This window comes from Nycticebus coucang, chromosome 8, assembly GCF_027406575.1.
Source record: "Nycticebus coucang isolate mNycCou1 chromosome 8, mNycCou1.pri, whole genome shotgun sequence".
Taxonomy (NCBI): Eukaryota; Metazoa; Chordata; class Mammalia; order Primates; family Lorisidae; genus Nycticebus; species Nycticebus coucang.
In genome coordinates, this window is record NC_069787.1 from 117,708,773 (window position 1) to 117,780,861 (window position 72,089).

A 72,089-nucleotide genomic window follows, 5' to 3' on the forward strand; every position below is an offset into this window, starting at 1 on the left:
TCCTTGGAACTCCATAGCAATTCGTATGTCCATCTCTTACCTTAACTTGCTTTGCACTGACATAGTTGGTGTAGTTTTAGTTGCATATTTTGTGCTGTTGTTAAGTTGCCTCTTTATGCTTTTGGATTTCTGCTAAACCGTAGACTCCACATACTACTCACATTTGCAGGCTGCAGGCCTGTGGAAGGGCTACAGTCCTGGGTTTAAACACCATTCTCACCACCACAAGCTGTGTGACTTTGATCATGTTACTTAGCCTCTCTGAGCCTTGCCTTCATTTGTTAATGAGAATGATCCCACCTCAAAGTGTTCGGTGAGTATTAAATAATACCAAGGATGTAAAAGTAACAAGACCAGGGCAGTGCCTGTGGCTCAGGGAGTGGGTTGCCGGCCTCATATACCAGAGGTGGTGGGTTCAAGCCCAGCCTGGGCCAAGAACTGCAAGGGAAAAGAAAAACAAAAAAGTAACAAGACCACGCACAGGGCAGTGGTTGATGTGTACTGAACTGAGGAGAAACAAGTTAGACCTTGAAGGATGAGAAGGGAGAGAAAAGAGCCCACCCAGAGTTCTCTCTGGTCCCTCAGGGACAGGTGAGAGGGTGGCTGACCTGGAAGAGGCAGCTAGTGGGCCACACTCTGGTCAGGACACGTCCTCCTCATGTTGTCAGGAGAAGCCACTGTAATTCCAGGACTCAGGTAGACGCACGTGTGTCCAGCGTAATGGAAACTGCATTCTGAGCTGTGGCGCATGTGTGATTTGATGTCACAGCACCAGGGTCGGGATGGAATCAGTAACTAGAACAGTACTTACTAGGGGAGGGAGGGGAGAGATGTGCAGAGGGAGGGAGATTGGTGGGATTACACCTGTGGTGCATCTTACAAGGGTATATGTGAAACTTAGTAAATGTGGAATGTAAATGTCTTAACACAATAACTAAGAAAATGCCAGGAAGGCTATGTTAACCAGTGTGATGAAAATGTGTCAAACGGTCTATGAAACCAGGGTATGATGCCCCATGATCGCATTAATGTACACAGCTATGATTTAATAAAAAAAAAAAAAAAGAAAGAAAAAAAGAACAGTACTTATTGCTAGGCTCTCAGAGAAATGGTGCTGGACAGTCCTTAGGAACATTTCATCCAGGCTTTAAACGAGCCTGGAAAAATACCACCACTTGTTGAGGTGTAAACCTTTCTGGTGCCTCGAATGTTCCAGACCCAGGTGGATCCAGAGCTTTTCTCCTGTTTAGCGCTGGATATGCACAGACTCAACACCAGGCCTTCTAAACATCATTTGTTGCAAGCCTGGCTTGTAGGCACAACTTACAAGGTTACAGCCTCTCTCTGACTTTCCTAGCGGCTACTTCCCGCCCGGCTCAATGGCACAGGTAAATAATGGGCCCTGAGAAGTTCTGTCTGTAGAAGCGCTCTGCTCCTGCTGTCACCGCATCTTTGTCCTGCATCATCCTTTTCTCCCTCTCTTCTGGACCATTCCCACTGTACCGTGCTTGGGGACTCCAAAAATAAACATAAAATAAAACACCGCTCTCTTGCTGCTGTTTCTCTGCCCCTTCTCAGCATAGTGGCTGTGACCGCCCTTCCTCGCTCCCCCGCCCGGTTCTCCCCCTCACCTGCTCCTGACATCTCACCATGACCACGAGGTTCTCAGCAGCGCTCAGCAGTGGACTCCTCTGTTCTACTTGAACCCAGATTTTGTTCCTGGGAGTCTGTGACACAGCACTGTCTAAGATTTCCCACCATCTCGACAGCCGCTCCTGCTACCCAGTTACGTCTTTGGGCTCCGACTCCTCACATGACCTTTAAGAGGCTGGCAGTCCCAGGAGATGGGCCCGAGTCCCCCGTGTTCTCTGTTCACCTTGCCCCCACCCTGCAAGTCTTCTCATTCCCTGCCAGCTTAAATGCCAATCACATGGTGATGGGCCCCAGTGGCTCTCTCCATCCCAGCTGTTCCTCAGAGCTCCAGCCTCATTGAAACAACCGTCCAAGGTTGACACCTTTAACCTTGGATTTCTCCCCTGAGCTGGCCCCTCCCCCCGCCTCCTTAACCTCAGTACGTGGGACTTCTTACCCACTTAGTTACCCAGGGTGAGAACCTAGGGGTGATTATTCTTGCTGCTGCTTATTCTTTTAGTTTTTTACTGTTTTACAGTTTCAGTTGGTTTAGGGGGTACCAGTGGAATTCCCTTTCACGTCCATATTGTACCCTGGTGGAGTCTGGGCTTTTGGTGTTGGTACTACCTGAGTAGAGTCCTTTGTACTCCGTGAGTAACTTTCCAACCCTTGCCCTCTCCATCTTTTCCTTATTCTCATCGCTCCTCTCCCACTCGTCCAATTTTTTAGCAACTCCTGTTACTTCTTCCTTGAAAGCACAGCCCAAATCTACCCACTTCTGTTGACTCCACCTCTACCCACCCTGTCCAAGCCATAATCATCTTTCATGTGGACAAATACAGTAGCTTCCTAAGTGCGTCCATTCTTGCCTATACAGCCATTTTTTCTCATTGAGCAGCTAGAGCTTGTTTTAAAAACCAAAATCACATTTATGCTCCTTCTTAACTCTCCCGTAGTTTCCCATTGCACCTGGGAAAAAATCCGGACTCCCAGCTTTCTCCTCACAGGGCAAGGCCCTGGCTCCTTACTGACCACCCCTGCAATATCTTCCCTGCTCCACCTGCTGGCCGCACCACCACCCATGCGGCCTCTGCTCCTGCTATTCTGTTCTTGCCACGTAATTCTCTCCAGGTGGTTTGAATAGCCCTCGGCATTCCTCAGCCTTCTCTGCTGAGTCACTCATTCTATTTCTTTCTTTCTTTTTTTTGAGACAGAGCCTCAAGCTGTCACCCTGGGTAGAGTGCTGTGGCATCACAGCTCACAGCAACCTCCAACTCCTGGGCTCAAGTGATTCTCCTGCCTCCGTCTCCCAAGTAGCTGGGACTACAGGCGCCCGCCACAACGCCTGGCTATTTTTTGGTTGCAGCGGTCATTGTTGTTTGGCGGGCCCGGGCTGGATTCGAACCCGCCAGCTCAAGTGTATGCGGCTGGCGCCTTAGCCGCTTGAGCCACAGGCACCGAACCTGGATCACTCATTCTAAAACAGCCACCTCGTCGTTTCTGGCACACCACCCCATTTATGTTCTCTGCACAGCCCTTCTCACCCTCTGATGATTTCTTGATTTGCTTGCCTACTGTTCACTTTTCCCCACTTAAATGGACACTCCATGAGAACAGGTATGTTGATCTGCTTATTGTCAAAGTCCATCCTCTTCATCGTACTCGGCAGGTCACATGTTTTAGCTATGGTATGAAACAAGGGAAAAGTAAGGCAGCGAGTTGGACTGGGTTAGCGCTCCTCCACTGTCACTGGGAAGCTTTAAAAAGCACACAGCTCAGCCTTTCTGCCATGGATCCTAATTTGGGCCTTGGTGATTCTAAACGACATGTGGGTGAAACACCTGGTCTAGACCAAGGCTTCTCAAACGTGAAGACGCTTCCATATCACCTAGGGATTGTGTTAAACTTCAGACTTGACTCAGCAGATCTGGGGTGGGGCCTGAGATGCTGCATGTGTAACAAGCTCCGGGTGAGGCTGATGGTGCCGTCCATGGGCCACATGCTCAGTAGTGAGGCTCTGACTGAGCTCTCGGAGTCCACGCCCTTTAGCATGCTGGGGGGAAAGCTGTTCTAAAGCACAGGCGTTCTGTATTCCCCAAGCATCCTGCTTCTCCAGGTATGGTTCATCTTTATCTGTTACAACTAAGCAGATAGTTTTGTTGGTGGTCAAAATATGTGAAAGCCAAAATGAATAATGATGGATCATGTGACATAGAGAAGGGGCCCCTCGGCTCCGCAATGGGTTCCTATCCCAAGTCTGCTCCTTACCAGCTGTACAAGTGTAGGCGTGTCACTCAATGTCTCTGAGCCTGAACTTCCTCAGCTCCAAAATGGAGATAATAAGCCCTGCTTTTCTCATTGATAGGGTTAAATGGGTTCATATTCACAAAGCACTTTGCACACAATTGGTGCCAAATAAATGGCAAGGCTGTGATCTTCATGGACGTTGCAAACTGATCTAGTTCCCTGCAGGTGGCGGGAACCTTGACCCAGGCCTGCTGCTAGGGCCATCAAACAGTCTGCCTTTGATCTGAATGTCAGATGGCATGATGACATAGGAAATTTCAAGGCATTTCAGGGCACAGAGCCTTCAGACCAGGCTTCCGTCCTTGCCTAGACAGTAACAGAGGCAGAGAAACACTTTGTCTCCTCCTTTCTCCAGACTGTTAGACCATCTCCCGTATCTGTTTGTTCCCTGCCTACCTGTATGATTTTCCCAGTGGTTTTTTATACAAAAATCAGAAAACCTTAACTGTTAATGTGTTGGCTTAAATGATATTATCAGATCAGTACATTAGTAGTAATTTATTCAATCAGATATTAATAGGGTACCCAGGTGCCAAGGGACCCAGGGATGTAAAAAACTTCATAGTCTCCATTACCCTGGAAGTTGTTGAGGAGAGGCAGATGCTGAAAAAATAAAATACACAATTGCAATTGTGGTGCCATGAATGAAAAGAACAGGGTGATCTGAAAGAGAACATGGAAGAGCCAGGACACCACTGATTTTCATTTCTGAAGAAATGAAATAAGCCCTGCTGAGCCCTTCCAGGGGTCTAGGTCTAGGTGGTGGCAGTGGAAGTGGGGACCAAATTCCCTTCATTATCATGAATTGTTGGCTTTCCTTTTAGTTTTGTAATTTTTCCCTTTTGCTCAAAACAGAAGACACTGTATCGTCATAGAAAATGCTACCCAATAGTGTGATTTTGGGCCAGTGGCCTCCCCTCTGTAGGTCTTAAGTGTTTATTCTGCAAATGGTGGTAGTGGTGGGTTCTAAAGTTCTTTTTGCTTTGTCATTTGGGGACTCTTAAGACAAATGAACAGTAGTCACAGAGAAGTTTTAAGCCTCACTGACCTAGGCACACAGAAGCTCATGGCTGTGAGCCTGGCCCTTTGGGAAGCAGAGGCAGGATTGCTTGAGGCCATTGTGCCACTATACCCTGGTCTGGGTGACAGAGCTAGTTTCCAAAACAAAACAAACAAAAAAAGTAAATTTTAAGTTTCAAATTAATAGAAGCAGAAAGTTTAACAATACAGAGAATTAGATTTTCCCATTCTTTAAGCACCTCTGCCTTCCTTTCACAAGTCAGCCTCCCAAAATGCTGGGATCACAGGCATAAGCCACCATACCTGGCCTGCTTTTTTTTGTTTTAATGTCACTTAGTGGACCAAGTAACGGATTTTGACAAATGCCTATCGTTGTATTTTAAATTGCATTTGCAAATGGAACTATATAAAAAGGCATTTCAATTTACATGATCTTTTTTGCTATTTTCACTTCCTCTTAAAACAGGGAACAACTTGGGGATTTTTGCTGATTTTCTCAATAAAGTTTCTACAGGGTTAAATTTATAGATTTCTGGGAGAGAGATTAAAGGGAGCAACAGTACTCTGGAATATAGATGTTTAGAATATTGGTGCCTACAACTGTATTTTTATTTATTGAGTTGTAAATGCATGTTTAATTAGGTGGGGAGTCACAAAGTCTGAATTCTGGAATCAGTGCTGCCACTAACACACCATGTGGCTACCGACCCATCAACCTTTCTGGGTTGAAAGTCTAACATTTTGTGTTTTTGGAATGATTTGTGTTCACTCTCTCTTCATGGTCTTTTGTTTACAGCTTTACTCTTTGCACTGCTGACCAATAAGCCCTCACTCCACATGTATGAGAGGGTATAAGTTGTGGGCATGAAGTGATGCTTCCAACATCAGCTGGTTTACCCACACACCACTCTGCCTGGGTGCCATAAAGGCTCCAGATGCCCCTGAGGGTCAAGGTCCACCTGCTCCTGGATCTTTCACCGCCACAGATCCCTCTGTCCGGCTTGAAATGTGACTTTCTTAGTGCTAAGAGTTGTGGTTTTCAATTAACCAAATTGTTTTAAACATCTACTTTTGTGCAGGTGTTCGCTTTTTATTTATTTGAGACAGAGCCTCAAGCTGCCGCCCTGGGTAGAATGCCCTGGCATCACAGGGCACAGCAACCTCCAACTCCTGGGCTTAAGCGATTCTCTTGCTTCAGTCTCCCAAGTAGTTACTACAGGCACCTGCCACAACACCTATTTTTTTGGTTCAGATTGTCATTGTTGTTTGGCAGGCCCTATGCTAATGTCCGAAATCGGGCCACTGAGGTAAGCAGTCTTCAATCTTCACTGAGCATGCAGGGCTAATCTTCTGAATTCTTTTGAAAGTTAGGGTTGGGACACCCTTGGATCAAACCCAGTATTCTGGACATCAGCACCAGCTCCACCTCTTCCTTCTGATTCTGTAAAGCAGGAGTAATCCTCCTCTGACACAGGGACTGGGCTGCCAGACGAGGACAGTCCCAGTGAAGACACCTGCAGCACCAATGCCAGATGTGAACTTGGGCCCCCGTGCTGCCATGGCCTGCACCGAGACCTTGGCCTAATGACTGTTTCCTCACGTGGCTACCGTGAAGGTCCAACTGCAGAGGTGAAGCCTCATTGCACCTGCAACACCCTTGAGCACAACAAATACCCAGGATTCCACTAGGAACATGAAGCACAATAGTCATTTTTGTAAAATATTTATTAAAAAACTAAAGTGAATGTAGCAGAAAACAAAAACAAAACCCAACACATACCTTTAAGGAGCAGGCATATGACACACTGGTTATAAAGCCTTTCTGACTCCACTAGTCTTTCACACCCGCCACAGGCAAGGCCTTCGGCGGAAGCCACGTGTGAACAGGCCTTCTATACTAGTGGGGAGCAAAAACTAATCTCGCGAGAATCTCAATGGCCGTATGACTTGCTTTCCTGGGCAGTCCACCCAAAGCACAAGAGTGACCAAACCTCAGCAGTGTGTTCACGTAGATCTGCAGTTCTAATTTTAATTTGAGGGTGGGGGGAATGTTAGGGGATGAAATAGAAAGACAAACAGTGTCAGCCTAGGGCAATCTTAAAGCACCTTTAAATCTGGACTCTTTCCCACGATTTAACGCAGTAATTCTCAAACCTGACTGTCGAGATGAATCACCTGGTAAGATTGTTAAAATTCATAGGCTCCCTAAAATCTGCAATTTTAAGATGAGCAAGGTGATTCTAGGCATATTCATCAGGTATCCCGTCTGTGAAACACTATTAAAAATGTATTAAAACAATTCCTACCCCCTAAAAATAAAAGTAAAGGAATCTGCTGACAGTCACTGTGCTTTTGTCAATGTCGAGGGCCCGACACAGGAAGGCAGGCAGGAAGGAAGGAGCTTCCAATTTCTAACGTACTAGACCACAGGAGCCCTGAGCAAGCTGTCAAAGTGTTGTTCAGGACGGAAGGTTTAATTATAGAGTTGATTTTGGATCACAGAACAGCCTCTAAATCACCAGTGGGCCAAACCCCATCCATCCCAGGTTAATGAACTTCATTAGGCCCATGCCAGGTGGGAAGCTGCTGTTTAAAAAAAAAAAATGGGGTAATTGTGGGTCCTGACCTGTGAAGACATATGGAATAAAACGCCTATAAAAATCTTTATTAAACGCAGAGCATTATGCCCAAATTTTGATGGTATACCAAAGCCGCACGGTGCATCATGGACAACATGTAGAAATCGTCACATTGATTCCAAGGTTCCCATTATCTGCAAATAGATGTGCTATGGCTGTGTCAAAAACCAGGCAGTCGCTGTTCATGATGGCTGCAGCCACCCCGTCATGAATGGACCGTGGCGTGGCCTCCCAGGTCAGTCTCCGCCGGTTCCCATTCAACTCCAGTCTGTAGGCAAAGTTCTCGGCTTGCTTGCGGGTGCCAATGAGCAGGACAATAGCAAAAAACTGCTGGTGGCCTTCGTACTTCTCTTGCTTCTCCAGCACCAGCATGAAGTGGTGGCCAAAACACGACTGCATCATCACCCAGTCGACAGCCCCCGGCAGGTTAATGTCCGTAGCTAGAAAGACGATGTCCTCTCCCTGGAGGGTGGTGATGCTCTTGTGGGCATGCATGAGGTGGGACATCACAGCTTCCAGGGACCCCTGCCACTTGCAGGAGGCCCCGGGACAAGGGCAGGAGTAGGGACGGTATTCACAGATGTCTTCATGTTCTGGCTTCTCTGTGTGGTGCAGGGTCAGGGAACAGCCCGTGGTGGCATACTGCAGAGACAGAAAAAAACACACTGAGCCTTGTGCGAGTTTCCCAGGCCTACACTATATTCTTATCTCAACTACTTTTGCTGAAGATGATGAAATATTCAAGACTAAACATCTCAGTCCCTATTTGTCATCAATGTTGCCATGTGTGGAATCAAGGCTATGTCCTGAACCATGATGTCCGGCTTTCCAGGCCCCTGTTCCAACACTGATAAAAGGACAAGAACTGAAATTTTCTTACTACACACATCTCAAGCAAACAAAATTGTTGAGCCAGTCCTATAAAACCTGCCTTTCCATTATTTTCAGTGAAGTTGTTTTTTAAAGAATTTAATTGCTGAAGAGCAAGGAACATTATTTTATCTCCAGACTAGTTTTCACAGAAGGACGATTTAGAAAATAGGATAATTCTCTCAGTTGTCCCTCCCACTCCTTTCTGGCTCAAACTGATGAGCAAGTGGGGGGCCCTTTGGTTCCTCCCTCTTGATTGCTGGAATGACCCCTTCAGGCTGCAGAAATATTACCCACCTGGTCCTTTTAACCTTCCCTCTGGGATGGGGTAGGGGGGAGGGAGGATGTATACTTTTGGGTGGAAGGAAATCACACCAAGAGCTATTTGACCTGGAAGACTGTGTGTAGGTTTGGTTCCAGCTAGAGGAGGTTAAGATGAGAAGGGCCTGAAGAATCAACATTGTTAAAATGTCCATACTACCCAAAGCAATATACAATTTTAATGCAATCCCTATTAAAGCACCACTGTCATACTTTAAAGACCGCGAAAAAATATTTCGTTTTATACGGAATCAGAAAAAAACCTCAAATAGTCAAGACATTACTCAGAAATAAAAACAAAGCAGGAGGAATCACACTACCAGACCTCAGACTATACTATAAATCAGTAGTGATCAAAACAGCATGGTATTGGTGCAAAAACAGAGAGGTAGATGTATGGAACACAATAGAGAACCAAAAGATGAACCCAGCTACTTACTGTTATTTGATCTTTGAAAAGCCAATTAAAAACATTCAGTGGGGAAAAGATTCCCTATTTAATAAATGGTGCTGGGTGAACTGGCTGGTGACCTATAGCAGACTGAAACTTGACCAACACCTTTCACCAATAACTAAGATAGATTCTCACCGGATTAAAGATTTAAACTTAAGACATGAAACTATAAAAATACTAGAAGAAAATGTAGGGAAAACTCATGAAGAAATCGGTCTGGGTGAATATTTGATGAGGAGAAACCCCCAGGTAATTGAAGCAGCTTTAAAAATACACTACTGGGACCTGATCAAACTAAAAAGCTTCTGCACAGCCAAGAACACAGTAAGTAAAGCAAATAAACAGCCATCAGAATGGGAGAAGATATTTGCAGGTTATGTCTCTGACAAAGGTTTAATAACCAGAATCCACAGAGAACTCAAACGTATTAGCAAGAGAAGAACAAGTGATCCCATCTCAGTCTGGGCAAGGGACTTGAAGAGAAACTTCTCTGAAGAAGACAGGCGCACGGCCTTCAGACATATGAAAAAATGCTCATCATCCTTAATCATCAGAGAAATGCAAATCAAAACTACTTTGAGATATCATCTAACTCCAGTAAGATAAGCCCACATCACAAAATCCCAAGACCAGAGATGTTGGCGTGGATATGGAGAAAAGGGAACACTTCTACACTGCTGGTGCGAATGCAAATTAATACATTCCTTTTGGAAAAATGTTTGGAAATCACTTAGAGGATCTAAAAGTAGACCTGCCTTTCAATCCTTCAATTCCTCTATTAGGTATATATCCAGAGGACCATATTTGTACCAGAATGTCTATTGTAGCCCAATTCATAATTGCTAAGCCATGGAAGAAACCCAAGTGCCCACTGACCCATGAATGGATTAATAAATTGTGGTACATGTATAACATGGAATATTATGCAGCCTTAAAGAAAGATGGAAACTTTACCTCTTTCATGTTTACATGGATGGAGCTGGAACATATTCTTCTTAGCAAAGTATCTCAAGAATGGAAAAAAAGTATCCAATGTACTTAGCCCTACTATGAAACTAATTTATAAGTACCCACACTTCCATATGAAAGCTATAACCCAACTATAGCCCAAGATGAAGGGGAAAGAGGAGAGGGAGGGGAGGGCGGAGGCTGGGTGGAGGGAGGGTAATTGGTGGGAACACAACTATGGTACATTTTACAAGGGTACACATGTTAAATCTAAGGGTAGAATATAAATATCTTAAGGGTACACATGTTAAATCTAAGGGTAGAATATAAATATCTTATTAACTAAGAAAATGCCATGAAGTTTATGTTAACCAGTTTGATGAAAGCATTTCAAATTGTATATAAAACCAGCACATTGTACCCCATAATTGCATTAATGTACACAGCTATAATTTAATAAAAAAATACAAACAAAACAACAAAAAAAAAGATGAAAGGGCCCAATCCTCCTATCAAAGCCCGCTGAACTTTCCCCAGACCACTTCAAGTTCAAGTGCACATCACTTCATGACCAGGTACCTCAGGAAAGGCCCTGGAGGAAGGGGAATCAGACCCAGTTTGCTGACACAGCCAGTTTGCCCCTCAGACACTGCCTTAATAGGCTAGGAATGAAACCTTTTTCTCCCTTGCTCTCAGGATGACATTCCCGATAGATAAATCACACTCAGCACAGCAAAAGGGCCACACCAAAAGAAATGGACTTCTGCCCCCAACACTCACAATGACAAAGTTAATTCCCAGATACCAGACGGAGAATCAGCCCACAAGCAGCCACTTGTCCAGAGTACTATGCTGTTGTTTTGTAGAGAATTAAGAAACCTGAATCACCTTTTCAGGTGAAAGAAGGTGTCAGCCTTTTTTTTACCCCTGGAGCGCAGGGCAGGTAAGCTGTCTGGCTTACAACACTTGAACTCCCCCGCTCCACTGAGATGTGAAGGCACCAAATAAGGCCAGGGCCAGGTCATTTTTCTAAGATGCTAAAAAAATGTCCAACTGCTAAAAAAAGAGAAGAGAAACCCCTCCACAGCTGTTTCTGCTTCTCCCTACCCAGCCTTATAGAATAACCCCCTTATAAACCTTAAGAAGTTCAAATTCTAATCTTGACAGATGAATTTACCACTAACAATCAGCAGGTACTGACCACCTACTCCATCCGAGACACTAAGCTACAGTCACTCAGAGGACACAGAAGCGAAGGTGACTGCTTCCACTCTCAGGGAGCTCAGTCTCCTTTCCTCAGGAAAGAGTGGCTTAAAGAGAGAAATTCAGTTTATTCCTCCTCCCACAGCCCCGTACCAGTGGGTTACAATCTTCAACAGAAATTGGCAGAAATACTTCACTGTTATTTACTTTGCCTGTAGGAATTGTTTGTTCCTTTTTTTTTTTATTGTTGGAGATTTGTTGAGGGTACAAGAAACCAGGTTACCCTGATTGCATTTGTTAGGTAAAGTCCCTCTTACAATTGTGCCTTGCCCCCAAAAGGCGTGTCACACACCGAGACCCCACCCCTTCCCTCTCTCTGCTCTTCTTGTTCCTCTTTTTTAAACTATGGTCTTATTTGTAAATCATGGGTGTAAGAAAAGCTTAATCAGGAGAAATAAACTTACTTATCCATGTATATTTATACTTTGTATCTCTGACTTTATGAAGCCCCCCCCACCTCCCAAAATATCCCCCAAATCCATTAACTGTGTTTTAAATCTAGGGTATGGCCAGGAATACAGAGCCTTCTGATGTTTTTCTGTGAGAGACGGGTGAGGCATTTCTGTCCAGAGTTTAAAAACACACAATAAAAATAGCAAGAACTAGCCCAGAGCCTGGCAGATCCTCTGGCTGGAATAAGCCCTCACTATGCAAAGACGGCACAGAATGAGCTTCTTGCCACAGCGGCCCAGAGCACGCAGAAAAGGACCGTCTGCACGTCTTCCCAAGCCCCCAAAACGTCCCTAGTTCATGAACATTTACAACAAATATGTATCATCTAGCCATCGTTTCAGAACTTTCCCCACTCAAGCAGGAACACTGCTATTCGTATTTGCCTTACAAGTCAGACATGCAACACTTCCTTCAACACCAGTACAGAGAACAGGGCACTCCCCAACTACACACAGAAAGGGCATTACTCTGCATCTGGCAGACAATGATCTTATGAAAAAAGGTCCTGTTACTTTCTATATTAAATATATTTTTAAAGCCTTAGGTACTTACTCTGCTTTTTCTAAACAGGTTGAACTTTAATGTCTGTCTAGCGCCCTCTTTCCCATCATGGGTAAGGTTTGTGCCTTTGTGACCTTGTGCCAATTCTATGATGGCTGGATTAAAGGTCCAGACACACACACACACACACACACTCTCACACTCACCCCCGTGCCACGTTTCATACTTACAACAGTCTTGGCATTCTTCTTGAGTGACATGCCAGAGCACGATGGGTGTCGCTGTCACCTTCATCAGGGGGGCTGTCATCCAGGGATCAGAGGACTTGGGGATCTGTGAGTTCCCTAAGACTGTACGACTGTACGCAAAGCTGGCTAGATACCTCTGAGCAGCAGAGACAAATCTCACCGGCCCCTGGCCTTGGGTTTGTGTTTTCTTGAAAAATTCCAAGGGTTTCTGAGGGTTGCTAGGGCACACAGAGGGAATCTGCTGTGGATCCTGCCCGCAGCATTCCAGTTAAGAGGGTCCATCTGGTAAACCTAACTATACACAACTCAAATACATCAGAAATACAGACTCTGCAAAATACCGACTCCGCAAAATAAAACCAGGAGGGTGGCAGGTGATGTCAAAGTGGGATGGGATGAGGAAGAAAGGGTGAGGCCAGCTTTCTGTGGACAGTGTGATGTTGTCCTATCTGGTTTTAGCACAGGGGGGCGGGGGAAACAGTAGGGATAAAACCCAAGGCAGAAGGCAGGCAGGTCGGGGACTTCACTGACAACTCAGTAACTATTTCAGGGCTTCTCGACTGGCACACCACTGACTTTTGGAACGGATGATTCTTTGTTGTGGGGCTGTGCTGTGTGTTGTAGGAGGTTTCCCAGTGTCCCTGGCCTCCGTTCATTAGATGCCAGTAGCAACCGCTCCCTGCCCCTCAGCTGTGACAACCAGAAATGTCTCCAAGCATGGCTAACTGTCTCCTAGGGGGCAAAATCACCCTGGGTGAGAACCATTGGTTCTGATGGGAATTATTCATTCTGCTTCTGAACCTGGCTTCCAGGCAGCTCCAGGAACAGCTGCACGGGGCCCACAGCAGCAAGCAGGTCCAGCAGGTCACTGCCCTGGCCAATGGGCACCGTCAGGACAACTCAGGAATGCCAGCCCTGACACACAGCCAGAACCTGATTGCTTGCACAGCATGGAGGTGGACTAGGGAGCTGGTTCTGCCAGTTTTACAGACTAGAAGTTGGAAGCTTCCAGAGAGTGACTGGCTGGTCAGGGCCTTGTGGGCATTTGTGGCCACACCAGAAATAGAGCCCCATGTTTCCAGCCTCCATGGCTCTTTCACTGCACACAACAGCTCAGGAGTCAAAGAAAGAATATTTTGAGAAAAGGGAACAGAAGAAATAATTTACATCTGCTTTCACTGCCACAGAAAACTCAGAGTCCACAGATAAACTGCTTTTGGGAGCAGGTTCTAATATTAACTTCTTCCTTGGCTTACAGGGAGAAAAACAGCCCTGAGAGCACCACTCCCTAAGGAAGAAGGCAGCAGCATCTCACAAACGAGACATCAGCCCTCACACCCTCCCAGCCCTCTCTGGCATGTGGCAAGTAGTCCTGAGGGGTCACTTTTCACCTTCCAGCTAGGGCTGGCCCCACTGAATGTGAGGGGTCAGAGGACTTCTGCATTTGAAGTGGGCGGCTTTCCTTTAGATACCTGGTTCTTAGCTGTACCCTCTTGTACTGAGAGAAAGCAGAGAGCTGCCTGTGTGTCCTGGGACAAGTTCACAGCTATAAACGAATTTCTCCCTAGGAGAATATCTGCTCATTTCCCCCAGGGAGAATTAAAGTAACTCTCTCTAAAGAAAGTACACACTTGCACGTGCAAACACAGAAACCCAAAGTTAAAGCAGAGCGTGGGGAGGCAGAAGATGGTGCAGCAGGATGAGAAACAAACAAAAAATGTTGAAATCCCATTTCTGGCTTTTTTTTTTTTTTGAGACAGAGCCTCACTATGTTGCCCTCGGTAGAGTGCTGTGGCATCACAGCAACCTCAAATTCTTGGGCTTAAGCAATTCTGTTGCCTCAGCCTCCCAAACAGCTGAGACTACAGGCACCCGCCACCAAGCCTGGCTATTTTTGTTGCAGTTGTCATTGTTGTTTTAGTTGGCTTGGGCCGGTTCGAACCCACCAGCCTCGGCGTATGTGGCCAGCGCCCTACACAGAGCTCCAGATGCCGCCCCCACTTCTGACTTTTTAAGAAACTTTGCAAAAGCCTTGTGCAAATGTATTCTGCCATTGAAAGGCAATGTGTAATCTGGAGCCTCATTTTTAGGTCTCAGCAGAAAGCAGTAAATAGTTCTCATTGCTTTCGTGTGCATGGGGTTTGAAGGTTGTGTTTAAGTTGGAATTTGGGCAGGGTTTTTCCCTTTTCAGCTTAGAAACCCATTCATACACAAACACAGGGAGACCCGCCATATAGTCAGAACCTGGTTAAATACCAGACACTTGTTACTGACCTAATAAACACAGTCACGTTACATTTGCCTATGACATGAGAAGGTAAGCAAAATAACCCTTCCTAGCTGGGGTGCTAGTGAAGGCCATGGATGCTGGGAGTAGTTCAGAACAAATCACTTAATCTAACTAAATTTAATCCCATGCAACTCAAGAATGATCTATTGAATTCTGACAATCAACAAATCGCTACCACAGAGATGCCATGCACTCCTCAGTGGGGGTTTGTTCCTCTCGGGAACTGTGAGGTAACCACGGAGCCTACTAGACCTGCGTACCTCCTAGGAAACAGCTAAAACGTATTAGCAAAATATCCAGCAGCACCTCAAACGAGAACGTCTCAAGAAAAACAAAGCACGATGATCTGTTGCTGATGATCATAACCTTGATTTAAATCCAAGAAATGCTGTCTCAAAGTAAAAACCAATGGCACTTTCCTTCACTCTAAATAAGATGTAATGATCAAAAAATGCACACTTGCAGCTAATATGATGCACTGAGAAACCAAAACTGCTACAACAGCTAAAATCTGTATATCTAATCCTGGATTAGACAGTATTAATAGGGTCCACTACTGTGTGTCAAATTTCTTGATTTTGATAACTGTGCCATAATAAGAAAATGTCCTTGTTTTTCAAAGAAATAGTGAGTTATTTAGGGGTAAAGGGACAGGACGCCTGCAATGTGCATTCAAATGGTTGAAAAAATACATATATATGAATGGAAAGAGTACAAATGATAAATCAAATAGGGTAAAAAGGAAAAACTGGTGAATCTGGATAAGGCTGCATGGGAATTTTGTGTAATATTATTGCAACTATTGTGTAAGTTTGAAATCATATCAAAATAAAAATGTATGAAAGAATTCAGGGACTGAGTTAACACATTTATCCTTAAACATATTTATCCTTTATGGGATATAGAGATTTCTTACTCAAAGTTGGTTGAATACGTTAAGTGTAATCACGATAGTATTTTTTTTAAAGAAAATATACTTTTAATGACATATCTAATGTAAATGCAACCACAGTTAATAGTTTTTCTTTTACTAAAGGGTCTTTGGGATTGAACCAATACAATTTTGCAATGAACCCATAAATTGTTAATAATTAACACTTCGTTTGGCCTCACAGAAGACACGCCACCATCCTCTGATTCTGCCAAAGGTTTGAGAATCCCTGACAAGTCGGTGGCCCTGGAATGCAGTTTCTGGCCACTGCAATGTCATCACCTACCACCCCACAGTGGTCCCAGGTAAACTATTCCAATCAGACCTGCTTGAAAAATGAGCTCCTGAATAAAATTTACCCAAGCCCTACCCCTTCTTTTAGCACTAGGGAGATGAACCCAGAAATGGAGCTATGTGAGTTGAACTGGAAGGATGAGCTCCTGACAGCGTAATTCATTCTGTATGATCAGCAGAGAATTACGGGGACCACTAGTTGAAGTGTTTCTTCAACATTCAAATGGGAGTTGCAGCTAAACTTTGTATAGATCACAACATGATAAAACTTTTACATTTTAAACAGCAGTTAAACTTAAATTTTTACCACTTTTTTAAAGGGACTTCTAGCAATTTAAGCTAGCTCCTTTGTGATTAAAAATATTAACCTGTCTTCAAAATACCATTGAGCATCTGTTTATCTTCCAGTTAATTTGCTGCCTTATTATTAATTGTATTGACTTATTGATCCATCCATTCCCTTCTTCTGGCCCACCCAGTGTTTGTTTTTTTCTTTTTTATGTTTTTTTTTTTTTTTTGAGACAGAGTCTCACTATGTCACCCTTGGGTAGAGTGCTGTACTGTCACAGCTCACAGCAACTTCCCACTCTTGGGCTTAAGCAATTCTCTTGCCTCAGTCTCCCAAGTAGCTGGGACTACAGGCGCCCGTCACAATGCCTGGCTATTTTTTGTTGCAGTTGTCATTGTTGTTCAGCTGGCCCAGGCCGGTTTCGAACCTGTCAGCCTCAGTGTATGTGGCTGGCGCCCTACCAACTGAGCTACAGGCGCTGAGCCATCCACCCAGTGTTTAATAAGTGAATAAATATTAGGTTCATCTGGAGTAGATGGAATGTTCTCCACCATGTTAATTTTGCTTTAATAATTAGATGTTTTACTGTGGAACTTAGCATTAAAAAAATTCAAAAGACCTTGAGATCATGTCAGAAAAAAATGTTTAATTTTACTTTAGATTTCAGGCACTATGGATTTGTTTTGTTATTTCTAATAAAGATATTTCCCTTATTTACATACATAAATTTGGGGTGAGGAGCTTTATAGGTTTTTTTGGATCTTAGACGGGGAGGAGATACCAGCAATGCTACCCTTTTCGTGGCCGTTCCTCTTGCTTTAACAGCAATGGTGGAGTAACTATGATTAGAACTTAAGTACCCAGTGTCCTAGGTGACCTTGAGCCTACTGAGTCACCACTGAGTGGGTCTATAAAACTTTCTACAGCTCACTTCTTGACTATTATTATAAAATTCAGCTTAATTATAATATCCAACCTGCATGTGTCTGGCACCCTTCCTCTAAGAACCTTAGCTTATTTTCAATTAACTCAATTGGTAAATTCCTCACTTCCCTAAGAAGCAGTACAAAGAGGAAATTATTGAGCAGGAGTGCAGTAACAGTTTTACAGGTAATAATTTGAGAAGACAATATTACTCAGCACCAAACCATCAGTGTCACCAGACAGTGCTGAGACTAAGGAAATATTAACTTTACAAACTTTCGTCTAGATATAGCAATTCTAATCAAAGTCTTGGGCTCAAAAAATTCATCCTTTCTGCCTAAGAGAAAGTTGACAAGCCACATGTTGTAGCTTTCTTGCTAAAAGATGTCTTGGTGGAAGATCTGGAGTGATTATTGCAAAATTTAAGACTGTCCTGTTATGAGGGGAGGGAGCCTTTGGCCTTACAAAAACCCGATTTTTAATCTTAGAAACTTTAAACAAAGGTTGATTTTTGACCAAGTAGGTTTCTCATCCGTCTATAGCCAGAGTTAGTAGGAAAACACACATTGTCTTGGAGAACCAGTTTTGTGAGGTCCCTTCAGAGTGTGTGTTCAAGCAAACAAGAGCACCTTTAGAATAAAAGGCGTTATGCCGTGTGACTGATGGCCTCACTCTTTCTTCCATGCCCTGTCCCCACCTGCACACTTAACTGTGAACACCTGACAACTCTGCAAACAATTTCATTTCTTCTAGCAGTTTTCAATTCTCCACCAAAGCAATCATTGTAAAATTAGCGAGTTAAAATACAAGATGCCTAGTATCTCCCAGGCAATATTTGGGTATACTTAAGACTCCCTACCTCTCAAAGTATTTGTTTATCTGAAACTCAAACTTAGCTAGGTGTTCCATGTTTTACCCGGCCACCCTGATAAGAGGGCCCCCCAGTACTACTGCCACCCTCCAAAACCCACTACGGGGGCCTGGAAGGGGAGGGTACTCGCTGTTCCTCAGCAGGATTGGGTGGGCAGCAGAAAAGGCAGGCGGCTGCAGTGAAACAGACACTGTAACAGAGGAAAAGTTGGTATTCTGAGCTGCCACTTTTCCTCCTCTGCTGGCAAAGTAATACATTTCCCTTCCCTTCCTCAGAAAAACCACTTGTTCGTGTCTGTTTCTGATGTGGCCTTGAGAACAAGTACCCAGCTCTCTGTAACAACTCAATGTTCACCAGGTTCTCTTCCCTTCTCCTTCTGTTTTCTTATTTCCACCTTAGAAAACCCACTGTTCCACCACTGTCCCGTGGGAGCTTTCATTCTGCTTTGTAGAATGGAGGCCGCCCCATTCATGAACCTCAATTAAATCTATAACTGAAAAAAAAGAAAAAGAAGATTACAAGGCCCACATGGGAGTTTCTTCTCCCCACACTTACCCACTGCATGAGCTGGGGCAAGTCTCTTGGGGGGGGGGGTACTAACCATGTCCTATCTCCTTTACAAAGCAATGAGGAAGATTATTTAGTGCCAACACTATGCCAGCCACCTTGCATGAATTATTACTGTGTTTCATCCTTATAAAAACCCTATCATCACCCCATTTTACCAATAAGCTACTGAGGGTTGGAGAGGTCACCAGCTAGTCACAATGGAGACAGAGTCAGGGTTTGGACCAGGAGGAACAAGTAAGAGTCTGGGAAAAGGAGTGAACCCCAAGACACTACCTTTGTTGATTCGAAGTTTTAAAATTATAAATAGGCCCACATGTTTGACAAATTTGACATGTTTTTCTGGTGGCCAAAAACTGGGTGGGAGTAATCCTTTATGCCATAGGTGCTACATAGTCTAAAAATCATAACATGAAATCTTTACCAAACTGGAAACAAGGAAAATAACAATTTCCCAATTTTCAAGAAACTAATGGGGAAAGATGGGGCAAGCAAAAGAATTTCTTATAAGCCTTAGATACTGTACCCATTTAATACAAAGATGCAGGTGATGATGAAAACTTTCTTACTTTCCTTTTCAAGGTGTCCAGAGTGGAACCACACTCTAATATCCCTTGTTATGATCATACCCTGCAAAACTGGCTGGCAATGTACAGTGGCTGTTGAACATTGGCATTCAGTCCAGCAAACGTGTGTCTCCTGCCTTCAAGGAGTGAGGACCTTATAGGTTTGAATAAGAAATGTCATTTCTCACAAATTTTATCAGAAGCACAAATCTAGCTCTTAAGACATTTTACAATGAAGTTTTATTAAAGTCAGATGTTTACACAGCACTTTCTATGTTGATTCATAATGGGGCTCTAACGCACAGAATGGGAGAATCTAACCCAATCTCAGGGCAGAATTTCATAGGCCAGACCTGCTTTAACTTTAGGTAAGCCTCCATTTGGGTTGTACTAAGGATCAACTTACAATCAACAACTGATTCTACTAAGGGTTTATTCTGTTTGCAAGTTGTGACCTGTGAAAAAATTCTAGCTAATTATGTGTGGAGTAAGCATTAAACCTTGGTACTGCTATACCCTATCTAATGTTTCTCTTTTATATAATAAAACACAACAAAAGCTGTATTGTCAATTTTGCTCTTTAAAATTTCGAGCCCTGAGGTTAAAGTATGTGGGTTCTGGTCCTTGCCAGCTCATTCTATTGCTTTTATGGGCCAGTTCTTGTTAATTTCAGGCAGTAGTGAGGACTGCAGGGTCAATTTCCAAAGCAAATGATTTCGTCTTAGCTGAGTGAGGTTAAAAAGAAATCTTTGAAACTGGTTTTTACACTTCTAGGTGATTACCTATCACCTTACAATCACCCTAATACTACTCAACTTCTACTTGAAACGGTGAAGCAGAAGCTCTCTGTAGCACTTACAATCTCATCTCGGGGCACCCACCCGCAAAGTGTTACTGCCAGTTTTGTCAACAGATGAACAAACAAGGTCAGGAAAGTTGAGTGGACCACAGTCATACAAAGCCAGGATGGGAATCCAGTTGTCTCCTGTCTTGTGCTTTTGAGATTGCTTACTACATTCTAAAATTTTAGAGTTAGAAAGAACTGTGATATAAATCATTTAGTCCAGGGGTCCTCAAACTACAGCCCACGGGCCACATGCAGCGGTGTGATTGTATTTGTTCCCGTTTTGTTTTTTTACTTCAAAATAAGATATATGCACTGTGCATAGGAATTTGTTCATAGTTTTTTTTTTTTTAACTCTAGTACGGCCCTCCAACGGTCTGAGGGACAGTGAACTGGCCCCTGTTTAAAAAGTTTGAGGACCCCTGACAACAACGTCTCTTAAGGACCCTCAAGTGCAAAAAAAAATAAACTGACCTGAACAAAGTCAAACATCTAGTCACCAGGAGAACATGTCGGGTCTCCTGGTGGGCAGAATTGAATATTCTCTTGGCAAAATAAAGATGAAAAGAAAACAAACTACACAGTCACTTATGGTTGGGACATATCATTGTTCCAAAGTTTATATATGGCTAGAGTTAAAAGAGAACTTCCAGGCTCACGAAATACTTCCTAAAAGAGAACCTGAGCAGAGCTCTACGCTGGCAGTTGGAACTTGGCCTGGAGACATGGTTGGTGTGGCCTACAAGTGCTGGCTGTCAATGTGAATTTGGCCAATGTTAGAAAAAAAAAATTGAGATATTTAACATAAAAAAATCCAGATTTCTGTTTTTTTTCTGAAAAAAATCTAAAGGTCTGGCAAAGCTGTATCCACGTCCCCACCCCCACTCATCAGCCAGAGCTAAATAAGGGTTGCCCTCTTCAGAGGTGGCACCTGTCCCCCAGCTCCCTACCATCTCCCTGATCCTAAGGCCACGTGTCAGGTGCCTTTCCCCCTTGTATTACCGAATCCTGGCTGGTAGTTAAGAGAGTTTCTCTCCAGTAACTAGATGAGGTCACACCAAGGGACTTTCAAACTTTCAACTGTGTTGGCTGACCTGACTTGGTTTATTTATTTTTTTAGGAACAAAAATAACACTGTCACAATCTAACAACAGGGAAGGCTTGTCTGGCTGGCCGAGGCTATCAAGTTCAATACTTATTTGGAGATACATTACTAGAAACTTTCAGAGAAGATAAAGTGGAAAGAAAATGTCTCATACTCCAAGTAGGCTGGGTTGGATTAGAATTTCCCACAGTCATGGAGCAAAATACTTGGCTGATACCAAACTACCCCGTTGAGTGGCAAAACAGACTGCGTGGTTGATGGGTTTGTGTCAACCTTCTTCACTTCTCTCCATACACCCACACTCTGTGGGTAGGATCTGTGATCTGGGAACAGGATGTCAAATTTCTCAGAGGGTGAAATAAGCCAGAGAATGGACTAAAAATACCCCAAGTGGAAGACGGCCATACTCTGATAATCAGACATCTTTGTTTAAAAAAGGAGACCTGAGCTAGTAATGCACGTGTCCCCATATCAAAGTGCTGGCAATGCTCTCGCCTTTAATTAAGTGGCCCGCACTTCTGTAGGGTGGCTGTGTGGCAATACATCCATTTTTGGCCAACTGAAGCATGAGTAGTTCAGGGCTATGATGAAATCTCCTAAAATATTAGGTTTGCAGGCTTGCCTCTGACCCTGATCTTTCTACTTCAAGTACACTACAAAACTCCTGCCAGTGAATTTCAGAGTGAGTATGTATGTTGTCATGTTGGGGCAGTCCCATCAGAGGCCCATCTGGTGAACTCATCCAACCAGATGGTTTTGTTACTGGTGTCAATTTTGAGGTATGATTTGGAATCTTGGTTTATACACTCAGACTCAAAATCCCTACAAAATTTTTCATACTATTCCTATATACAAAAGATTTGTGCCTTTGAGGTACAGATGCATGAACTGGCCAACTTACTAGCTATGTGACTTGACAAGTCATTTCACATTTAAGCATTCTATAGGCCTGAGTTTCCTCATCTGAAAAAAAAAAAAAGGCAACCTAATAAAAGACAACCCACGCAAAGCAGCTAACACACAGAGGTTTCTAATGGCATCCCACATAGCCCCCCTTCTCCTTGGGAATGCCAGAAGCTACAGTCCTCACAAGCTGGGCAATCTCATCCCTCATTTACAGATCAGGAAATGAAGGCCTCCAGAGGTGGTCTCTCTTAGGCAAACAGTGCCAGAAAGTTCTTGAGAACCTGGGCTCTGGAACTTTACTCAATATTGGTTTTCTCAGATGAGCCTGCCCACCAGAGATTCTGCAAGCAGCTGGGGACAGTGACAAGGCAGTCCTCTGTGATTTCTAGGAGCCTCAAACTGCAGGCCAAAGGAGTGGGTAAATAGACCTACCTTATTTTAACATAAGCTTTACCATTCCCCACCGTCTCTCATCTTCCCCAACAAACATATGTTGGTTGGAGGCTGGACCTGTTTATATGCCCAAGGTTGGTTTAGCCACACTAACTGGCTGAGCTGTACTGTCAAGAGTTTGGATTATTGGTCAAACAAAGGTGAGGCATGGACACTCCTACTTTATAAATCTCACATACACGAACACATAAAAGTGTTCTTTCTTTCTAAGCTGGTTCCTGGTATATAAGGGAATGGTTGACCCTTTTAAATTTTAGTTTGCAAAGTAGCTTCGCTCAACAGCATTCTTGTAGAACAGAGACCTGGAAATCGCTGACATGTACAGAAAGGCTGAGTATTCCTGCTTCTTCTCAAAAGTCTTTGAGAATGACTTCACAAGCCTGCTATACATTATGAAAGAACATATGTTTCCAGAGGAACCACAGTTCTAGATTCTGAAAGCGAAACTTCATTCTCCATATAGCATGTTATAACTGTTTCCTTCCCTTTCTCTTGGAAACATGACTCCCTGATGAGACTGATTTTCAAAAATAAATTATGGAATACCGACTGATATCAAATTCTCATTTGTGAACTATAATTCACTTAAAGCCATTACTTCTATTAGCACTGAAGCTTTAGGGTTAAGTAAAGGCGTGAGAAGATGGCTAGGAAATCCTGTGGGGGACCCCCACCCCTGCAATATTACCTCCAACATCAAATATCCACCCTGTGTCAACTATCACTAAATCTTCTCTGACAACTAGGCTGCCATTTCTTCATGACCCTAAGAAAACTCTGGAAATATATTTCATTTAGATTTTATGAGAAAACAACGAGGCAGGGTGAATTAGCATCATAGGAGGAGATGAAAGTAATTTAATGAGGTTGCCTGAAATCCCACAGTCCAAACATTGATTCAGTTCCTTATTTGAAATAGGCTATTTTAAACTTTGTGGCAGGGCAGCAGACCCAATGAAATCACTTATTTTACTGACCTGAGTCCTAAGCCTGAATTCTCAGTTGGATTATTTTTAATTTAAAAAAAGAGCTCTTGTCAAATAAAATAAGCAGCAGCAAGGAGAACCACAAGAAAGATTAAACAGCCAAGGAGGCAGAGCACTTAACTTTACAAAAACACCCTCAACATTATTAATGACATTATTTCCACTTTTTTTTTTTTTTTTTTGTAGAGACAGAGTCTCACTTTATGGCCCTCGGTAGAGTGCCGTGGCCTCACACAGCTCACAGCAACCTCCAACTCCTGGGCTTAAGCGATTCTCCTGCCTCAGCCTCCCAAGTAGCTGGGACTACAGGCGCCCGCCACAACGCCCGGCTATTTTTTGGTTGCAGTTTGGCCGGGGCTGGGTTTGAACCCGCCACCCTCGGTATATGGGGCCGGCGCCCTACCCACTGAGCCACAGGCGCCGCCCCTATTTCCACTTTTAATTTCAAAAAATGAACTTGTCAGTCCAGCTATAGGGTATAATGAGGTAATACAGACAGGCATATCTGTGAAATTGCTCCTGAAGATTTCTAAGTGATAGATGTAGGGTAGGTAAACAAATCTTACAATGACCAAACAATGTGTATTATGCAGACATTTAAAATACAATGCAGTGAAAATAGGCATACATACAAAAATGTGTAATAATATGAATTTAAAAACAGCAAGTTGCAGAAACCATTTTTGGAGAAAAACCGTATGTCATGAGTATTAAAAAACCTTCCTGACACACACTGACATCTATGCTACATTTAGCTGCAGGGTGTATGTATATATGGTTTAAAAAGTCTACAAAGACAAATACTAAACCTAACAGTGGTGGGGAAGGGACAGAGAGGTCTTGGTGCTTCATTTGACTTTTCTTGTCTTGGTGGTTTGCATTCTTTGCAAGGGCACTGATAACCTTTTGAACGAAATCAAAAATAAAGTGATGAGCTTTAAAGAATTGTAACAACTGCTCTTGGCGTGCCCCCGTTAATTTCCTAAGTGGCTCTGTTTTCGCCCCACTGAGCATAAAAAACAGCCACAACTCTTCAGTCCTTCCCAGTCTTTGGAAGGACAGGAGGGGGAAAGGCGTGGCTTTTCTTGTAGCTAGAGGAAAACAGGGTGTGGGCGCCTTTTTCTCCTTCTTTTTTTTTTAGCTACACTCCCGAGAGCTCCCACGTGTCAGAGATGTGCAGACGGCAGGCACAGGGTGCAGGAGGAATCTAGGACCAATCCTGCAAGCCGAGTACTGGTCAAGGATGCGTTCAGCTCGCGCATGTCCTCCCTCCTCTACCCCCATAGACAGCTTCCCTATCCAAGTTTTACTTGCGCGGCCCAGCTGTACTGAGCACACGTCTGTAGGGGACATAGGCACCGCGCCGGGAGGGCTTTCCGTATGTTTCAACCATCAGCGAGTGCCAATTAATCTAAGGGTCAGGACTCGGGCAGATATCAACCCCGAACTTTCCCCACAGTGGACAGGTGGACATGGGGGAGGATGGACAAAGTGTTAACATTTTTAGAAAACGAGAGATGCCACACGCGTCTCAGGGCCTGCGAGTGGGCTTGGAGGACACTGGAGTCGAGAAGGTCGCCGGGAAGAAGTGCACCAGCCATCCCTAGGCTTACCTTGCAGGGAAACAGGACTGCCGAAGCCACCTTCTCCATAGCCAGGTTCCTGATGCTGGGCGTCAGGGCGCCCCTGCACGTTGGGCAGCAGCTCAACTTCTGGCGGCATTGGTTACACACCAGGTGCCCGGCCTGGCACTGCAAGATGGGAGGCAGGACATAGTCAAAGCAGACCGGGCACTCGAAGAGCGAGGTCAGCTCGTGGTGCTGCGGAGACACCGGGCCCGCCCCGCCACCGCCGCCGCCGGGGCCCGAAATCACAGCCGCCGCGGCGGGCACCGCGGACGAGCCGGGGCCCGCAGCCGAGATGGTGGCGGCGGCCGGGGGCGCAGCCGGGGACGGAGCGTGCTGGGGCTGCGGCGGCGGCTGTTTGCTGCAGGGTTTGTTAGCGCTGGGGCCGGTGGAGGACGGGCGGCTCATCGCGCTCCGAAACAACCATGGAACTGCGGGCTCTTGCCTGCCGCGGGGCCGCCCGGCTCAAGGCGGTGCGCGCCCCGCGGGCAGCGAGCTCCGGGGCAAAGCCACGGCGCCCGGCCCGGGACCGGGCGGCGGAGACGATCAGCACCGGACAGGCAGGGGGCTGGACCACGCTGACGCTCTAGACCGTCCCCGGCGTTCCGAACACGCCACTGCGTGGGACCCCGCGCGGTGCCCTCCCAGCGGCGTCCGGGCCCCAAACCCAAACGATGCGCTGAGTTCCGGCCCACCAGCTTCTGGAGCAGCAGCTGACGCAAGCCCCGGGGGCGCGCGCGGACGTGACGCTTGGACACGTGTGCGGCCTTCCAGGCGCGCGGGGACTAGCAGAGCCACCCAGCGCCGGGGCGCGGGCTCCGCCTGGCTCTAGCAGGCAAAGTACAGGGCCGCCTAGCGCGGGCGCTTCCTGCTCGGGCTGCGGCCCAGCCGGCGCCAGTGAGCATGCCCAACTCGCCGCCGCCGCGCGGGGTCGCCTTTCCGGGGTGGGCAAGGGGCCGCCCTCAAGGGGGCGTCGCCGAAGTCCTCTGGCCACACCCCGGGGAGCTGGGCCCAAGCGTCCCGGGTCTGGAACCCGGAGGGCAACTTCAGGCAGGGTGGGGGCGTAGACGCGGGGCGGGGCGGGGCGGGGCGGGGCCGTTGGGATGGTGGGAAAAAAGTGAGAGGATCCTCGTCTCCGGGTTAGGTCACTGGGGAAGCTCGACGCGGGCGGCTGGGCTCTTAGCCTGGAACACCGGGTCGGGAGGAGGAGCTTTGGGCGGCAGCAGAGCAAGGGGCTGGAGCTGGGTCTACAGCCGGCACACAAACTAGTACTGTGCTGTTAAGGGTGGGGTTGGTCCCTAGGGAGTGGGGACCGTTATTCCTTTACCTGCCCACCTGGCGAAAGCTTCGAAAGAGGGCCTCTGGCTTCTTTGGCAGGCCGGGGAGCGAGCCCATTCCTGCGCAGCGTTGCCCAAGAGGAGAAAAGTTTGAGCTGATCTAGGAATGCCAGAAACGAGAGGCCTAGGAAGACAGTTGGTGACCCTCCCGTGTAACGACGCGCTACGTCCTCCTCTTTGTTGCGAGGTGTAGGCACTCACCCCGCACGCACAGAGGTGACGCTGTAGAGAGTGTGAGGGCTCACAATGAACCACACGTTAACTTGACGTATACCGTGTGTTCCTTGTTGAATTGCTTTCCTGAAGACTTTGGTAGAGCCAACGATATTGGAACAGGGGAAGGGGCTACCTAGGTACTTAATCAGATAGTCTTTTGTAGGAGAAACAAGTAAGGAACAGCTCCTAGGACCCTGTGAAAATTGGTGCCCTCTACTTGTCACCTGTGTGACTTTGGGCAAGTTCTTTAATTTCTCTGGGCCTCAAATCCCTCATCTGTAAAAGTGAAACAAAAAGAATACCTATCTTCTGGGCAGGACAAGGAAGACAAAATGAATTTGATATATGCCAAGTTCTTAGAATAGAACCTCACCCGTGCTAAGTAAGCACTGTTCAAATGTTAGCTGTTACTTTCCAAAAAAATATTAACAAATGTTTAATATTAATGAATCTCAGTGACTAAAATCTATCCAAGAAATAATGCTGTTAGAGCCCAGGAAAAATAAAATTTAATCTTATAAAGGGCTTCTAGAAAGACTGCATGAATGGAATTGATGGAATTTGATCTAAGTCTTGAAAAAACTTAATAGGTACAGATGTCATTCAGTCAGTGTTTCCTGAGCATCTATTATGTGCTAGCTACTTTCAGGCACTGAAATGGTTCTCATTCAGTTTACATTCTAGTAAGGGAGAAAGGCCCAATAACCAAACACTCATGGAAGAGGCCTTTTAGAAGCATAGCGGGGAGTAGGCATGAGAAGGCATTGTAGCAGAAGCTGAGCACCGAGGGAAGAACGCATTCCAGAGGTGCATTGAGACTTGGCGGACCTGATGGCAGGTTAGCACATGGGGAACCTCAGTTGGCTTAGAGGTTTACCTCAATGATAAAGGAGACACTTTAGGTTTGGGGTTTTTTTGAGACAGAGTCTTACTTTGTTGCCCTGGATAGAGTGCCTTGATGTCATAGCTCACAGAAACCTCAAACTCTTGGGCTCAAGTGATGCTCTTGCCTCAGCCTCCCAAGTAGCTGGAATTACATAGCACCTTGCTATTTTTAGAGATGGGGGTCTCAAACTCCTGAGCGCAAGCATTCCAACCGCCTTAGCCTCCAAGAATGCTGGGATTACAGGTGTGAGCCACTGTGCCTGGCCAGCTACTATACGTTTTTGAAATCTCTTTAGTAATATGGCTGCACCTAAGTTTTTGGATAGGTGCTATGGGGAATATATAAATAAATGATAACAGCTAATATTTATTGAGTGCCTACTATGTGGGCATGCATAATTTTAAGTATTTTGCCACAACCCTACATGGTAAGTATTAATGTTATTTCCATTTTACAGTTGAGGACACTGAGACATAGGTTAATTTGCTCCAGATCACACAGCTGAGAATGCTGAAACACACTCTAGAGCCCTTTTTAAGTACTAGTTTATATGCCTCTTAATTATGCCTGACTCCTACTTATAATCTGGTGAAGGAGTTAAGATTAGCACACTCCACAGAGTCAGAAAACAGTTGCAGAGCCTGTAATAAAGCACCGAATTTTGTGGGCAAACTTTACAACATTTTTTTCCTTAACAGGTCTTGAGAGAAAAATTAAATCATATTCTATTTATTCCATTTTCACTTTTTATGACATAAAAACATAATAGTGATGACAGAAAAAAACTTGCCCATAGTTTCACTGTTATTGGAAAAATGCAATATTTCCACTCTTGGTTTAAAACCCAAGTGACTGGAATTTATTATGGGAATGTGTTTTCTTTCCCTCCACCTGCGGCCTGCTGGTGCGGATGACCTCCATTCCCAGGGTTTGCTAGCTCACAGTGTTCTGACCAGGTAGGCCCTGGTCATTCAAAAGCAATTTGGTTTGTGAGTTGCTGAAACAAAGAACAGGAAAAGCAATTCTCTGCAGAGAGAATTTGATTTCTTTTTCTAAAAATACAAGTAACTCATTCACTCTTATCCTGGCAGATGCCTCCCCTGATGTAAAGAAATTTCTTTTGCTTCCTCTTTCACGTCATTGCACTCCTAAGTTGACCGGGGTAATTAAAACACAAAAACCAAACAGTTCTGGGCAGTTGGTGAAGGTAGACAGGAGGCGTGCAGACAAGCCTGACTGTTGAGCCACATCAGTGAACTTTCCAGGCAGGTCTTTGCAGTCCTCCGCCTTCTCCCTCTAAGGGGTTTTTGAATCAGAGAAAGGTGGGCCTGGTGAGATGCCTATCAGGGGGGCAGTGAGCACAGGCACTGAAAAGGTGTGCTGAGTTGAGGTGTTGCAAGATTGTTTTCCTTTGTGAGTTGCTGCTGCTTCACTGCTTAATGGGTGACTTTGTGGCCTGAAGAGGAGGGTCCAGCCTTTTGCTATCTCCTGATTCGTGACTCATTTGCCACATGTGCTAGATGAGAGGTCACCCTCAATTCCCCCCGCCCCCTGAGTCTGGGATTGCATATGTCAAGCAGGATACCTCTCTTCAACCTATCTCCTGTTCTGTGTTAACCTTGAAAGACTGGGGGAGTAGTGAGTAACCTTTTCTTTCTTTCTTTTTTTTAATTTCAGCTTGCTTGTTCATTCTTCTTCGTTTGAAGTACTCTTTTTTTTGTTCATTTTCTTCTTCCTCTGGCGATGCTCTTTCCCACTGCCTCCCCAGTAGCTGGGATTACAGACACCCACCACAATGTCCGGCTCTTTGATGTTAGTAAAGACGGGGTCTTACTCTGGCTCATACTGGTCTCGAACCTCTGAGCTCAGACAATCTACCCACCTCAGCCTCCCACAGCGCTGGGACTGCAGGCGTGAGCCTCCACACCCGGCCGTGAGTAACCCTTTCTTAAAATATGAGGGTGAGTCGTGTTAAAAGTCACAAGTGAGTCCCTAATCTCACCTAAACTGCTGAGCACAATGAGCAATGCTCCAGCCAGGCAGATAAACTCTTGCCCTTCTTTCAATAACCTACAAATTGTATGGTTTTGCAAATAGGGCAACTTCTGCAATCAGACAAGTGGTGCGCATTTGCAGAGCAAAATGTGGTTGGCGTTTTAGAGATGACTCAAGTCTGCATTGGGGCTTGCTGTGTGGAAATTTCTCATAGGGGGAAAGCTTGTGGGAAATTTGGAGGTGACCATGAGGCCATTTAGTAATTAAGGTAGGGACTCTTAGCTTTATGAGACACATGTATTTTTGGGGTAATTTCCACATGCTCAAGCTTCTTTTGAATAATTGTGGGTCATTTAATTCAAGTGTTTCTTGAGCCACCACCTTGGACTTAGCACTGTATACTACACAGGGTAGGTCTATATCAATGTCTTTCAACCTTTTTTATCTCACTGCACACTTGAACCTGTAGTTAAACTTCCACAGCACACTTAAATTACGTTGATCAAAAAAAAGTAAAAAAAATACTCACTGTGCTTTTAACTTCTTTTGAAAATAATTTAATTAATGATCTGTAAAAAAAATAATTTTTTTTGTTGCAGTTTTTGGCCAGGGCTGTGTTTGAACCCACCACCTCTGGTGTATGGGACTGGCACCCTACTCCTCTGAGCCACAGGCTCCACCAATCTTTAAAAATTTTTGTAGCACACCTAAGATCTCACAGCACGCTGGTTGAAAAATCACTGGTCTATGTATTTGCATTATTTTTGTATTTGTATTTAGCTAATTTTCTCTAGTGTTCACCCTGTGCCAGGTACTTTACATACTTAAAGTTCTTTACATATTAATATGCTTATCATATTAATGCATATCTAAGCACTTTAACATTCTTTTAATCCTCACAATGTCTTTTATAGGGTTTATAGATGATAAAATTGAGTTACAGAGAGGCCAAGTTACTTATCATAAGGAGTCTCTAAGGGAGTTCCCAGTGATCCCTCTCCTGGTGTCACCTCCCGGGTAACCCCTCCCTTTGAATGAATAGAGTAGAGTCAAAGCATGGAATGTCACACCTGGGATTAGGTTACAAAAAGACTATGGCTTTCTTTTGTTTCGCTTGCTGTCTTGGTTTGAGCTTCTATAACAAAATATCTACCATAATGGATGGCTTAAGCAATAAACATTTATTTCTCACAACTGTGGAGGCTGGGGAGCACAGGATCCAGGGGCCATAGGTGTCTAGGAAAGACATGGATGGCAGCCTTTTTACTGTGGCAGAGACAGGGAGCAAGCTCAGAACACTCATAAGGACACTAAACCCATTCCCAGGGCTTCACCCTCATGACCACATCTAGTTCACATTACTTCCCAAAGACCCCATCTGCTAACACCATCACATTAGGGAGTAGAGTTTCAATATGTGGATTTTGGGGATAAACAAGCATTCAGCCTGCAACCCTCTCCGAGGCCTCTCTGTGGGTGAAGCTGGCTCTGTTGGAAGTAATCCTATGTAAAGGTCCGTGTGGCAAGGAACTGATATATCTGGCCACCAGCCAGTGGGGATCCCAGTCCTGCCAACAGTGAGTTTGGAAGTTAATTCTCTCCAGCTAAGCCTTGTGATGATTGCAGCCCTGGCTAATGATTGCACTTAAGAGACCCTTAGCCAGAGGACTGGACCAAGGTGATAGAAACTGTGTGCGCGTATGTATATATTTTTAGAGATGGGGGTCTCACTATGTTGTCCAGGCTGGAGTACAGTGACTATTCACAAATGCAATTATTGCACACTACAGTGTGGAACTAACTGCTGGCCTCAAGTGCTTCTTCTAGTCTCAAGTAGTTAGGGCTATAGGTGTGTACCACCATACTTGCCCTTAATGTTTGCTGTTTTAAACCATGCAGTTTTGGGATAATTTGTTACACAGCAAAATGTAATACACCTATCCAAGATCACAAAGGTTATATGTAAAAAGAAATGTAAAGTATAGACCCTGTACTTTTTTCTCATAAATAATTTTTATTAAAATGCTGTTTAAATAAATGTAAACAAATATAGAAATATAATTTTATGATTACCATATACAGCTATAAAAACAAAAAAAAAATTAAACACCAACAAAACCAGAATTCATGTTCTTGTTACTTATTTTGGTTTTCATTCGCATTTTTAAAATGATAATGTGATGGAAAGTGTGCTAAAATGAAATCATTATTTAGCTTGGGCACAACCTCAATGTCCATCAATAAGAAAATGAACTATGTAATTGTAAAGCCATCCTACAAAGCCCTCTGCAATTTGGAAAAGGTCTGTAAGACAAATTGTTACAAAAGCAAGCTGCAGCTAAAAAATGCAAGATGATTCCATTTATGTGAAAAGAACCATGCAAAACAGAACAACTATTCTTTGTAGGCTTAAAAGGACATAGGAAAGTCTGGAAGACAATGAACCGATGACAGCAATTGCCTCTGGGAGGGGAGTATGAATGAATACAGGTCTTTGACTTTGTAGTTTTTATCTTTCTAGAGTTCCTTTTTCATTTATTATTTCTTCCTTTTGTGCAATGAGAATTTATTCATAGGTTCCTTGTGTTATTTTAAAAAAAAGTGTCATCCTCGTCTTTCTGAGGTTATTTTAGTGTAGGATTTATTTAGCTGTGGGGTTGGTGCCCAAAGGAATGATATATAAAGATCAGCCAGCCAACCAGAAGAGGTGGGTGTTACACCACCATGAAAGGGACCTGGGAGCTTCAGTCAAGTCTCTGGGCATGGGAGGTGTCTTGCTGAAGTAGATGTTTTAAGCATAGAAACTCAAAGGCAGTGTGTGAGTAGAACTTGGAGGCCCTGGTAAGAAGGAAATGGACAGGCTGGAGGGGCTGGTGCCCCCGGGGAGGCTTCCTGGGTGAAGCAGGGTTGAGGGCAGAGGTGTGAGCCAAGTTGTGGCCATTGGTCAGCTGACCAAGCACAAAGATTTATTCAGTCATGTCACGTTTTTGGAAGCCAAGGGAGTTAACCTAAGGGAGGAATAACATTAATGCTAGAACCCTTCCTTACATGGTGCTTACTGTACCTTAGACACACTCCTAAGTGTGTTACATTTAATCCTTATAAGAATTTGATGAGGCACTTACTATTATCCCATTTTATACATGAACAAAGCTCTTGGGGGTGTAATACCTTGTCCTAGGTCATATAGCTATTAAGTGGCAGAACTATAATTTGGATCCCGGCTAATGTAATTCCAGTGACTGTTCTCTTAACCACTCAGCTGTCCTGCAAGAATTCTTTTTGAAAATCAAATATGGTATTCTAAATACCATGATAAAGTTGTGAAAAGAGAGAAGGGTAAAATTTAGCTCTCCCTGCGCAAGTCTGAGGAAGATGTCAAGACAAAGGGTATTGAAGCAATGGTAGGAACGTGACAAGCAAAGAAGAGGGGCAAAGACCGCATCCCAGAGGGGTAACAACACACTGGAAGGGACAGACCCTTAGAGCTTTTACCTAACCCAGGAGTCCTCTGCTCTCTTTATGTACCATCCCAAGGGAGCTAGATCGGAGGATGATAAAATCTGTGGGCTGCCTACCCTTGGCTTTGTGCTCAGGAAAGCAGTAAGAGCCAGTCTGCAAAAAGAGGAAGAATTACATAGTGTCTATGAGAAAGAACTGGACAGCACAGAAAGTTACCTGCTTACAGGAGGCTTTCCAGCTCCTGATTCTAGGGTGCCCGGGCCCGCTGGCACTGCCTAACCTTGTTTTCCATGTGAGAGCCCCAGAAGTATTCTGAATCAGGTTCTATCTTCTCTAATCAAAAGAATGTACAGCAGACCCAACCCAAGGCAGGACACACAGAGGACACTTTTACACTTGACAAATGTACCAGGAAGGAAAGTGGTTTGCACGCTATTACTCAGTGCCGTAGCACTTCATTATGCGGCATATTCAGCTATTCATTTGTCAGAGTTAATTATTTTTGTGCTCTGGAAACAGCGAAAGAAAGTTTGGAAAGAGGGAGAGGTTGGTGAGGGTGGTGGGTGACTTGGGCAGGCCCTTGGTGAGGGCAGGGACGACAGGGAAAGCTAGGAGTGCAGGACACTGAGGAGACAACTGGAGACAGGAGGCCACTTCCCAGAGTCCCATCCAGGGGGCCACTCACCAAGTGGGAGAACACAGAAGGGGGAGGAGCAGCTGTCCTATGTTTTTGGAATCTGTAGCACAGACAGCTGGAGGAAACAATTTTTAAAAATCACCTGCTTTCTATTATGGAGTTGGGTTACCATCTCTTTTCGGAGACTCAATGACAGCCTGTTATTGGATTTTAATCTAGACAAAATTGATGTCAAAGGAGAGGAATGCATTATTCGAGGCCTCAAAGTTATGTCAGTTTTCCTGGTTCTCAATGACCCACATTCCATGTTGAACCAAGCTGACATGGATGAGGCGCTCTGGGGAATTGCAGATCTGGCCTAGGAATGTGGGGATGGAGAATAAGATTATTCAGGACTCTCTTCCCCTCTGCCTTTCTTCACCTGTCATTAAGCATTGAACAGTTTGTCTCTTTAAGGGATAGTGACCTAAGAAGAAACAGGACTAGGAGAGATGTTGTATGCTACCTCAACAGCAAGTTCAGGAAAGGGAGGATGAGGGTGGGGGGGCTCTGATTTGGAGCGGTACATAAAGAGAGGACAGAAGACTCCCAAGTCAGGTAAAAGCTACAGGGATGAGGCACAGCCAGATCTCAGATTCAGGACCAAGGCTTGGGAGAATTTGATTGGCCATCTATGATCAGGTGACTATTGTCAGTCCAATTAGCTAAGGCCAGGCAGGGTCACTGGGTACAAACATGGCTGCCAGTTGTCCAGCCTCGTGGGTGGGTGGAAAGAATTCTGAGAATGGAAGGTTAGAGCTGGCCAGTGAGGCTGCTCCAAAAGTTGTCTATTATGTGTTGGTAAGGAAAGATACAGCCTCTGGCTTTTTAGCACTTAAACCCCATTGGAAGAATTGAGTCGTGAGTTGGAATTTCTTCAAAGAAATGTAAAATCTTTGATTTTATGGAAAGAATGTGAAGTTTGTGATGGAAGTATAGATCTGACTTAAAGGGATCCCAAGATTTTAAGTTTTGGAGAGAATGGTGATTTCAAATGAGAAGAATAGAAGGATCATAGCTAGGTTGCTAAAAGGAATGAATGAGGGCAGTAAAGACTGTCTTTCTCAGGGTGGATTCAATTGTGAGTAGTGAGTTCAGAGTTGGGGTGGTAAAGTGGGAACATTCTTAGGAAAGATTTGAACAACAAATAAGTAAGTTTAGGTTTGACCCCTTAACAACAAGGAGTTAGGATGGGCAAAAGGAAAACAGGATGTGTTCAGGAGTCACACAGACTTGGGTTTGAATTTGTCCCTTCCTATGGGACTTGGGCAAGTTCCTTAACCTGAGAATCTCAGAATCCTCCTCTAGAAAATGTCAATAGTAGTACTACCATGTAGTGGGCATCTGTTGTGTTGGTCTGTCCACCATTTGGTGCCAGTCTTGATAAATGCTCCAGAGTGTCACTTTGGGCTCTAAGTGGTTTGAGTAGGATTGATTTCACCTCACAGCATGAGAAGGGGCACATGATGCCAGCGAGGGCCACCATCAATACCTTCCTCAGGACATCTTACTTCCATCTGTTGGAGACTGTTGCCATTCATATACAGATTTATGACATATATGGTGTGAATGATGCCTCTTTATATGTGGTGTTTTGTGGACAAAGTTACTCTGATCCTGGGCAACTAGATCAGTCTACCTCTGGCCACAGATCAGAGAAGGGGAAGTGACCCAGCCAGGCCAATGAGAGGTAATTTTCAGCTAGAAAAATGATGAATCGTTCAAGCTCAGCATTCCTCAGCTGTAGAACAAACCTACTGTGTGCAAGGCATCCATCTGAGCCATATTGTGTCTCCCTGGAAGGACTCAGGGTCCAGAGAAGCAATGCTAATATCCTGATGCTTATGCTATTACATCATCACGATTGCACTGTGAGTAATAAAGTCCTTTGTCTCGGATTCAGAAGTTTTGTGTCTTCTGCCAGCATCCATGAAATACTTAACAGGCTAACTTACTAGCTGGTGAGTAGGGTAAGTAAATCCTAGTACCTGACCATAATACTCCCCCTACTTTTTAGGCCACAAAAAATTGAGATTCTTTCACTTACAACAGAAAAGTTCTAACAAATTCTCTCCTTCATAAATTGAGACAGTATATGTGAAAAATTCTTATTCATTATGGGTTCCTGAGTACTTGTGGTCCCATAAATAAATAGATTATTTTATTAACCAGCTCTATTGAGGTTTAATTGGTATACAGTGAACCATACATAATGTGTACCGTTTAACAGATTTTGAGATACGTATACAGCAGTGGAATTTCATCATAATTACAAGAATAAACATAAGGATAGGTTTCTTTTATTTTTCTTTTTTTGCTTTTGAGACAGAGTTTCACTATGTGGCCCTGGGTAGAGTGCTGTGGGGTCACCGCTCATAGCAACCGCAAACTCCTGGGTTTAAGTGATTCTCTTGCCTCAGCCTCCCAGATAGCTGGGACTACTAATGCCTGTCACAACGCCCAGATATTTTTTTGTTGTTGTTGTTGTTGCAATTGTTATTTTAGCTGGCCCGGAACCGGATTCCAACCTGCCAGCCTCAGTGTATGTGGCCGGCGCCCTACCCACTGAGCCATAGGTGCCGCCCAGTTACTTTTCATTTTATCACACTATATTAAGCTTTTTATTATGGAAATATTCAGATAAACACAACAATAGGAAAAATAGTATTTTTTTTCAAATCCCATGTACTCATCAACAATCAATTATCAATATTTTTCCATTTTTGTTTCATCTATCTGCTTCCTACCTTTTTATCTTGCTGAAATGTTTTTTTTTTTTTTTGAGACAGAGTTGTTGCCCTTGGTAGAGTGTGGTGATGTCACAGCTCACAGCAACATCCAACTCTTGGGCTTAAGCGATTCTGTTGCCTCAGCCTCCCAAGTAGCTAGGACTACAGGTGCCTGCCACAACGCCCCGCTATTTTTTTGTTACAGTTGTCATTGTTGATTTTAGCTGGCTGGGGCTGGGTTCAAATCCACCAACAGCCTCGGTGTATGTGGCTGACACCCTACCCATTGAGCTACAGGCACTGCCATCTTGCTGAAATATTTTAAGAAAAATTCCAGATATGATACTATTTTACATGTAAATACTTCAGCATAAATCTTTAACAGATAAAGGACTTTTAATGTAATTATAATAGCATTATCACATCTAACAAAATCAACAATAGTTTTTTAAATATCATCCAAAAGATAGTCTTTGTTATTCAGTTTCTCCAAATGACTATAAAAATGTCTTTGCACAGTGTGGTTAGTTAAATCAAGAAATCAAATAGGGTCCACGGATTGCATTTCATTAGTATGTCTCTTAAGAATCTTTTAATCTATAAAAACTTTCTCTTCCCTTTCATTCTCCCGTGCCATTTATTTGTTAAAGGAACTGAGTCCATCATGTAGATTTTACAATTCTAGATTATACTAATTGTATCCTTTGACAGTGACAGGGCTTTATTTCTCCCATTTCCACTAAACTGGTACTCAGGTCTAAATCTGCATTGTCCATACGGTAGGCACTAGCTACGTGTGGTGATTGAACATTTTGAATGTGGTTAATGTGAATTGAATGTGCTATAAAATGCACACCAGACTTCAAACTCCTAGTTTGAAAAAAAAAATGTAGAATGCTGTGGTAAGATTTTTATATTGATTATATATTAAAATGATATTTTGGATATATTACCTAAATACAATATATCTTTAAATTATTTTTTAATTTTTTCTACTAGAAAATTTTAAATTATGTCATTATTATATTTTTTTAAGACAGAGTCTCACTGTGCTGCCCTCAGTGGAGTGCTGTGGCATCACAGCTCACAGCAACCTCAAACTCTTGGGCTTATGCCATTCTGTTGCCTCAGCCTCCCAAGTGGGGGGGACTACAGGCACCCACCACAGAGCCTGGCTATTTTTTTTTTGTTGCAGTTGTCATTGTTTAGCTGGGTTTGAACCCCCAAGCCTTGGTGTATGTGACCAGTGCTCTAACCACTGAGCTACGGGTGCCAAGCCTTAAATTACATTAAATTTCTACTGGGCAGGGTGGCACCTGTGGCTCAGGGAGTAGGACGCTGGTCCCACATACCGGTGGGTTCAAACCCGGCCCCAACCAAAACTAAATAAATTAAAATAAAAAAATTAAAAAAAAATTTCTATTGGACAGTGCTGGTCTGGAGGCTTTGGTAGACTTAATATTTCTATTTTGACAAGAGCACTTTGGAGGTAATGGGGTATACTTCTCCTGGCATCACATCTGGAGGTGTTTAATATCCATTTGTCCTACTGTTAGTGATGTTAAGGTTGCTCAGTGGTGAGAAAGAGAAAAGCTGGCCTGGTATTCTCCTATTGACCATCAACAACTTCGTAGAACACCAGCATCTTACAAGATCACTGTGACCCTGCCGGAGTAAGATAAGCACAAGATGACTCCATAATCATATTTGAGCACATATAAAGGTAGGGCATTGTCAAAACCACAAACACCTCTCTGTCCTAGCTATTATAAATGGCTGTTGCTTTTTAACCAATTACACTTTGAGCTCCACTGTGTTCCTTTTGCCTTTTAGATGAGATTTGCTAAAATACCCCCAAATAGAGTCACCTGCTTCCTGACAGCATCCTATTAAGAACATTAAGAACATCCTATTAAGAACTCCATTTCCTTGAACTTTCCCCACATATCATTACCACATGCCCAAATCTTTTAAGTCCGTTCTAACACCCTGTTATTGAGAACGTCATGGTTCCCTTTGGCACACATTTTCTCTTATTGCAATGAGGTAATGAACACAACTTTGACTACAGGTGTGTTCTGGATCACTGACTGTGGGGTCAGGCGGTGTCAGCCTCATCCTTCCATTCTAAAGTTTAATGGGTAGATTTTTTTTTTTTTTTGAGACTTCTCATTTTGTCACCCTCGGTAGAGTGCTATGGAGTCACAGCTCATAGCAACTTCCAACTCTTGGGCTTAAGTGAGTCTCTTGCCTCAGCTTCCCAAGTAGTAGGGACTAAGGCACCCATCACAATGCCCAGCTTTTATTTTTGTTGCAGTTGTCATTGCTGTTTTAGCTGGCTGGAGCCAGGTTCGAACCCACCACCCTTGGTATATGGGGCTGGTGCTCTACCCACTGAGCCACAGGCGCTACCTGATGGGTAGATTTTTAAGTAGGTTACAACGTAATGCAATTATATGTTTTGGGAATTACACAGCTGGTAGTTAATTGTGACTGTTGTCATACTGGATATATAGGTCCAATTATTGAAGCCATTTTACAAACAGACCTACACCCATTTGATCATTGTATTAATTTGCTGGTGATGCTGTAAAAAAGTACCACAACTGGATGACTTAAACACTAGTCTCACAGTTCTGAATGCTGGAAGTCCAAGATCAAGGTGTTGGCAAGAGCTGGTTCTTTCTGAGGCTTTGAGACATAGCCTGTTCCATGCCTATCCCCTAGCTTGGTGGTTTGCTGGAAATCTTTGTGTTCTTTGGCTTGTAAACATATCACCCCTACCTCTGCCCTTATGCTCACGTGGTATTCTCTCTGTGTCTTTGTCTCTAAAAATAACCTCATTTTAACTTGATTACCTCTATAAAGATCTTATTTCCAAATAAGATCACATTTTTAGGTACTGGGAATTAGGACTTTAACATATTAATTTTTTAGGGACTCAATTTGACTCATAATAGAAATTCACATAATAATAATTCACAATTAGTAATTCTGGCAGATAGCAGTAGCCACCAATCTCAGAGGTGAGTGGCAGTGGATACTTCCTGACAATCTCATTATAACTAGTTTATATTGAAAGTGAGTCTTCAGCCAAATTCTACATGTAGACATTTATTAAATAAACCTGTATTAATACGTAGGCTCAGGAACAGTCCATAAAACCTGTTCTGTAATCTTAGAAAGTCACAGACCTCTTCTGTTCAGGGAGTCTAACCATAGCTTTATAAAGGCTTCAATGAGGCAGATGTTCCAGTTAGAGGCAGAACTCAGGTAACGCTGTAGTGGTATTAGTCAACCAGAATCCCTCATCATTTCTGATTCTAGACCTGGGTGCCATCCTTAGGGGCAAAGGTGATTATGAAAAGGTGGGGGAGTATCTCTAAAATATTTTATCTTGAACTGTACTGGTTTCGCCAATGACAATTCATTTTTAGCATCCATTATGCTAATTAATGAGTCACTAATTTCACCAACAAACACTTATTAACAGTATTTATTATAATAAGCAAAGCATCTGGTGTTGATTGATGGTGGCTGAAACCTTCTGATAGTCCTCTCTGGTGTGTGGCATTTTGATTAAATGCTAGCTGTGAATTCTTGATTAGAGCAACTCACTGTCCCTGGAGTACAGATTAAGACTAACAAACATGAACGTTTACATCACACTGTCTGAGCTAAAGTATTTACAAGTAAATTGCAGACATTTTACTGGCCACACTGGTTTCAGGGTGTATTTGAAAGGATGTAAAATAGATAAATAGTAAAGTATAAAGATCATGGGAAGAGTACATCATGGTCAAATGTACCTTTATTAGCTATTTTTGTGATCTTGGGCAGATCATTTAAATTTTTTGGGTTTCGGTTTCTTCAGCAATAAAGTGAAAGGCCTGAATTAAGTGATTACTTTAGCACTAAAATTCTACAACTCAATTCTAAGCACTAATATCTTCACATGTATGAAGTCCTATGATGCAGACTGAATACGTGTCTGCTCAGAGGAAGTGGTATGAAGATAAGATTGGATCAGTAGGTCAAGAACGACTGGGGAAGTGAAGCAAAACCAATCATCAGTAAATTATTTCATTCGACGTGTGTGTGTGTATACATATGTACATAGATGTATTTTCTCTCTTCGCCTATAAGCCATTGATCCGTGTAGGTCAAAATGATCGTTGGTGCTTTAAGGCTCAGCTTGGGGATATTAGATCTTATTTTGGTGATTTTGTTGTGTTTCAGAATCTGTGATTGGTGAAGAGGAGATTTTGCATGCGTGAAATTGACAAGTGCTACAACTGCAGGTCTGTGTCATATGTGTTACCAGTTTAGTTCTCTGCCTCCTTCAGTAAGACTTGTAGCAAAATGGTTGTATCTGAGACTGAAATCTGAATAAATATGCACATCTCTTTATGTTCTGAAAGCAAAGGGAAAAGCTTACTGATTTCAAATACCTTGATTAAAGTAGCACTCCAATCCTAAACCTGCAGGTACACAATTAAGAGAAGGCAAGAGCTTCTTTTTGTCTGGGATGAAACACATGGAGGATGGAGGGGGGATGGGATGAACTAAAATGTCCACAAGGAGAATGAAGGCAGCTGACCCAAGTCAGTCGGACAGGATGGGCCAAGCCTGGTCTCATCTGAGGGAACAGCTGCCACCAGGTCCTGTGGACAGCACCAGAACTGCACGTCCAACATTTACTGGGTTGCCAGATAACTCAATATGTTGTCTTCCCCTAAAGCTAGAAATAATCAAGATTTTTAATGTGGAAATCCTTGATTATTGAATATTTATAATGAATTTCATTTTTTTTAAAGTTTGTAGGCTGAATAAAACATTAATACACATACAAAGTGGACATTTAAACCATTGGTTTATAATGGAAAAACCAAGGACTTTAGATACACCTATAAGCAAAGTTCAGCAAAACCACGTATAAGTAACATGGGGTAGGTCTTTAAAATATCTGACACTTATTTTTCTTAAAAGGGAAAAATGAGGATATTTTAATTCATTTGTTAGAGCTATCATGAACATCGAATGAGAAAATATTTGACAAGGCAGGTAAATATAGCTGGTATTTAGTTCAATAAATGTAGTACTTGTGTTTGTTCCTTCCAGTTACCCTTTGGAGCAGTGGTTACATACTGAATGCTCACAGGTTATATCCAGTCCACAAATCCCTTTTTATTGGCAGCCTCTTTTCTTGAAATGAATCACGAGCTCTTTCATTGGTCACTGTCCCTACTAGTCTGCTATTTTCAATTTTGCTACGTGCTTTTTCTCTTAGCTATCTGAGTTTGCAACTCCAGCACATAGGATATTCGCCTGACTTTGAATGTCATCTAGTGTCTTTCTAATCCCCTCTGCATCACACTCTGCTCAGAGATAAGAAGCTACGATAATGCTGATTGTGGAAGTCATCATGTTATCACGTGTTGTCATGAACACAGAGACTGGCCAGTGCGATCAGGATAATGGTTTAACAGGAACATCACGTCTCAGGCTTCTGTGGCTGGTGCCTTCCGTGATACTTCAATAACCTAGTGGATTTACATATATGGCCTCAGTCTTTCATGGCATCAATGCATAAATTCTCATTTCCCCAGCCATACCCTGGCCTGAAAGCGTGATTTAAAAATCCAGCAAACAGCGTTTCCTCCATTAAATAATAATTGAAAAGTTACATCTCAGAGTTCAGAAATATTACGGCTTTCCTGGGAAATAGCTGTAGAAAGACTTTCCATTGTGGCCTGATGTGGTAGGCAGAGTGGGAACGTATGCAGCAGCGTAAATATGCACCAATCCCAGATCCTGAGCCTCAGTGGACTATAATGCGTGCCTGGTGGATCTTAGCATTTTCAAGCCTAGAAAATTGTCATTTGGAGAGTTCGTAAGCAGTTTATGCCTTCTAAGGTAGAGCATGCAATTTGCCTTTGGGGCTATATAAATTTGAAATGTTTGGTGCAAGCAACAGAAATAGACTTTGGCTATGGGAAGGATATGGGATATCCCAAAGAACAGGGATAAAAGTGAATGAACCGCAGTTTTTGTCAAAACTAGGGATCAGGTGGTAAGAAGGGCTGCTTTTAGGGTGAATTCGTTTGCAGCCTCAGAGTCACTTAACTCAAGGTTTGGATTCTAGGGAAGAATGTCTGTCTCAGTTTTCAGCTTGGGTCTCTTGCTCGTGCCTGGGAGAAGTGAAGTTTACTTGACAGGTCTACCATGATTATCTGCCAGGGGGTTGGGTAGTCAAAAACAAATTCTGATGCTGGTTCTGGAAGATGGGGACATATGCTGAGAACACATTTGCCCAGGGCAGAACTCTCTTTGCTCCAGGAAAAACTCCTTCCCCAGACCCACTGGTTAAACAAATCTAAGGCAAGTATCTCCTGTTTGGGGGACAGAAGCCAATCAGACCTCTGTCAAATTCTTAGGGAAGAACATCTGATTGTACTAAGTTTGGGTCAGGTATCCCTTCTTGGCCAAGGGTCACTGCTATATGCAGCTTTTCACTTAAAGAGGTAAGTTGAGGAGTGATTTTAAAAACTATTAACCAAGTTTTGTAAATGATAATAACCTGAGAGGTTTTTCAGCACTGTCAGGAACCCTAATTCACTCTTCTAGAGGTGAGGGGAAATGGATCATAATTATTGAGATGGAGAAAGAGAGCTGGACAGGCACAGATCAGTCTCCCCTTATACTTTGGAAGCCAGTTGATGGGCAGGAAGTTAAAGTGAATCTGATGGAAGTTCTTAAAGTGTTCGTAAAGGTTCTCAGACTGGTGGGGTTCCCCACGTCCATCTCAGTGTCCCCAAGGTCAAAAGAATTTTCATAATGCAAAGATGTCATTTGCCTCCTTCACTGTGTTGACGTTTGCATTGATGGCACAAATCCAAAGATAGATACAATTGCTTGTGCCTTAGCATGGGAGCCAAGACAGAGACTCTGTGCTAGTGGCACTGAGTCCTTCACAGCTTCACACTCAGGAAAAAAGAGCAAAAACCAATAGAGTCTCACAGAAGAATATCCTTGATGAGTGCCATTAATTTTCTTCCACAAACCGCTGAATAGACGTCTCCTGCATCCTGAAACACAGTGATTGTCCAGAGGAAAATTCTTGTGCTGTTGTTTGAGTTGAGGTTCTCCCTCTGGAGTACCACGTTATTTAAAAGAATGATTGGCAATCTATGATAATTTAAACTCAGGCATTTAGCTGATATTTTCCCTAATGAAATGGCTGTCATTTCAAGGTAATGATAACATTTGAGCTTCTAAGCAAAATTAGAATAGGCTGGACAGCTTTCCAACATTTAAAAACTTTACTTGATGGTTTTGATGGTAATATTAACGAATGCAGTTTTCGGATGTTGTATAATGAGATATGGTAACATTTGGAAAACCTGCTGGAGGCAGTGGACCAAAACTTCACAAACTGCAAGATAGTTTAGAGGATTGTAATGCAAACATTGAGATGATTTCATATTCCATATTAAAATTAACCTTGAAGAACTATCACTTGGCTGGGCAGGGTGGCTCACGCCTATAATCCCAGCACTCTGGGAGGTCGAGGTGGGTGGATTGCCTGATTGCCAAGGGGTTGAGACCAGCCTGAGCCAGAGAGAGACCTTGTCTCTAAAAATAGCCGGGCATGTTTGTGGGCACCTGTAGTCCCAGCTACTTGGGAGGCTGAGGCAAGAGGATTGCTTAAGCCCAAGACTTTGAGGTTGCTGCAAGCTGTGATGCCATGGCACTCTATCCAGGGTGACAAAGTGAGACTCTGTCTCTTAAAAAAAAAGAAAAAGAAACTGTCACTTGTTGAATTTTGGTGCAGTATCAAAGCAGAATATCTACAGTTATCTCCAAGTATTAAAATATTCCTCCCTTTTCCAACTATATGTTTGTGTGAGGCTGGATTTTCTTCATATACTTCAACCAAAATAACATATTCTGGAACAAACTGATTACAGAAGCATCTATGAAAATCCAGCTATCTTTGGTTAAGCTAGATGTAATAAGGTTGCAAAAATGTAAAACAACTGTACTTTAAAAAATACAGTTATTTTGATAGATATGTTATTTAATATTAATATTTGGTGGTTTTAAAAATCATTTTTAAATGAATCAATACATGAATATTTAACATTTTTTCAGTTTTAAATTCTAATGTGGTGAATAACCATAGATATAAGCCAGATGACAGGAGCTTTTGGGGATCATCGGTAATGCTTAAAAGTTTCAAGGAGTCCAGAGACTGAAAAGTTTGAGAACTGTGTTCTAGTGGAATTGCTTTCACATGGAGGGAAACATCTGGTGAAGGGAAAAGAGATTTCTCTCATTAGTGAGTAAGAAGCCCAACTCAGGAGTGGTTTGGGAGACATTATTTATTGGCCCTCTGATCAGCAATGGAAGGCATTTACATATCACTGTAGAAGCTAAAAACCCAAACATTTTCTTTCCCAACATAACTGTACCCAGAGGCAGCCACGTGACCTAGTTTTGGACCATGAGATTGTAGAAGAAGCGTTGGTGGCCTGTCCCACTCTCCTTTCCCTGGACATTGTGCTCACCCCCCAGCTGCTGTGAATTGCCCCCAGCTGAGGGAGCTTCCTTGCTTGGAAGTGACTAGGGGGCTGTGCCTCATGCCCTGGGACACACTCCCTGGGCAGTCTAAAGGCAGGCACTGACTGGCATGGGGCTTGGAGAGCCAGAAGCCCTTGCTCAATATGGGATGGCTCTGTGGAGGGATCAGGCTGACGTGGGATTTCAGCTGAACCCATGTCCTGGCCCAGCTTCTTCTTCTTTTTTTGTTTTTTGTTTGCATTTTTTTTATTATTAACTCATAGCTGTGTACATTAATGTGATCATGGGGCACCATACACTGGTTTTATAGACCATTTGACATATTTTCATCACACTAGTTAACATAGCCTTCCTGGCATTTTCTTAGTTATTGTGTTAAGACATTTATATTCTACATTTACTAAGTTTCACATGTACCCTTGTAAGATGCACCGCAGGTGTAATCCCACCAATCACCCTCCCTCCACTCATCTTCCCCCTTCCTCCTCTCCCTCTCCCCCTTCCCCGTATTCTTAGGTTATAACTGGATTACAGCTTTCATATGAAAGCTATAAATTAGTTTCACAGTAGGGCCTAGTACATTGGATACTTTTTCTTCCATTCTTGAGATACTTTACTAAGAAGAATATGTTCCAGCTCCATCCATGTAAACATGAAAGAGGTAAAATCCCCATCTTTCTTTAAGGCTGCATAATATTCCATGGTGTACATATACCACAATTTATTAATCCATTCATGGATCGATGGGCACTTGGGCTTTTTCCATGCCTTAGCAATTATGAATTGGGCTGCAATAAACATTCTGGTACAAATGTCTTTGTTATAATTGATTTTTGGTCTTCTGGGTATATACCTAGTAGAGGAATTATAGGATTGAATGGCAGGTCTATTTTTAGATCCTCTAAGTGATTTCCAAACATCTTTCCAAAAGGAATGTATTAATTTGCATTCCCACCGGCAGTGTAGAAATGTTCCCTTTTCTCCACATCCACGTCAACATCACTGGTCTTGGGATTTTGTGATATAGGCTAATCTTACTGGAGTTAGATGATATCTCAAAGTAGTTTTGATTTGCATTTCTCTCATGATTAAGGGTGACGAGCATTTTTTCATATGTCTGTAGGCCGTGCACCTGTCTTCTTCAGCGAAGTTTCTCTTCAAGTCCCTTGCCCAGCCTGAGATGGGATCACTTGTTCTTTTCTTGCTTATATGTTTGAGTTCTCTGTGGATTCTGGTTATTAAACCTTTGTCAGAGACATAACCTTCAAATATCTTCTCCCATTCTGAGGGCTGTTTATTTGCTTTACTTACTGTGTTCTTGGCTGTGCAGAAGCTTTTTAGTTTGATCAGGTCCCAGTAGTGTATGTTTGAAGCTGCTTCAGTTGCCCAGAAATATTCACCCAGACCGATTTCTTCAAGAATTTTCCCTGCACTCTCTTCTAGTGTTTTTATAGTTTCATGTCTTAAGTTTAAATCTTTAATCCAGTGAGAGTCTATCTTAGTTAATGGTGAAAGGTGTGGGTCCAGTTTCAGTCTTCTACAGGTTGCCAGCCAGTTCACCTAGCACCATTTGTTAAATAGGGAATCTTTTCCCCACTGAATCTTTTTAATTGGCTTGTCAAAGATCAAATAATGGTAAGTAGCTGGGTTCGCCTCTTGGTTCTCTATTCTGTTCCACACATCTACCTCTCTGTTTTTGCACCAATACCATGCTGTTTTGATCACTATTGATTTATAGTATAGTCTGAGGTCTGGTAGTGTGATTCCTCCTGCTTTGTTTTTATTTCTGAGTAATGTCTTGGCTATTTGAGGTTTTTTATGATTCCATATAAAATGAAGTATTATTTTTCCAAGATCTTTAACGTATGACAGTGGAGCTTTAATAGGGATTGCATTAAAATTGTTTGCATTAATATGTTTGCTTTGGGTAGTATGGACATTTTAACAATGTTGATTCTTCCCAGCCATGAGCATGGTATGTTTTTCCATTTGTTAACATTTCCAGCTATTTCTTTTCTTAGAGTTTCATAGTTCTCTTTATAGAGATCTTTCACATCCTTTGTTAGATAAACTCCCAAATATTTCATCTTCTTTGGCACTACTGTGAATGGAATAGAGTTCTTAACTATTTTTTCAGCTTGACTATTGTTGGTATATATAAAGGCTACCTATTTATGAATGTTGATTTTGTAACTTGAGATGCTGCTGTATTCCTTGATCACTTCTAAGAGTTTTGTAGTAGAATCCCTGGTGTTTTCCAGATATACAATCATATCATCTGCGAAGAGTGAAAGTTTGATCTCTTCTGACCCTATGTGGATACCCTTGATCACCTTTTCTTTACTAATTGCGGTGGCTAAAACTTCCATTACAATGTTAAAGAGCAGTGGAGACAATGGACAACTTTATCTGGTTCCTGATCTGAGTGGAAATGACTTCAATTTAACTCCATTCAATACGATATTGGCTGTGGGTTTGCTGTAGATGGCCTCTATTAGTTTAAGGAATGTCCCTTCTATACCAATTTTCTTAAGTGTTCTGATCATGAAGCGATGCTGGATATTATCAAAAGCTTTTTCTGCATCAATTGAGAGAATCATATGGTCTTTGTTTTTTAATTTGTTTGTGTGCTGAATTATATTTATAGATTTACGGATATTGAACCAGCCTTGAGACCCTGGGATAAAACTGACTTGGTTATGATTTATAATTTGTTTGATGTGTTGCTAGATTCTGGTTGTTAGGATTTTGTTGAATACTGGCCTAGCTTCTTATCCTCTGCCCTACACTGCTTTTACTCCCTTAAAAGTCTCACTGAAATCAGTCTCCTTAAGTCACTTGGACAAGACACCCTATTTTAGACTCTAGAGACCCCAACCGATGACAGACATAGACAGAGGTCAGTGGAATTGCCTTTCTGGGAAAGCATTTGATTTTTTGATTTTAAAAAAGGGAAGAGGAACAGAAACAGTGGCCTGTCCCCTTCCCGTCTTCTTGCCTGGAACGTGGCTGTGATGTTTGGAGTGAGAGCTCCCATCTTGTGACTCAGACACACTGACATACAGGAAAGGCCAAAAGAGTCCCAGAGCCAGTGACAGCAGCTCCTCCCACTAGACCTCTTGTCACATGTGAGAAAAATAAGTCCTACTTCCTCAAGTGACATTAAGTCAGTGTTTATTTGTAGTTGAGTAGACTGCTGTCTGATGCAGGTGTTGTGAGAATGCAATGCGGTCATTCATAAAGGGCCACCACAGGGCAGCCACTCAAAAAATGCCGATTTCTTTCCTCCATTTCTTTTCCAAGTTAATTTTCTTGCGTGGAGTTTATGGAAGGCCAAATGAAATTACAGATTACCTGTGGTTTTTTTTCTTTTCTTTTCTTTTTTTTGCAGTTTTTGGCTGGGGCTGGGTTTGAACCCACCACCTCCGGCATATGGGGCCGGCACTCTACCCCTTTGAGCCACAGGCGCCGCCCATTACCTGTGTTTCGTATATGTCTGACTTAGTGCTTTCTGAGCTGCTTATACACGTATTTTTGAATCAGTGCTGGAAGAGAGGAGCGACTAAGTGAGTAGTCTCTCCCTCCTTGCACTTCATCAGTCTTTTGTGTTGGAAAGGTTGGCCTAGTTCATTGCTTTATTATCTCTAGACTGAAGAAAAAAATACCTCTGCTTTATATAAAAATGTGCCATGATTTTAGGCTCATATTGGCCAACCCCTCATCTTCATAATAACAGCACCAAAGTAGAAAGGTGTGGCTGAGTGGCTTGAGTGTCAGGACCAGAGGGGCCTTTGTCTGGACCGTCACTGTATATATCACAACATCTCTGTTTTTCGGGCTATGGTTCTTGGCTTTGTGTATATGCACCTTATTATTTATGGAAAGAAAGCTTGTCTTTGGAGTAGTGAGACTGCTGGTAACAGGCATATTGTTCGAAACACATTGACTATATCAGGTCTACATGCTGTTAAATAATGCAGTGCACTGGGATTTGGCAAATGTTTATTGAACACCCACTGTGTGCTAGGCACGGTAGGGTCTGGGATGATGAATCAGTCACGGTCTGCCTTTCTGGAACTAAGATCTGTGGGGTGGCAGCCAGTTATGTAGGTGATTTTGATACAGGGTTGGTTGTGCAATAAAGATGCTAACAAAGTTCTATGGGACTTTTGAGGGAGGGAGAGAAAGATTCATTTCACCTTGGGGTCAAATACAGATGACAGTGGGAGAAACAAATGATCTCTCTTTATACTTGTTATTTTCTTTCATCTAATTATGCCTTGTAATTGTTAAAGTATAAAATTCTTCCTTACAGAGTAACTTAAATAAATCCTTATATCACCACCCAGGGAGCGGCGTGTCATGTTGAATTACACATACATAAAGGGCTGAAGTGAGACTCAGTGAAGTTTCAAACATTCACACAGTTTTAAGTGATGAAGAACTCAGGTATTCTAACTCTGGGTATAGTTGTTGCTCTGTAGACAAGTGACTCTTTTGCAGTCTTAAGCTAGGTTGCACATTGGAATCTGTTGGAAGGTTTCAAAAATCCCCATGTGCAGGCTCTACCAAGACCAATTAAATTGGACTATCTTGGGATTGAGAGCCAGCTATCAGGGTGGTGCGTGTGTGAGTACTTATTTTTAAATAATTACCAGATAATTTACAAAATGTTCTCTATGTGTTGGTCACCTCTTTGTAAAATCTCACAATGAATATTTTGTAAATAAAGGTATATTTAGTTATAATTTCCCATTTTCCCTATATATGGCAACTTGAGGAGTGACTTTTGGGACACCCTGTATTTTTAAGTGGCGTTAGGTACATTGACCATGTTTCGCTACCCTCACCACTGTCCATCTTCAGAATGCTTTTCATCTTATAGAACTGAAATTCCGTAGCCATTAAATAATAGCTCCCCATTTCTGCCTGTTCCAGCCCCTAGTAACTACTATTTTACTTTCTGTTTCTATGATTTTGACTACTCTAAGTATCTCATCTAAGTGGAATCATATAGTGTTTGTTTTTTGGTGATTGGCTCATTTCACTTAGCATAACATACTCAAGTTCCTCCCATGTTGTAGCATGTGCAAGAATCTGTTTTCTTTTTACAGCTGTACAATATTCCATGTGTGCACATGCCATGTTGTTTTTCCATCCATCCGCTGGTGAACATTTGGGTTGCTTTCACATTTTGGCTACTGTGAGTAGTGCTGCTAGGAACAGGGGTGTGCAAACGTCTCTTCAAGACCCTGCTTTCCATTCTAGTGATATATCCAGAAGTGGGATTGCTAGATTGTGTAGTAATTCTATTTTTAGTTTTTTGGGGGGGGACCACCACGCGTTTTCCATAGTATCATTTTACATTTCCAGCACGATCGTATCAGTGCTTTTGTTAAAGCTTCCCAGTCATTCCGGTGAGCAGCCTAAGTTGAAAGCAGTCCTCCTGAAGAGACTACAATACCTGACCGTCTGAAGAACAAGACTATTTCATTCACCTTTTAATCCTCAGCACTGCACCAGGCCTGGCAAGCCACACCATGACTCATGTTGTGTGGAACTCCTCCTTATTGTCTTCATTTAATTTCTACATAACTTTTGCAAACCTGGAGTTAAACCAACTTTCTCTGTAAGGCAAATGCATTGACAGACCACCGAAGTTTTCTTCCCTTGGGAACGTATATTTCTACCCTAGTCATATTTATTCTTTGGTGTTGCAGGCATCAAGCATACAAAAGAAAGAGTTGCTTCTTCTAATCCAAATGGAAGAGGAGAAATAAAACAAAAGCCAGAGAAAGCCAAGTGTTCTTCAGGTGTGTTCACAGGGACCTCCTATATTCTATTACCAACCAAAAGATCTTCTGGATGCAACTTTTCCATTAAATTTCTTCATGGAAGCAATGCAAGTGCCCATCACCCCAAGAATGGATCAACGAACTGTGGTATCTGTATACCATGGAATACTATTCAGCCATTAAAAAGATGGAGACTTTACACTGTTTACATTTACCTGGATGGAGTTGAAATACATTCTTCTTAGTAAAGTATTGCAAGAATGGAAATGTACTCCATACTGATAGGAAATCAATATATAAACAATTATATGCTCATATGAACAATAAAACACAAATATAGTCCAGTATGGGGACAGGGGGCGAGGGGAGGACGATTGGCAGAAAGAAGAGAGGCAGGAGGCGGGATCTCACCCAGTGTGCACACTGTAAGGTGCACAACACGCTCCCTGGGTGAGGGGCTCATCTACAACCAGAACTTTACCCCGGAAGTGAGAACAATGTAATCTCTACATTTGCACCCTCATATTAATTCGAAAAAATTAAAAAAGATCACAGAAAAGAAAAAATGAATTTCTTTTCCCTTTTCTGACTCTTGCAAACCAGGAAGGAGATTTTATTACTTAAAACTAATTGTGTTTTCCTTGTCAGAAATAGACAATGATCCCCTCAAGCCAAGAGTACGTTTGGGGACTCGAGCCATCATCATCTTCATCTAAGAGATGCCCCTCCCCCCAGCCCTGGCAACTCCACGCACACTTTATTAAGAATGAAAGTGTCTGGGTTCGGGTAGGGAGGGAGGGCACGAGAGCAAGAGAGAAACACAGGAGAGGGAGGGGAGACTAAAGACACTTTGGTGTCTTTGTTTCTCTTTGAGTTGTTGTCAAGAACTGTTTATTTAATCATGTTGATTTAGAAGACTTTTAGTGGCAGTGAGTCTTCTTTATTACTTCTGTCTTCTGCTGGCCTTTCCTAGGCCTCTCATATTTCTATCAGGCTATCGGCATTCTGTCTGAATCAATAGCAGGCAAAGGTCTCTTCCTTCACTATGCATTCTACCTGGGGTCGGAGATGAGGAATTACAGTTATTTAGAATCAAGACAGACTTTGAGCGATAGCTTCTAGTCCAATCTTATTTTCATTTTGGTCTATAGACACTGAGATATAGCTGGCTAGTGACAGAGTTAAGAGAAGGACCTAGGTCTTCTCTCACTGAATCCATTATTTCTGTATTTCCATCACTCATTCTATTTATTATTTACTAAGTGTTATATTTTAGACACATTGCTAGGCATTGGGGGAAAAGCAACCAGACATGTATTCTATACATATCTCTAGAGGAGACCTATAATTAAACACGCATACCATACAAAGTGAGGCACCCAACCTCCTTGGTGAGGAGATGAAGGAGGACTTCTGGGGGAAGTGATGTTTGAATTAAGAACTGAATTAAGAGTAATAGCTAGCTGAGGGTAAGGTAAAAGGTGTCCCAGGAAGAGCAAAGAGCTTCAGACAGAAGAGAGTGGTGGCTTTAAAGAACTGAAATAAATTCAGAGCGGGGGAGGTAAGCAGGGCCTAGATCAAGTAGGTCCATTTAGGTCTTACTGTTGAAGGGTTTAAGCAAGATTTTTTTTTTTTTTTTACTTTTACAGTTTTTGGCCGGAGCTGCGTTTGAACCAGCTACCTCCGGCATATGGGGCCAGCGCCCTACTCCGTTGAGCCACAGGCGCGGCCCTTAAGCAAGATTTTTAACATGATCCGAATTGCATTTCAGAAGGCTCACTCTGACAGCCACATGGAGAGTGGGTTGCAGGTGGGAAAGACGCAGGAAGAAAAACCAATTAGAAGGCCCTTGCACCAATCCGGATGACAGAGGATGGTGGCTTTGACCAAGTGTGTTGGAGCAAAGATGGAGAGAAGTGAGCATATTTCAGAAGTATGCCTGTGATGGGTTGACCAAGGGTGGGGATGAGTCAAATGGGTACTACATCTATTTGCCCTGGGAGAGCCCCAGAGGCAAAGGATGGGGTCTGAGAGTGAGGAAGAAGATGTTCCTGGAAATGGGGCTGAAGTGCCTTTGAGACTCACCCACTCATCTGAATTGGCATCCCAAGTAGCTACCTGTTGTAGGCTACAGAGTGGCCCCCTAAAGTGATACATGGAATCCCTAACAGTACTTCAGAATGTGATTGTATTCAGAGAAGGCACCTTTAGTATTTAGGATACAATGAAGCTTTAGGATGGGGCCTAATCCCATCTGACTGGAGCCCTTAACAGGGGAGAATGTTTGGACACATGGAGAGACATCGGGAGTGCACGCACACAAAATAAAGACCACTGAGGACACAGAGAGAAGGTGGCCATCTGCAGGCCAAAGGTAACTAGACCTGCCAACACCTTGATCTTGGATTTCCAGCCTCCAGAATGTGAGAAAATAAATTTGTTATGTGAGCACCCCGTCTCTAGTATTTTGCTGTGATAGCCCTAGCAAACTAATACAATGACTCAGACAGGCTAAAAGTTTGTCCCTCTCCCCTTCTAATGAATTCTCTTAAAGTGGAAATAGCCATAGACAGTTTGATAGAAGGGTTTTCAGGGAGGACCTATAGTTAGAGCTTTGAAGTCCTCTGCATATAGACAGAATAGAAGCTATGAGAGGAGGGTGTCACCCATGGTGTCTGGGTAGAGGAAAAAAAGGGGGCCCTGGACTGAATCCTGGGAAAGGCCATCATTTCAGAGCCAGTTAGAGATGTAGGGGGAAACCCAAATCCTCCTTGCCACGGGAGCCCAGGGAACAGAATAATCAAGGGTGTCTAACGCTGAGAGGCCAGAGTAAGTAAGGCCAGTGCTATGAACTGAATATTTGTTCTCTCTCTTCCAACTTATATGTTGAAGCCATCATCCCCAGTTGGTAGGTATTTGGAAGTGGGGCCTGTGGTAAATAATTAGGCTTAGGTGAGGTCATGAGGGTGGGGTCCTCGTGATGAGATTAGTGTACTTATAAGAAGAGTGCGCTCTCTCTCTCTCTCTCTCTTTCTCTCACTCCCTGCAGTGTGAGCACATGGGGAGAATGGTGGCCATCTACAACTCAGGAAGAAAGCCCTCACCAGAAACTGAATAGGCCAACACTTTGATCTTGGACTTCCCAGCCTCCAGAACTGTGAGAAATTACTGTCTGTGTTTAAGCAACCCAGTCTATGGTATTTTGTTATAGTAATTGACTAGGACAGCCAGTGCCCTTGGAGAGTGCTTTCAGGGGAGTAGTGGGTGGAAGCCAGACTATCAGGTTGGCAGTGGGGGGTGGGCAGGAATGGAGACGGTGGTCTAGACATGGCTTACAAGAAGTTTGGCTTGGTGGGAAGATTGATATTCAGAGCAGAATCTAGAATAGGACCAAGGAAAAATATTTTTTAAAATAGGAGACTTTTTGGCAGGCCTGAAAGCCAACAGGCAAGGGGGCAGGTTCACTGTTTGTGAGAGGGGATAATCAGCAGAGCCCACTTCCTGAGAAGATCAGGGTGGAGGGTCCAGGGCACTCACTGAGAGTGAGGAGAGGTCTTCCTCAGGAGGAGGAGGGAGCTGGTGGAGAAAACGTCTGCCCCAGGTTTGAGGAGTCTCCTTGAGTAACGCAAGCTGTGAGGCAATGCTGACCCCATGAGGAGCCGGATCATTGCAGGCATTTTACAAACTCAGTTGAAAAGAATTTGATGGGTGAAATTTTCCTAATTTTTTTTGGATGAGAAATCTGGGGATCCAGAGGTCAAAAATCTGCCCAAAGTTACATAACATATAAATGTCCCAGGCAGGATTTATACCCTGAGTCCTTAAAGCCTTAGCCCTTTGCCCTCTGCATAGTGGTCTGGATCAAACTAGCAGATGCCTCTGGCGGGCTACTAATTCATCCGTTCTTCAAACCCAGGCATCTTTCAGATTTACTCTGGGTTTATTTGGAGGAGGGGTTGAATTCTGTGTTTGGGAGGGGCAGAGTAAAAGGACCCGTCGGCCCAAACCTGCCCAGTCATCTCAGCACAGCTAACGCCCTCACCTTTCTCTCTTTCTTTCTTTTTTCCTTCCCTTCCCTTTCCCTTTCCTTTCCTTTCCCAGAGTCTCACTGTGTCACCCTTGGTAGAGTGCTCTGGTATCACAGCTCACAGCAACCTCAAACTCTTGGGCTTAAGCAATTTTCTTGCCTCAGCTTTCCAAGTAGCTGGGATTACAGGCACCTGCCACAACCCCTGGTTACCTTTTTGTTGTAGTTGTCATTGTTGTTTAGTAGGCTGAGTTCGAACCCGCCAGCCCTGGTGTATGTGGCTGGCACGGTAACCACCCTCACCCTTCTTGAGAAGGCAGTGTACACTGTCATCTCTGGCATTTGCTCCCTGGCTGGAGGGTCACTCTCCCAATCGGGCAGCTTATCAAATTGCAGACACCGCTGTATTCACAAACGCTTTAAGTTTGAAAGATAGTTCCTAAAGGCATTTGTGTGTAAGTTCAACTACCCGGCCATTAGATAAGCCATCACTGCACTGTCAGCAGGATGAGTTTCCTCTGACGTGGAGAGCTACTTCTGTCTGGGAGAGTTAGAGGTGCGTAGCATTTGTGTTCCTTCTAGCCACATACAGTGACCTCCCTAGAAGGAGTTCTGGAAAATTCAGTCTTTTTTTCCTACCTCATCATGTTTCTTTCCACAAACATTATGCCATAAATCCATGTCCTGGACAGTCAACTTCCCCCAAGTTTGGAGTGTGCCTCACTTTCCCAGAGACGGTCAACTACTAGACCAGACTTGTTTGTGTATGCAGGTGATTCACTGCTGTAACCGTCTGATGTCTCTCATGCTGTAAGGCCCCATCAAAGCTGTAATAACCACGTTTCTATGAATTACTCATGATTTGTTAAGCCACTGGACTATTAGCAGGGAAATATTGGCGGCTATCTTGATTATTTATGTCTGAGAAGGTTTTCTTTTCTTACTGTGGATATTTTCATTAAAGTGAAATACTGTTTGTGGCTCACTATTTTAAGGTCAGTAGTGGAAAGTGGCAACTGTGGAAGTTTAAGGCTTACAACAAATTCGGCAACAAATAATCCAAAAGAAGAGCTGGGCAAGTTTATTAATGTGTTCTAAGTGCCTCACAGGAATGTGTACTGGCAGAGGGGCTTGAGTCCTACATGGTGACCAACTGTCCCATCTTGTCCTGACAGAGGGGTCTCCTGGCATGCCAGATCCTCCGTGCTAAAATCCACAAAGGAAGAGTGATTCATCCTACTATTTTTTCAAATAAGCTTTTTATTGCATAATAGTTTTGGTTTTACAAAAAACTTGGGAAGATAGTTCCTATATACTCCACATCCAGCTTCACCTTTTATTAATATTTCACATCGTATGATGCACTTGTCACAATTAGTAAACCAGTATTATTAACTGAAGTCCATACTTCATCCATATTTCCTTAGTTTTTACCTAGTGTCCTTTTTCTGTCCAGGATTTCACATTATAATCGCTGTCATGTCTCCTTAGGTGCCTCAGTTCCTCAGACTTCCCTGTTTTCAATGACCTTGACCGTTTTAAGTAGTACTGGTCAGGTATTTTACCAAATGTCCCTCAACTGAGATTTGTCTGGTGTTTTTCTCATGATTAGACTGGGGTTACAGCACTTTCCCAGAAAAAAGAAAACAAACAAACAAAAATACTTTTTTTTGAGACCGAGTCTTACTCTGTTGCCCCAGGTTGGAGTGCTGTGGTGTCATAGCTCAGAGTAACCTCAGACTGTTGAGCTCAAGTGATCCTCTTGACTCAGCCTCTGGCATAGCTGGGATTACAAGGTGCCCACCACAATATCCAGCTAGTTTTTCTATTTTTTTCAGTAGAGACGAGGTCTCACTCTTGCTCAGGCTGGTCTCACATTCCTGAGCTTAAGCAATCCACCTGCCTTGGCCTCTCAGAGTGCTAGGATTGCAGGTGTTAGCCACTGGGTCTGGCTCAAAAATAAATTAAAAAAAAAAAAAAGAGAGAGAGAGACTGGGGTTATGGGTTGTGGGGATGAAGACCAGGGAGGTAAAATGCTATCTCATCTAGCACCATGCTTATCACTGCTGATGCTGACCTCCTTCACTGGCTGAGGTAGTGTTTGTCAGCTCTCTCCACTGTGAAGGGACCCTCCCCTTCCCTTCCCACACTGTGCTTCCTGCAAGGAAGTCACTCGGAGCAGCCCATACAAGGCTGTGCATCAGGCCCTCCCCAAGGGCTGGGGAGCGGCGCTCTGTCTCCTCAATGGGGAGTACTTACATAATACACAACTTGGACTTCTGCGTGGGAGATCTGTCTATCCCAAATTTATTTATTTATTCAATCACTTATGTGTATCACTGTGGACTCATAGATATTGCTTTTATCCTTGTGGTTACAGTCCAGTACAACTTTAGTTACTGTGTTGCAGTTTCCTAATGACAAATGTTGTAGCCCATCTTTTCATGTACAGTGGTCATTAGTCTCCCCTTATCCATGGTTTTGCTTTCTGCAGCTTCAGTTACCTGTAGTCCACTGAGGTCTGAAAAGAGTAAGTGGAAAATTCTGGAAATAAACAGTTCCTAAGTATGAAAGTGCCCACCAGTCTGAGTAGTGTGACAGAATCTCGTGCCGTTCTGCTTTGTCCCACCAGGGACGTGAATTTTCCCTTTGTTCTAAGTATCTACTCTTTATTCTGTTCATTTCTCGAAAGTTTGCTTTTTTGAAGACCCTCTGAAAGTCGGAGACCCATTTTCTCCTGTGGTAGTGTAGAAACGCCAGGTTTTCACAGGAAATGCTGCTCACATATCAGCAAATTAGAAGTTTGACCAGTTATCAAATAAAGGAAACCCATACCGTGCGGTTGAAGACAGTGCCACCACTAGGGGTCAGGCGATGTCCTAATAACGGAGGTGCGGCCACCAGGGAGAAGAAAGAGACAGGGACTAGAAGCACCTGGCCAACTCACATTTTCAAGGAGGAAATGTGTACCATTCCCGGATGGAGCTGCAAACCAGGCGTTCTGAGCTTCGGCAATGAGAGTTTGTGTGTGTGTGTGTGTGTGTGTGTGTGTGTGTGTGTGTGTGTGTGTGCGCGCGCGCGCGTTTCTGGCTTGAATGCTAATTCTCTGAAGAGATCAGAGATTTTATGTCTGTTATTTTGCCTACAATTTCTCTTCTCTGCAGAATTCAAATGTCATTTAATTTCTCCCTTACCACCTGGTCTGGCCATTCCTAGTGTATTTAGGATGTGGAAATCTCAGTAGTCTTTCTCTTTCCCACAACCCATTTTTATTCAGGTGAATTCTGAATAAAATGAAATGGAGTCAAAAGAACTGGAAGGCTGGGGAGGCAGGAGGAGAGGACTGCACTGGTCCTAGGCAGCCTTGGGAGAGGTCTATGGCAGGATGGGTGATGAGGCTGATGTATTCCCTCCTACCCAGGTCAAAGAGCTCCAGGCACTTCTTAACCCAGTTGCCAGTTCCAACTTCTTCCAGTTTAGGGACAATGTCAGGGCTCCCCACCTGGGATATTGTTTTCTATATTATTGTGCCCAGGACAAACTTTGCTGATCAATGTCTCTTTTCTACCAAGCCCTGATGGGTCTCAGAATGCTTCTCAGTCCAGTGGTGTAGGAAGTCACCATCCAGTTCACCACCATTCTAGATCTGGTGTCAAAAACAAGGTTATGTTGAACTTCGCATTCATCATTCTTGCTTCTGTGGTGGGGATGGCTGCTGCTTGCTATTTAGACATTTCTAGAAGTTTTCTGAGGGTCTTCCTTGAAACGTGGTTGAGGAGTTACACAATGGCCAAGCCATGAACTGCTTTCAGCCACAGGTTAGTTTCTGGGTAAAATGGTAACAGCTACAGATTGTTTTGCTAGAGATCTGGTCCATAATCCTCCATTTTTCTTCTAAGCATAGTATCTTTCCAGAGTAAAACTCTAACCTGCCAATTAAAGTTAACCAAAGAGTGAAGGAACAACCTCACTAGCATTCCAAAATACAAATTAAACAACATGAGATACTATTCTTTTCCTCATCAGTTATACTCACTTGCCACCTGGAAGAAAAACTTGGACCCCACTTCAGGTATAAATCAGATGGTGATTTATTATACCTGCACAGGCGGGTCACCACCCAAAGGGCAAATGCTTCAAAGAGACAAGCAGGCTGCCTTTTATACCTTTTTTGTGCTGTGTTGGCAGGCAAGCTGGTGAGCACAGAAGCAGAACATGGCAGTTGGTTAGCTCAGGGGCAGGGTTACAGAGTTGGCTCAGGGGGGCTACAGTGTGGTGGTTGGCATGAGGGTGGGATTACAGCGAGTCAGGGGGTTTGGTACCAGTTACAGCAAGTCAGAGGGTTACATCATGGCAGCTAGGCATGGGGACAAACTTGGCTTGGGAAATTTTGCTTGAGGAAGCTTTCCGCCATTGTTTAGCCATTGCTAGGGGGTTGGGGTAAGTTCTACCATTGTTTTACCTGTGGCTAGGAGTCTTTCTGGAACTCAGGGAACTTCCTTGTTCTATTTTGAAACCTGTTTGAGGAATTAACCCAAGTGGGGGTTTGAGACCTGTTGGGGCTCAGGCTGAGACAGTTAGGGGCCTTTAGGGGTCCTTTCGCTGGGTATTACACATCAAGTGGCAAAAACAATAACAATAGCAAAACCGCCCTAACAACATACAGCACTGATGGGGAGTGGAAAAAGAGGTGTCCTCATCCAATGTAGGTAAAGCAATAAATTATTACTGTCTTTGGAAAGATAGTATAGCAATATTTATTAAAAATTTAGACAGTACATATTTTTGCCTGAAATCTCATTTTGAGGTATATAGTTTTTAGGTATGAAAGCTGTAGAATATAGAAATACATAATCAAAGATGCTTTTTGCACATTACAAAACAAAATTGAGACTCAGCTAGAATGTACATCAAAAAGATATATTTTATATTCATCATTTCAATTTAAAGGAGTGCAAGTGAATAAATTAGATCTATGTGCATTATTCCAGAGGATGTGTATGGTAAGTTGAGGGAGAAAAAAACATTGTGGTGTCTTGTACATAACATGATTCAGTTTTTGTAAGAACAAAACATTTAAACCTTCTACACGAGACTATCTGCTTGTACTCACTAGGTGCTTGGTTGGACCTTGGTGAGTGGAATAAAAGGAGGGGTGTGTGGATGCATTTGTTGATGTAGGAGTATCACGAATAATTTTTTCTTTAATGATTTTAAAAAATCATTTCAATACTTTTAGAATTTAAAAAAATTAATGAAGAAACACAGTCCCCCCCAAAGTGAAGGCCTTTGATCAAAGTCTTAACAACTACCCTGAAAATAAGACATCCTCCAAAAATAAGACCTCCTTACAGGAAAGATAAGACGTCCCCTGAAAATAAGACCTAGTGCATCTTTGGGAGCACACCTTAAGTTAAGACACTGTCTTATTTTCAGGGAAACAGGGTCGTTATGGCCAGGTGGTGGGTATGACCCAGGTCTGCTGAACTCTAATTCTTTATTTTCCAGCACTGCTGGCTATGACAAAAAAAAAAAAAGGTAGCTGGCAAAAGTGTTACTGCTGCTTCTGTTTGATGTTTTTTTTTTTTTTTTTGATCAGTAAACCAGCCCCAGGGCTCATGCTCTTTATTATACATAATATTCAGAATTTGATCTGGAGAATGGAAACCACTCTAAGTATTTTAAGTAGAAAGACAACGTAGGGAATTAGTGGCTTCCAAATCCATCAGGAGGACTACAGAAGCTAATGTGGGGGAGGGGGCAACAGTAAATCAGTGTTCAGTTCAGAAAGTCATTTCAGGAAGTCAAGAAATGCAGAAAACTTGTAAGAGTCATCTCAGATGCCTGCAGCACTAGAGCTATGATCCACGCCTGGAAGCCACTGGTGGACTGTCATACCTGCGTCTGCTGAAGCTTGGTCAGCTGCTGCAGTGCCCTGGGAGCAGTAATGGTTTCTGTTACTCCCTGAACTTCTGAGCTACTTTCTTTCTTTTTTATTTTATTTTATTTTATTTTTATTGTTGGGTATTGATTGAGGGTACAATAAGCCAGGTTACACTGATTGCAATTGTTAGGTAAAGTCCCTCTTGCAATCATGTCTTGCCCCCATAAAGTGTGACACACACCAAGGCTCCACCCTCCTCCCTCCGTCCCTCTTTCTGCTCTTCCCCCCCCATAACCTCAATTGTCATTAATTGTCCTCATATCAAAATTGAGTACATAGGATTCATGCTTCTCCATTCTTGCGATGCTTTACTAAGAATAATGTCTTTCACTTCCATCCAGGTTAATACAAAGGATGTAAAGTCTCCATTTTTTTTAACAGCTGAATAGTATTCCATGGTATACATATACCACAGCTTGTTAATCCATTCCTGGGTTGGTGGGCATTTAGGCTGTTTCCACATTTTGGCGATTGTAAATTGAGCTGCAATAAACAGTCTAGTACAAGTGTCCTTATGATAAAAGGATTTCTTTCCTTCTGGGTAGATGCCCAGTAATGGGATTGCAGGATCAAATGGGAGGTCTAGCTTGAGTGCTTTGAGGTTTCTCCATACTTCCTTCCAGAAAGGTTGTACTAGTTCGCAGTCCCACCAGCAGTGTAAAAGTGTTCCCTTCTCTCCACATCCACGCCAGCATCTGTAGTTTTGAGATTTTGTGATGTGGGCCATTCTCACTGGGGTTAGATGATATCTCAGGGTTGTTTTGATTTGCATTTCTCTAATATATAGAGATGATGAACATTTTTTCATGTGTTTGTTAGCCATTCGTCTGTCATCTTTAGAGAAGGTTCTATTCTGTCTCTTGCCCATTGATCTATGGGATTGTTGGCTTTTTTCATGTGGATTAATTTGAGTTCTCTATAGATCCTAGTTATCAAGCTTTTGTCTGATTGAAAATATGCAAATATCCTTTCCCATTGTGTAGGTTGTCTCTTTGCTTTGGTTATTGTGTCCTTAGCTGTACAGAAGCTTTTCAGTTTAATGAAGTCCCATTTGTTTATTTTTGTTGTTGTTGCAATTGCCATGGCAGTCTTCTTCATGAAGTCTTTCCCCAGGCCAATATCTTCCAGTGTTTTCCTATGCTTTCTTGGAGGATTTTTATTGTTTCATGCCTTAAATTTAAGTCCTTTATCCATTTTGAATCAATTTTTGTGAGTGGGGAAAGGTGTGGGTCCAGTTTCAGTCTTTTACATGTAGACATCCAGTTCTCCCAACACAACTTATTGAATAGGGAGTCTTTCCCCAAGGTATGTTCTTGTTTGGTTTATCGAAGATTAGGTGGTTGTAGGATGTTAGTTTCATTTCCTGGTTTTCAATTTGATTCCAAGTGTCTATGTCTCTGTTTTTGTGCCAGTACCGTGCTGTCTTGACCACTATGGCTTTGTAGAACAGACTAAAATCTGGTATGCTGATGCCCCCAGCTTTATTTTTATTACTAAGAACTGCCTTAGCTATATGGGGTTTTTTCTGGTTCTATACAAAATGCAGAATCATTTTCTCCAAATCCTGAAAGTACGATGTTGGTATTTTGATAGGAATGGCATTGAATAGGTAGATTGCTTTGGGAAGTATAGACATTTTAACAATGTTGATTGTTCCCATCCATGAGCATGGTATGTTCTTCCATTTGTTAATATCCTCTGCTATTTCCTTTCTGAGGATTTCATAGTTTTCTTTATAGAGGTCCTTCACCTCCTTTGTTAGGTATATTCCTAGGTATTTCATTTTCTTTGAAACTATGGTGAAGGGAGTTGTGTCCTTAATTAGCTTCTCATCTTGACTGTTATTGGTGTATACAAAGGCTACTGACTTGTGGACATTGATTTTATATCCTGAAACATTACTGTATTTTTTGATGACTTCTAGGAGTCTTCTGGTTGAGTCTTTGGGGTTCTCTAAGTATAAGATCATGTCGTCAGCAAAGAGGGAGAGTTTGACCTCCTCTGCTCCCATTTGGATTCCCTTTATTTCCTTGTCTTGCCTAATTGTATTGGCTAGAACTTTCAGCACTACGTTGAATAGTAAAGGTGACAGAGGGCAACCTTGTCTGGTTCCAGTTCTAAGAGGAAAAGCTTTCAGTTTTACTCCATTCAGTAAAATATTGGCTGTGGGTTTGTCATAGATAGCTTCAATCAGTTTTAGAAATGTGCCACCTATGCCTATACTCTTCAGTGTTCTAATTAGAAAAGGATGCTGGATTTTATCAAATGCTTTTTCTGCATCTATTGAGAGGATCACGTGATCTTTATTTTTGCCTCTGTTAATATGGTGGATAACGTTTATGGACTTGCGTATGTTAAACCAGCCTTGCATCCCTGGGATGAAGCCTACTTGATCATGATGAATGACTTTTTTGATGATAAGCTGTAATCTATTGGCTAGGATTTTGTTGAGAATTTTTGCATCTATATTCATGAGTGAGATTGGTCTGAAATTCTCCTTTTTGTTTGGGTCTTTTCCTGGTTTTGGTATCAGGGTGATGTTTGCTTCATAGAATGTGTTGGGGAGGATTCCTTCTTCCTCAATTTTTTGGAATAATTTCTGCAGTACAGGAATAAGCTCTTCCTTGAAGGTTTGATAGAATTCTGGTGTGAAGCCATCTGGACCAGGGCATTTTTTGGTTGGAAGATTTTTTATTGTTTCTTTGATCTCAGTGCTTGAAATTGGTCTGTTCAGGAGTTCTATTTCTTCCTGGCTGAGTCTAGGGAGAGGGTGTGATTCCAAATATTGATCCATTTCCTTCAGATTGTCAAATTTCTGGGCATAGAGTTTTTGGTAGTATTCAGAGATGATCTCTTGTATCTCTGTGGGATCAGTTGTTATTTCCCCTTTATCATTTCTGATTGAGGTTACTAGAGATTTTACTTTTCTATTCCTCGTTAGTCTGGCCAATGGTTTATCTATTTTATTTATTTTTTCAAAAAACCAACTCCTTGTTTCATTAATTTTCTGAATGATTCTTTTGTTTTGAATTTCATTGATCTCTGATTTGATTTTGGATATTTCTTTTCTTCTACTGAGTTTAGGCTTAGATTGTTCTTCTTTTTCCAATTCCATAAGATCTCTTGTGAGATTGTTGATGCACTCTCTTTCTGTTTTTCGAATGTAGGCATCTAAAGCGATGAATTTTCCTCTCAAAACTGCTTTTGCAGTATCCCACAGGTTTTGGTAGCTTGTGTCTTCATTGTTGTTATGCTCAAGGAAGTTAATGATTTCCTGTTTTATTTCTTCCTTCACCCATCTGTTATTCAACAGAAGATTGTTTAATTTCCATGCCTTTGGGTGGGGTCGAGCATTTTTGTTAGAGTTGAGTTCCACCTTTAGTGCCTTATGGTCTGAGAAGATACAAGGTAAAATTTCAATTCTTTTGATTCTGTTGATATTTGTTTTGTGTCCCAGGATATGATCAATTTTGGAGAATGTTCCATGGGGTGATGAGAAGAATGTATATTGGGATGGAGTGTTCTATATGCATGTATCAAGCACAGTTGTTCTAGGGTCTCATTTAAATCTCTTATATCTTTGTTTAAGTTCTATTTACAGAGGAGTGTTAAAGTCCCCTGTTATGATGGTATTATCAGATATCATATTGCTCAGATTGAATAAGGTCTGTTTCAAGAATCTGGGAGCATTTAAATTGGATGCATAAATATTTAGAATTGAAACATCTTCTCGTTGTATTTTTCCCTTGACCAATATAAAGTGACCATCTTTGTCTTTTTTGACTTTAGTTGCTTTAAAGCCACATGAATCTGAAAATAAGATTGCAACACCTCTTTTCTTCTGAATGCCACTTGCCTGGAAAAATTGTCTTCCAACCCTTGACTCGGAGCTGTAATTTGTCTTTTGAAGCCAGGTGTGTTTCTTGCAGACAGCAAATGGATGGCTTGTGTTTTTTAATCCAGTCAGCCAATCTATGTCTCTTCAGTGGGGAATTCAAGCCATTAACATTTATTGAGATAATTGATAAGTGTGGTAGTATTCTATTCATCTTATTTTGTGAGAGTCCATTGCTTAGTTTTATCTTTTGCATCAGTGTGGAGGTTAGGTTCTGTCCTTTAATTTCTGAGTTCTTACTTTGCTGCTGATCCATTGTGGTGGTCAATGTGCCAAACAGGCTGAAGTATTTCCTGTAGAGCTGGTCTTGTTGTGACGAATTTTCTCAATGTGTGTATATCCGTAAATGATTTGATTTCTCTGTCAATTTTTAAGCTTAGCTTAGCAGGGTACAGAATTCTGGGTTGGGAATTGTTCTGTTTAAGTAGATTAAAGGTAGATGACCATTGTCTTCTTGCTTGGAAAGTTTCATTAGAGAAGTCCGCGGTCACTCTGATGGATTTGCCCCTGTAGGTCAACTGGCGCTTACTCCTGACAGCTTGCAGAATCTTTTCTTTTGTCTTGACTTTGGACAGGTTCATCACAATGTGTCTTGGAGAAGCTCGGTTAGAGTTGAGGCGACCTGGGGTCCGATAGCCCTCTGAAAGCAGTGTGTCAGAATCTTTGGTGATATTTGGGAAATTTTCTTTTATAATATTCTCTAGTATGGCTTCCATTCCTCTGGGGCATTCTTCTTCCCCTTCTGGGATTCCTATAACTCGTATGTTGGAACGCTTCATAAAGTCCCATAATTCTGACAGTGAATGTTCTGCTTTCTCTCTCTTCTTTTCTGCCTCTTTTACTATCTGAGTTATCTCAAAAACTTTGTCTTCCACCTCTGAAATTCTTTCTTCTGAATGGTCTAACCTGTTGCTGATACTTTCCATTGCATCTTTAAGTTCCCTAATTGACTGTTTCAGTTCCTTCAGCTCTGCTATATCCTTTTAATGTTCTTCATATCGTTCATCTCTTATTTGATTCTGTTTTTGGATTTCCTTTTGGTTATTTTCCACTTTATTAGCAGTTTCCTTCATTGTTTCCATCATTTCATTCATTGTTTTCATCATGTGTATTCTAAATTCCCTTTCTGTAATTCCTAACATTTCTTTATAGGTGGAATCCTCTGCAGTAGCTACCTCATGGTCCCTTGGCAGGGTTGTTCTGGAGTGGTTCTTCATGTTGCCTGGAGTTTTCTGCTGATTCTTCCTCATGAGTGATTTCTTTTATGTGTTTCCTTGCCCTAATTTTCCTTTCACTTCCTCTTGCTTTTTAAGTTCTCATGCCTGTGGACTAAGGGTTAGATGAGTCCTTTTGGTACAGGACCAGAAGGGTGAGAAGGTTGAAGAGCAAGAAAGGGATGAAAGAAAAGAGGACCGAGTGAAAAGAAAAAAAAATAGAGAAAGGAGAGGGGGTGGGTAAAAGGAATATTGACAAAAAGAAGAGAGGCACAGAAAGAGGGCAACAGAGCAATATAGGTGTACAGTAGGGTACTTTGACACAACATTAAAAAAAAAACACCTTCTGGTGGTGCCCAGTTGGGTGGTTCCCTTGAGGTCAGCCGCTCTTTGCTAACCTGAGCAGACACAGTACCCCACCTCCACCAAGTAGAGAGGAAAGACAAAAATGCTATAAATCAAACCAAAAGAAGCAAACAGAAAACTTTACGGGATAATATTGGGTGAAAAACCAAATAGTATCGGTAGAAACACTAGCAGAAATGAAGTTCTAGTTATTAAAAAAGGCAGCATTAATAAAAAAAATAAATAAAAAAGGCAGCAATGGGAAATTATAATTAAACTAGAAAAATTGAGAAAGAAAAAAGATCTGTACGGAAAACGTTGAAATTAAAATACAAAACAACATCAACAACATCAAAATAGACAAAAAAACAACTAAATCAAAAAAGAAAACAAAAAAAACAAAACACAACCAAAAAGAAAGCAGTATGTATATGTTGTTGAATATTGTCTGGGGAACACGTGGTCTTCTGGGGTATGAGATGTTAATCACAGTTCTGATACGACTGGAGGCTGCTGATTTCTCAAACCCAAGCAGGTAGACACTCTAAATCTCTCTTCAGCCCACTTAAAAGGCACTTTGAATTTGTAAACTTGCTGAGCAGAAGCTTTCCCAGGAAAGTGCTTGTGTCGCAGGAATCACTGCTGAAGTGGCTATCCACTTACCCAGTGTGCCAAAACCAGTCTCACTCTGCCCCTGAGGGTTAGGGCTGCAAGTAGGCTCAGACCCCACCCTTAGGCTACTCGGTCGCTGGGTTACCAGCTTCCACCGGATTCTAGCTCTGCGACCCTGAGGGCGGAGCTTGCCAGGGCAGATCGCTCACAATGGCTCCCTGTGGCCCACAGCCAAACACTGTTAGCTCCGTCTGGCTCAGCGGCTCAGACCGGGGCCCTAGACAACGGCCAAAACCCGCATTCCCACTCAGGCTCTCCCCAAGGCAGTTCAACTGAGTGCCAAGTCCAAAGACACCAAAACAGTTCACAGGTCAGGCCTTTCTGGTTTGCAGTCTTGCTGCTACTGAACTTACAGTTGCGGGCGGGTTTAGACCTATTGAACACACGCGACCACTTGCCGGTTTTCCACTGTTTTAGTGCTCCTCTTGGGGTCCAGAAGTCTCTCGCTGACTCTCTCTATCCTCATAGGGGTGATGATAGGCAAATCCCACCAGCCAGAGATGCTTGGAGTCCTATCTCCTGGGACTCACGGTGCCCAGATGCAAGGAAGCTGTTACTCAGCCACCATCTTGCTCTCCTCCGTGTTTGATGTTTTAACACCTCCCTTTCTTTCTCTACTGGGTAGCCAAGGTAAGAGAGCAAGAGCTTTTAATTGTAGCCAGATCCTCTGTGTTCATCTTCAGGCAGACATTTTCCTTTTGACTGGCTAAGTTAATTTCCATGACTGGGTTAGCTACTGAATGACAATCCCCAGAGTGAAAAGGATCAAGGAAGTGACTGAAGAGTTATATATTTTCTCACTGTCAAGACATTTTTGATATGACAGATTTTCAGAAGCCAGCATTTTATTTCATTTCCAGTTTGACATAAAAGTTACTGTGTTCTTGGGGTTATAAGAAATATAATCTCACCTGTGACCTTCCTTTTATACTGCAAGCTCTCCAAAGACTTCATGGAACTTATGTAGTCTAATTTGGACTTTGTTCAGCCTTCTTCTGGCTAAAGTTAACCTGTGGGCCCTTTTGAATAGATTATCATTTAATCCAGGGAGAGATGGTTACCCATCAAATGGGACACATTGCTGAGTCTGCTTCATTTTTTTCTTTTTAGTCCTGTGGTAATACTTTTTTCCTGGCCTTCTTGACTTCTATCTATGGTTTGGAAATATAAAATCACAAAGTGTGAATCTGGGCATGGAAGAACCAAGAGGTGGTACAGCATGCAGAGTAACACCCTCCCAAAGTTGTCCCAGGTACTAGGTCTCGGAAACCCATGAATATGTTACCTTACCCGGCAAAGGGATTTTGCAGATGCCATTCAGTTAAGAGTTTTGAAATAGGAAAGTTACTCACTTTTTTTGTGGTGGGTGGGTCCAATATACCACTTTAAAAGTAGAAACTCTTTTATGGTGGTGTTCAGAAGGAAATATGATTGTGAAAGAATGGCCAGAGTTGCAACATTGCCAGCTTTGAAGATGGAGGAAGGGGCTGTGAACCAAGGAATTCAGGGGACCTTTAAAAGCTGGAAAAGGATAGGAAACAGATCTTCCTTGAGAGCAGCAGTTCTCAACCCGTGGGGGGCAGGGGGGTGGAACGACCTTTTCACAGGGGTCACCTAAGACCATCCTGCATATCAGATATTTACATTACGATTCATAACAGTAGCAAAACTATGGTTATGAAGTAACAATAAAAATAATTTTATGGTTGGGGGTCACCACAACATGTGTCCCAGACATGCTACTGAGGGCCCCATGCGACTATATGTACACCTAGACAAAGAGCCTAGAGTCAGACAGACAGAGCACTTTTCTCTCCTGACTTGGGTTTTCTCTCTCTGCCAGGAGCTCTGGCCCTTCTGTATTCTTTTCTGTATATAAATCCTGTCTAACCACTGATCTGTGGTCCGGGAATTCATTCTTCTAATCACGGAGACCAAGAACCTACCCAAGATTCCGGTATCAATATAAATCCTCCTCAAGTTCTGGAATGGAGTTTCCTTCTCAGATCAAGTTCTCTACTATCCCTTTGCAAGGAACTAACTTAGGTGTTTGGAAGAAGGTTGCCGTCACAAGTAGAAACTCAAGTCTTAGGAAGGGAACAAAAAAGCAGAAGCTGGGTTATGGAATCAGCCAGTTCACTAGGGCAAAAAAAAATAAAAATAAAAATAAATAAATAAATAAATTTCTTCCCCCAACAGGTGGGAGGTTCCTTCTGGGGAACTTGGAGGCTGCAGCTTGCTGCGCTGCGGGCTGCCCTCAATAAACCTCCCAGCGATTTCTCCCGCTTTGCTGTAACCAGCCTGAGGTTTCTGGTTTCCAGGAACCGGGGTTGGTAAACACATTATCCGCAGAAAAGCCTTTTATTTTTGTTGACCTGTAGCGTTAAGATTTAATTTGCATGCTCCCTCCTGCAGAGGGAAGCGTGTGACTCCTGCCCGCGGCGTTAAGTGCTTGCAACCAACCGAAAGGGCACGGATCAAACCCCGCTGCCAGCCGGCAGCCTCACCTCTTGAGCCCACGCTCTGCAGGGCGCGGGAGTGGCGCGGGGGAGGGGTGCGAGGGAGGGGTGCAGGGACGGGGTGCGGGCGGGGCGCGGGGAAGGGGACGCGGGGGAGGGGTGCTGGGGAGGGGGCGCGAAAGCAGCTAGCGGGAAAGCAAAGCTTGGGAGAGAAGGCGTCCAAGGGTGGCTGCTGAAAACCACTAATTGATCAGTGGCGGTGGAGACTTTTTCTTCGTAAAAACCTGGGAAGAAGTCAACGGGAGCCTTGAGAATGGGGTCTAGGGTGCCAGATTTTCTTTTCTTTTTAGTCTTTCGCTGGTGCTCTCAGACATTTCTCTTCTTATTGCCCTATCCCCACACACACCCTTTCCTGTTTTCTTTCTGAGCATCTGAAAGTTTGGTATTTGTTAATTCTTAGGTCTTTAATTTGTTACCCTCCTAACACGATCCAAAGATTTTTCATTTTGAAAATATTTCACTTAAAAAATTGCAAAAAATAGTACAAAGAGACCCTTCACACAACTCCTCTAAATACTAACGTCTTACATAACCATATATTTTCAAAAATAAAAAGTTTTGGTAGATAATGTATTCACCTGGTTCAAGATGAAAATAACATGGACAGCGTGTTCCGAGAGCATTTATTCCTACCCATCTTCATCCACACTGTCTTCACTGCCTCCTTTTTTTCTTTTAAAGGTAATTATAAAAGCTGCTTTGGTGGTCCTTCAGTATTTTATGGGCAAATATTCATAAATATACATCTTTCTTATCGAAATGGCAACATTAAATATACTGCCCTACAACTTATTTTTCTTACCTAAACTTATGTCCCAGAGGTGTTTCCACATCGGTAGGTAGCAGCCCTATGCCTTTTGATCAGCAATGTAATTTTCCATTATGTGAATGTACCTCTATCTATTTAATCAATTCCTTGAATGCTACTGTTTGGCAGGTGCTTTTTTTTTTTTAATTAATTGTAGTTAAATGCATCCTAAGTGATAGCACCATCAGCAAAATGCAGAAGGTAAGTGGGGATCCCTAGGAGATCCCTTTAGCAGTAGAATGAATTTCACCAAACATATGTATTGCATAGTTTTGGGCAATTGGTTCTAATTGCTAGATTCAATTATTATGGGTGAAAGTAAGGCAAGGACAAGGTACTGGAAGCATGACAGGAAAGCCAGTTGACCTTAATTAATTAATTAATTAATTAATTTAGTTTTTTGAGACAGAGAAAGCCTCAAGTTGTTACCCTGGGTAGAGTGCTGTGGCATCACAGCTCACAGCAACCTCCAACTCCTGGGCTTAAGCGATTCTCTTGTCTCAGCCTCCCAAGTAGCTGGGACTACAGGTGCCCGCCACAACGCCCACTATTTTTTGGTTGTAGTTATTGCTGTTTGGCAGACCCAGGCTGGATTTGAACCTGCCAGCTCAGTTGTATGTGGTTGGCACCTTAGCCACTTGATCCACAGATGCCGAGCCTTATTTTTGATGGTTGGCCTTATTTTTGATATGTTAGAGACTGATTACAAAGGAATATGTTAATGTTTTCTCATAATGAAGAGTCCTGAATTCCCAGCGCACCCGGATATGGAATGAGGGGACTGGTATCTAATGGTAGAGAATAACAGATTTCTCAGGGAAAAGTGTTGTGGCCCCCTACTGCTTCAGGATCAGAATCAGAATAATAGGACACAGGTGGGACTTTTCCTTAGTCTAGGAGGTGGTGGCCAGGGCTCAAAGAAGGACAAAGGAGTCTTCGTTTTTTCACAATCTACAGAGAACGATGCCAAGGACCCTCTAAAAACTAGGCCAAATCACCTCTGCAGGGTTTAGTAAAAGGTGGCTAAAGAGCTCCACCAATCCCAGCCATCACCCCATGCTCTTCCTCTGCAATGACCAATGACAGTCTTGGGGAGGTAAAGATGGGGTGGCGGGGGGTCAGCAGAGAAAATGAAGTGCTGCACTTGTGAGCCATCAACTTATGGGGGTGGGGTGTTGTAGCTAGTCGTACCAATTGTAAGTCAAGTAACGGGATCCCAGGGACGATCACTTGGTCTCCTCCTAACTTTGACCCTCTTCCTTCCCTTTCATAAGGACTCTTGTGATTACATTTGGCTCCACCCAGAGAATCTGGGATAATCTCCTCATCTCAAGATCCTTAATTTAACTATATTATAAAGTCTCTTGTACCAGGTAAGATAATATAGTCACTGGTGTCAGCCATGTCTGGGGGAGAAGCATTGTTCAGCCCATCATAGTCATATTTCCCCGATTGGACATCAACTTGGGCAGTGGACTTGTTGAACTGTCCTCTACTTACCTGAGCAGGACAAAGGGAAGTGGGGAGAGATGGTGGAGCTGAGGGGGATGGAACAGCACTGGGGCAGACGCCAGTAATTGGTGACATATAGATGTAGTTCCCTGGGGGGGGGGAGGGTTGAAGGGTCCAGAGAGCTTCCCTCTTGGTGAGTGGGAGCTCAGAATCAGGAGGCTCTGGGC

At 42.9% G+C, this 72,089-nt stretch overlaps 1 protein-coding gene across 1 annotated transcript; it reads right to left on the reverse strand.

Moving 5' to 3' along the window:
• Positions 1-6,665: 6,665 nt before the first annotated feature.
• On the reverse strand, positions 6,666-26,233 carry SIAH2 (siah E3 ubiquitin protein ligase 2). The gene is made up of 2 exons (XM_053599880.1): positions 25,296-26,233; positions 6,666-8,240 (listed from the first exon to the last, which is right to left on the reverse strand). The coding sequence occupies exons 1-2, from the start codon at positions 25,713-25,715 to the stop codon at positions 7,683-7,685; spliced, it is 978 nt and encodes a 325-aa protein (XP_053455855.1). The 5' UTR covers positions 25,716-26,233; the 3' UTR covers positions 6,666-7,682.
• Between the last annotated feature and the right edge of the window lie 45,856 nt (positions 26,234-72,089).

Excerpts from the sequence above, each read along its gene's own strand:
- SIAH2 (XM_053599880.1), bottom strand. The coding sequence starts at position 25,715 with ATGAGCCGCCCGTCCTCCACCGGCCCCAGCGCTAACAAACCCTGCAGC. Across the intron at positions 8,241-25,295 it reads CAGTCCTGTTTCCCTGCAAG|TATGCCACCACGGGCTGTTC; the intron begins GTAAGCCTAGGG and ends CTGTCTCTGCAG.